Below are 72,089 nucleotides of genomic sequence, written 5' to 3'. Positions count from 1 at the left end.
GGTGTATAAAGAAGTGTGTTATATGCATGATTGATGGTACTTGAAGTGTTTCCTTTTTCCTTTCATTTAGTGTATGCACTGTTATGTTGGTGTGAGTATTGTAGGGACTCTTGTTGGGAATTATGAGTGGGGAGGTTCATATTCACTGGCTCACACTTGATTGTTTTACGAGTAGGTAGTTTTGTAAATGAGTGTAACTCATGCGTGTTGGACTTCGAGTGAGGAGGTTCGTAGAGGTTGGACTACGAGCGGGTAAGTCCGTAGAGGTTGGACTATGAGCGGGTAGGTTCGTAGATGATTGGTGTTATCTTTTAAGACTCTGGTTGAATAGAGTAAAGATGTGTTTGGTTGTGCTGGTCTTATATGGTTTATGAGACTATGGCTGCGTAATTTACCTTGGGATGTAAAGACTCTATGTATGGGTATCTTGTTGTGTTAAGTTGTTTGGGTGAGGTGAATACATTATATGTGTATGTTTTATTTTGTTAAGCTCACCCTTTCTGCTTGTGGTTGTGCGATGATCGTGTGGCATTGTCACACCAGAGTAGATGTGGTTTCAAGTGATGCTAGTGAGGCATAGGTGAGGAGATGCGGGCTAACTTTGGGGGATTTTGAAAGAACTTTAAAAGAACTATATTTTAGAATGTTTTCTTTTTAAAGTTGATTTTAGTTTTTGGAACTTGTAATGGATTATTTTGAATTATCGGTTTTGTAGACCGTTGATAAAGATTTAAATTTTCTCGCGTTTTGGGAATGGTATCAGATTTCTTTTATTTTAATTATGTTTTTTTTACTATATCAAGTAATATCCGCCTGAGGTGTTACATGAGGCAAGATGATAGCCTCATTCTCAAGCAAGGTAGTTCCAAGCATGAAGATGAGCTATAGTGACCAAAGTTGTGCATAAATAATGGAATGGATAGGGAAGATGTCTCGCTCTAGTGTTTGTGTGAGGTAGATGTTGGTATTTAGAAGTTCTTAAGAGAGGTTGAGCCAACTCTAAAGGAAGGTGGCTCAAAACATTTGGCAACATTTCATTACTAATCTCAAAGTGAATTTACACGAGGAGAAACCTCTACTGAGAAGTTTAGGTAACCTTAAAGGTGTCTCTAAATTGTAGAAGCAAAACCCTAATTTTACTCCTTGGAGAACAAGACAAAATCCTCTCCATTAGGAGGATGACACAAGGCCACTACTAAAGAGAAATCCTCTCCATTAGAAACATGACACATATCCACAACTATGGAGAAATCCTCTCCATTAGGAGCATACCACGTGGCAACTACTCTCCTAAGGGAGGATTACCTTCACGCCCTTTACCTTGCAAGGCAAGGCTTCTCATTTTGACTTAAGGTCAACTCTCTACCAAAAGGCGTCACTTCTCTCTTCTTTCTCTCTCACAAAAACCCTACTGTACAAAGGCCCACACTATAAGGCTCAAATGGAAATCTTAAACTACTTGGCCTATTATACAAGGCCCAAAACAACCTACTCTAATTTATTGAGGCCTAACAGAAAAATAGTTTAGGTCCACCTTCCATAGATGACTCCAACCCTTCTTGAATGTTCTTTATCATACTTCTTATGATTGCCTCTTTGACTAGGAGCTTGCAATCACAAGACCTACAACTTAATTTGTATTTATAAACCATTTGAATACATAATGGATTATAACACTTTTTTCCAAAAATAACTACGAGGTTATCTCTACTAGGGTTTTTCCTGCATCCTATGATCTTATCAAGAATTCCCTAATTCTTGTGACAGTCATCCTTAGGCTTATCAAACCTTGGTTTGTAGCTTCTTCCTTTTATCAAGATTTTCTCTATTTTATTTAAAATTCCAAATTGTTTGTTCTTAATTGATTCCAATTCCTAAATATAGACATCTATTCTATTTGGAATCGTATCTTTTTTACTTAAACAAAATAACAACGTGCATGAGTAGCTTGCTTGAGTGATGAGATGGATTCTCAAGTGATAGTTTGTTGTACTACATTGAACATTTGAACACTACTTAAATGATAAGTCCAATGTACCATACCTAGCCAAACTCAACCAAACAAGTAAACAATACATACAAAGCAGTCAAGTACTCGGCCTAGACCGACTACCTCAACAGACCCGGTAAGACTAAAGCCCAGGCCGACAACTCCAATAAACTTAGTAAAAATGGAAGCCCCCGTGTTCAATAAGTTTTGAGGGCCTGGGTTAGGGCCCAGGCCCACTCACAGCCCAAGCTAGAGCCCAAGTCAAGGCCCAGCCCATGAGGTAATCAGACATCATTAATGCTCTATAAATACGCGTGAACCCCAGTAATTAAAGGTACGCATTCATTAATCACTGATTTGACCTTCTGAGAGCTTTGACTTACTTGAGCTTCGGAGACTCTTCTGCAGGTAACCCCTCCTGGGTCCAAGCTGACATGTATCAACCGGGGAGAGGCCAACTGAGGAGATAGCGGACTACATGGTAAGGTGACGCTTATGCCTAACTCATCTTATTTGTTCTTCTGCAGGAATAATTGGCGCCCACCGTGGGGCACGAGACGAACACCTTTAGTACCCGTTTTTCTCTGAAGATGGTTTCCACCCATAGCAAAGCTGGAGTGAACAAGCAGGCTGATGCTGGTCCCTCTGGACCTCCTGGCATCACCCCTGATCTGGCTGCCATCCTAGACGGCCAAGCAAAGATGCAACAAGAACTCACAGATTTGAAGAAACGCAGCGCTGACGAAATGGAGGCGCTACGACAAGAGAACTCTCACCTGAGGCAAAGGATTGAAGCTAATCCCAATCTGAAGGGAAAAACCAAGGAAACCTCTGAAGCTACGAAGTCTCCGGCCTTCCAGCCCATAGAGGAAGAAAGCGAGTACAACCCCACTCCTCACACCTTCACCACCACCCAACAAACACCCATTTCCTCTACCCATCCCCCTCACTTCCCCTCTACTCAACCGGGGCTCACCGCAACCCCAACCCCTGCCGCTACCCTCCTTACCACCCAGATCCCCTAAAACATACCCACCACCCTACACACCACACATATTCCACCATACAACCTGTAATACCTTCCGACAACCCACATCCCCCCTCACAACCTCACCTCCACCTTCCCCACTATGATCAACCATCCCATCCCACCTCACATGCTCCCTCCCAACCAGCCCAGACGCCGTCACCCCTTCACTGACTTTATCGCCAACACCCCTCTTCCGGCCCAGTGGGAACCTTTCACCCTGGATCGCTATACTAGCGAAACAGACCCTGACGAGCACCTTAAAGTCTACATCACCCATGTCGCCATGTACACATCCCAAGACGCAGTCTTTTGCAAAGCCTTCCCTTCCACCCTTAAGGGCCCTGCCCACGAATGGTTCACAACCCTTCTGCCTTACTCCATCGACAGTTTCGACATCTTCTCCCACATGTTCTCCACCTATTTCGCCGGCAGCCGCCCACACCAAACTACCACCATATCCCTCATGGGCATCAGACAAGAACAAAACGAACCACTCAGAGCGTTCATAGATCGCTTTAGTAAGGCAGCTCTTCGTACACCACACCTCAATCAAGAGATTATCCTCCAATGCATGGCCTTTACCTTACAACCCGGCCCCTTTGCCAACAACGTCTATCTCCACCCACCTGCCTCCATGCACGAGCTCAAGTTACGTGCAGCTGACTATGTCCGCATGCAGGAAATGCAAACCCTCCACACCAAATTATGCAACAACTATGCAGCCACCACCGCCAACCCCACCCCACAGCCTAACCCACATCCTGATACCCGCCCACGCGAACCCCGTCAACCTCGCTTCATCAAATACGCCCCTCTTACCGTAGCCCGCTCCCGCATCCTCGACGAGGCCCTACTAGCTTATCTAATCCCTCCACCACGCAAGACAATCACACCTCCCAACGCCGATATGACCAAATATTGCCGCTACCACCGCAACCATGGTCACACTATAGAAGAATGCAAAGCACTCTAGGATAAAATAGAAGAACTAGTCTGTGCTGGCCACTTTCGCCGCTTCATCCGTATAGACGACCATTCCTCCTCCTCTCGATCCCGCCACCCCCCTCGATCCGATCACAAACGTCCTCCACATGACTCCCGTCACGACAGACACCCCGCCCAACCCACTAGTCAAGAACCGGAGCCGGCCCGCACCGACATCACCCCTGCCGACCCTCCCCTACGTGGCACCATTAACACCATCTCTGGTGGCTTCGCTAGCGGAGGATCCACTTCTTCTGCCAGAAAAAGACACCTCCGCCATATCCAATCTATCAACCACATCACCCATTCCCACCACAAACGTCGTATGCCTCCTTTCGTCTTCACAGATGATGACTTTCACGGCCTCGACCATCAACAAGATGACCCCATGGTTATCACTGTTGAAATCGAAAATTACGCTGTTAAGAAAGTCCTCGTTGATCAAGGCAGCTCCGTTGATATCCTCTACTGGGCCATCTACCAAAAACTTCAACCTCCTGACACCACCATGGTCCCATATGACGAGCCAATATATGGCTTTTCTGGTGAACAGGTATCCACCCGGGGCTACATTGACCTCCACACCGTCTTTCGGGAGGGGACCCAAACTAAAACCATCCCAATCCGGTTCCTTATCGTCGACGCGCCAACATCCTACAACATCCTCCTGGGCCGTCCTTCCCTCAATACCCTTGGCGCCGTCGTTTCCACCCCTCACTTGGCCATGAAGTTCCCTGCCCCGTCCGGCGACATCCTTACCATCCACTACGACCAACGCTTGGCACGCGAATGCTACATGGCCAGCTTGCGACCACAACTCCCAATCCAACAAACCAACCATATCGAACGACCCCCTGGCTCCAGCATAGCCCTATCCGGCGAAGATCTTGACCCCAGAATAGGCTGGGATGTTCGCCTTGAACCAGTTGAGGACACCTCCCCTCTAGAGCTTCCCAATGGTCACTCTATTAACCTAGGCACCGGTTTAAACTTTGACGAGCGTGCCACCATCACACCCATCCTCATCAACAACACCGATCTTTTCGCCTAGTTAGCCGCCGACCTCCCTGGAGTGGACCCCCAAGTGGCATCCCACAAACTATCCATATATAAAGAAGCCCGCTATGTATCCCAGAAAAAACGCAAGCTTCGAGAAAAACGTCGGCAAGCAACCAAGGTTGAAGCCGACAAGTTACTAAGCGCAGGATTTATAGAAGAAGCTCAGTACACCACTTGGCTTTCTAACGTTTGTGGCAAAAGCAATACAAGTCTAAATGCTGAAGCAAGATTTTGATGATGATAAAAGAAGCCTGAAAGCCATCTGGAAGACAATATGAAGACTACATGTTATTATGTTTAAAGCTATTGTGTAAAATGTAATTGGATTAAGTTAGAAGCAGTATTGTACAAGAAAATTCTAGTATTTCTCGAAATATCAAAATGATAATCGATTATCACTTGGAATAATCGATTATCCTGAGCTGAACAAATTTTTTCAAGAAAGCACTGGAATAATCGATTATTACTTTTGATAATCGATTATCTGCCCAAAAATTTGTTTTCCATAAACCACACTGGAATAATCGATTATCACTAGTGATAATCGATTATCCTGGTCAGTTGGGCGCGACTGTTCAGCTTTTTGACCTAATTTTTGGAACCCCTATTTAAGGAACTTCAGAGTTACCTCTCAATTACCTTTTTGAGAAGCTAGAGTGCTAGTGCTGTGACTGCAAGAGAGTTCTCTGAGTGTTCTCAATTGAAGCTTTGAAAAACCTAGTGTGGGTAGAGCGATAACTTTTCCTGAGAGGTGTTCTAGGAGATTGAGTGCTGCTGCTGTTGCTAGGAAAGCTAAGGTCAAGGTTCTCTGTGTGATTCAGAGAAAGGTGTTCATCTCTTGTGAGATTCAAGAGAGGTGTTTTCTTTCCTTACACTCTAAATATCTGATTGTAAATCTGTTACTTGTTAGTGATTTAGTTAATCTCGTTTTTAAGAGATTAACAACTGGACGTAGGGTCTTTTGATCCGAACCAGTATAAATACTTGTGTTCAATCTTCTTCTCTATCTCTTTATTTCATCCATTATTTTGTTATAAAGAAATTATTTATTGATCTACTTGATAAATTTTGGAAAAATTTTAAAGTATTAATTTTATTATTTAAAAACCAATTCACCCCCCTCTTGGTTTTGTCCGCACGCTCAAACATTCCGCTGCGCGATACCAACAATTGGTATCAGAGCTTGCTTTGATAGTTATTCAAAATTTTCGAAAATGGTTGGACAAAATCAAACCTTTGCCGAGGGCGCATCTATCAACAGACCTCCTCTATTTACTGGTGAAAATTATCCTTTCTGGAAAGTTAGGATGCAAATTTTTCTGGAATCTGTTGATAGGGGTATTTGGGATGCTGTTTTAAATGGTCCATTTGTTCCTGTTAATATTGTAGATGATGTGCAGGAACCAAAGCCATTCTCGCAATGGACAGCAGACGAAAATAAAAAAGCCCAATATGATGTAAGAGCTAGAAATATAATTTCATCTGCCTTAACCCTAGATGAGTTTTACAGCATCTCAGTATGCACCAGTGCACAAGAAATATGGGAAATATTGCGTGTAACCCATGAAGGAACAGACGATGTAAAAAGAGCACGCAAGAACTCCTTGATCCAAGAATACGAAATGTTTCGGATGCAGCAAGGAGAAACTATATATGATGTGCAGAAACGATTCACACATATCGTCAATCATCTCAAAGGTCTAGGTAAAACTTTCGACACCGATGAATTAAATATAAAAATTCTTAAATCTTTGAACAGGACTTGGCAGCCTAAGGTGACAGCCATCACGGAGTCACAAAATCTTGCGACAATGACGATGGCGGCTTTGTTTGGAAAGCTGAGAGAACATGAGCTTGAACTAGGCAGATTAAATGATGAAGAAGATATTGGAAGAAAGAAGAACATAGCCTTTAAAACCGAAGTGGTTAAAAGCAAACGACAAAAGGAAGAAGAAGATTCAGATGATGATGAAAATCTGAGTCTCATGATTAAGAAGTTTACAAAATTCATGAAGGCCAAAGGTAAAAATCAATTCAAGAGCAACAAGAAGGATAATCAAGGATCATCCTCAAATTTCAAATGTTATGGATGTGGAGAATCTGGACACGTCAAAGTTGACTGCCCAAATTCAAAGAAAAGTGAAGAAAAGAAGGGTAGAAAATTCTTCAAAAAGAAAGCATATATAGCTTGGGAAGACAATGCCTCAAGTTCATCAAATTCCAGTGATTCTGAAAATGAAGAAGCAAATTTATGTCTGATGGCAAATCATGATGATACTGATAGTGAGGTAAACTCTTCTTGCCCCGAAAATGATTATGATGATTTGTATGACGCTTTTCAACAATTGCTTATTAAATCTAGTAAATTGGATACTGCTCATAGAAAACTGAAATCTGATTTTAAAGATTTACAAAGTAAATTTGAAAAATCTCTTGAAGAAGAAGAATTTTTGAAAAGTAAAATTTTAATTTTAGAAAATAAAGAAAAAGAAACTATTGAATGTGCATCATGTAAAAGTTACATGTTTGATATATGTATTCTAGAAAAACATCTTGAAGATGCCTTAGAAAATAAAAACTGTGAAAAGGTTAATCTCAAGAAAAATCCAAATAAAACCAAGCATGCTCATAATCATAGTTTTAAAAGTAAAACTAAAAGAACTCGTAGAGTTTGGGTAGAAAAAGGAACATATCATTCTAGAGATACATATGCATGTACTACTACATGTTTTTATTGCATGAAAAAGGGTCATACTTCAAACAAATGCAATATCAAACATCTTGGTGTTCCTAATAAAAAATATATTTGGGTACCTGTTCATAAATAGATATTTTTTTCTAACCCCAAGGACCCAAACAAGTTGTTGGGGACCTAAATGAATTGTTTCCTTTTTTTGCAGATGACTTCTAAATCCAGAAGATCAATGTGCTATCTTGACAGTGGTTGTTCAAGACACATGACTGGAGATAAAAAGAAGTTTAAGAACTTTAAAAAGAAGGAACAAGGATTTGTCACTTATGGGGATAACAACAAAGGAAAGATACTTGGAACGGGTGATGTAGGTGGAGGAAATACTTTGGAGATCAAGGATGTACTGTATGTGGAAGGACTAAAACACAATCTTCTCAGTATAAGCCAACTATGTGATAAAGGACTCAAAGTAATATTTGAGAGTGACTACTGCACTATTCATCAAAAGGACTCCAAAGAAGTAGCATTAAAAGGTATGAGACACAATAATATTTACTTGATTGATCTTGATACTGCATCATCTAGTGATATAACTTGTTTGGTTGTTAAAGAAGAAAATCCTTGGTTATGGCATAAACGAGCTGCTCATATTAACATGCAACAATTAAACAAACTAATTTCCAAAGAATTAGTAATTGGATTACCAAAAATAAAGTTTGAAAAAGATAAACTATGTGATGCATGTCAAAAAGGAAAACAAGTAAAATCTTCATTTCATTCAAAAAATGTAATTTCTACATCAAAACCGTTAGAACTTTTGCATATGGATTTATTTGGCCCTTCAAGGACAAAAAGCTTTGGAGGAAACTATTATGCTCTTGTTATTGTTGATGATTACTCACGATATACATGGACTTTCTTTCTCACACTAAAAAGTGAGGCATTCAAAGCTTTTAAAAAATTTGCAAAAGCTGTTCAAAATGAAAAAGATTTGAAAATTAAAGTTTTAAGAAGCGACCATGGTGGAGAATTTCAAAATGAATTATTTGAAAACTTTTGTGAAGAAAACGGAATTATGCATAATTTTTCTGCACCTAGAACTCCTCAACAAAATGGAGTTGTAGAAAGGAAAAATAGATCTTTAGAAGAATTAGCTCGCACCATGTTGAACGAATATGATGTGCCTAAATATTTTTGGGCTGATGCTGTGAGCACTGCTTGTTATGTACTAAATAGAATGCTCATTAGACCAATTTTAAAAGTTACCCCCTATGAATTGTTTAAAGGAAGAAAACCTAATGTAGCACATTTAAAAATATTTGGATGCAAATGCTTTGTTCTGAATAACGGAAAAGAAAATTTGGGTAAATTTGATTCTAAAGCTGATGAAGCTATTTTCTTAGGTTATTCATTAACTAGTAAAGCCTATAGGATTTTTAATAGAAGAACCTTGAATATGGAAGAATCTGTGCATGTTGTTTTTGATGAAATTGTGGACCTTGAGGAGAACCCTCTTGAGTCAAATAAAACAAATGCAGGTGATGAAGATTATTTCAAAGAAGCCCTTGATGAGATGTATCTAAATGAAAATCCGCTGACTGAACCTGAAGATCTTGCCAAAAGCTGGAAATCACCTAGAGGATTATCTCTTGAAAATGTCATTGGAGATATATCAAAGGGAGTTGTTACTAGAAATATGTCAAATTTCTGTATGATTGTTGCTTTTGTTTCACAGATTGAACCCAAAAGTGTAGACGAAGCTCTTCAAGATGATCAATGGTGCATTGCAATGCAAGAAGAGCTGAATCAATTTGAAAGGAATGAAGTTTGGGAACTCATTCCTAAGGATGTTTCATACCAAGTAATAGGAACAAAGTGGGTGTTTAGAAACAAGCTGGATGAGGATGGAAACATCACTAAAAACAAAGCCAGACTTGTAGCAAAAGGATACAGACAAGAAGAAGGTATAGACTATGATGAGACTTATGCTCCAGTTGCCAGGTTAGAAGCTATACGCTTACTTCTTGCTTATGCTTCTCTCATGAAATTCAAACTATATCAGATGGATGTCAAAAGTGCTTTCTTAAATGGATTTATAAAAGAAAATGTGTATGTTGAACAACCACCTGGCTTTGAAGACTATAAGTTTCCTAATCACATTTATAAATTAAAGAAAGCATTGTATGGATTAAAACAAGCACCTAGATCTTGGTATGAACGATTAAGTACATTTTTGTTAGAAAATGATTTTGAAAGAGGTAAAATTGATTTAACTCTATTTATCAAAAGAGTAAATAAACATATTTTGCTAGTTCAGATTTATGTAGATGACATAATATTTGGATCTACTGATAGTTCACTATGTAAAGGCTTTGCAAGCATAATGCAGGCAGAGTTTGAAATGTCAATGATGGGAGAGTTGACATTCTTTTTGGGTCTTCAAATTAAGCAAATGGAAAATGGAACTTTCATTTCTCAATCTAAGTACTGCAAAGAAGTACTTAAGAAATTTGGAATGGATACTGCTAAGGAAGCAAGTACTCCTATGGGAACCTCCTGCTACTTAGATAAAGATGAATCAGGAATAGAGGTAAATCAAACTATGTTTAGAGGCATGATAGGTTCTCTGTTGTATCTTACTGCTAGTAGGCCTGACATTATGCAATCAGTATGTGTGTGTGCTCGTTTTCAAGCCAATCCAAAAGAATCACATCTTACTGCAGTAAAAAGAATTTTAAAATACTTAAAAGGTACTGCATGTTTTGGACTATGGTATCCTTCAGGAGCGTCTCCTAATTTGATAGGTTATTCAGATGCTGATTATGGTGGCTGTAAAATAGATAGAAAAAGTACCAGTGGTACTTGTCACCTCTTAGGTAGTTCATTAGTCTCTTGGCATTCAAAGAAACAAGCTTGTGTGGCTTTATCAACTACAGAGGCTGAATACATAGCAGCTGGAAATTGTTGTGCTCAAATTCTTTGGATGAAACAACAACTAGAAGACTATAATATCTTTTTAAATCACATACCTCTGAAATGTGATAACACTAGTGCTATTAATTTAACCAAAAATCCCATAATGCACTCTAGGACAAAACATATTGAAATAAGACATCATTTCCTAAGAGATCACATTAATAAAGGAAATTGTGAAATAGAATATGTAGATACAAAGCATCAATTAGCTGATATCTTTACAAAACCTTTAGCTAAAGATAGATTTTATGAACTAAGAAGAGACTTAGGCATATTAGAGATCTCTTAAATGCTAAAAATTCACAATCTTTAAGAAATCCGAAAAATAGCGTAAATAATCGATTACAAGTGTCAATAATCGATTATCAGACTCTCTTCAAAAATCTCAAAACATACTGGAATAATCGATTATTTTGGGTAATAATCGATTATCCTTAAAATCTCTTCCTAAAAATTCAAAAACACTTCATAATAATCGATTATTCAAGGCCATAATCGATTATCCTTAATTCTGAGCCAAAAATCAAAACTCACTGGAATAATCGATTATCACTTAGGATAATCGATTATCAGCTCGTCAGACTTCATATTTTGCCAAGTTTATGAACCAATAATCGATTATCATCTTAGAATAATCGATTATTACACGTCGTTGGACCAACAAATTTCAAAAAATAGCCGTTGCAACGGCTAGATTTTCATCAAATCAGGTGTATATGGTCGTTGAAGTCTTCTCTCTATAAATATTTGCCATTTTTGTCACCAGAACACTCTTTTCTCTCCATCAACACTCAAGACCCTCTCCTTTTCTCATTTTCTCACAAAACTCTCAAAGGCTTCTCTCTTTTACCTAAACCATGGCTGAATCCTCTCGCAGAAAAATTCCTACACGCAGAAGGACTGCATCTCATGCCTCTCATCCCTCAAATGCACCATGAACAGCCTCCATTGAAGGATGGATTTCGGATGAAGAAAGACGTTCTGAATTCATCACACTATGGAAAGACAAACCCCTCATCACTCCAAAATTCATCCAGTCTCAATGGTTTGTAAATCGCCATTTCACCATTCAAAACTTTCTGGCTGAACAAGGTGTGAAATTCTTCACAGAGATGCAAGGCACTTACTATCCAGATTTGGTTCGAGCCTTTTATTTCAACTACAAATTCAGAGATGGAGTTGGGTTCACAAAAGTGAAAGGTATCGACATCATTTTAGATGATGATATTTGGGAAAATGTTGCACAATTTCCCATTCATGATGGCACATCTCCCATTCTCACAGCTGGCATAGAAGGGTTCAACAGAATTCTTGCATATAGATCCTTTATGCGACGCCCAGATCAAGAAATTGGCCGTCAATTACTTGCTGGACCTCTCAAAATCAATGAGCGTCTACTTCACTATCTCATTGTTTGGATTCTATGTCCACGTGGTACAAATCACGCTCAGTGCAGCGAAGCCGATCTTATGATAATATATGCCATGCTCAACCACATCCCCATCTATTGGCCAAGCATCATTCTTGACACCATGCTAAAAGCCAAACGATTGCCTCAATATCCTCTTCCGTATTCTTTGCTCATCTCTCGTATTTGTGAGTATAAAGGGGTAAATGTCTCTGATGAACAGTCTCATAAGACAATTGCCGCATACAAAATTGCAGAAAACTCCTTGAAGCAGATGAAATTTATTCCTTTTGGGAATACCTACATTCACAAGGATGATATGCCTTCTTCGGACAATGAAGAAGAAGAAAATCCTCCCACTACTCCTATTCCTCCTGTTGACACACATATTGGATCATCCAGTGGTGTTGGTGGCTCATCCTCTTCTTTAGAGGATCACATTTTAAATCTCAATCAGAGGCTTGAAGAATTCTTTCTTCTCTCCACTCACAGACATGAAGAAGTCACTGGCTTAATTAGAGGATTAGATTCTAGGATCTCAAACTTAGAACATAAATTTGATAAATATGAGGATGATGATGACATGAGTCAAGACTTTTAACAGTCTACATCATTGTCTCATTATTTGCAATTGTAATATGTTTTCCAGTTTTATTTTTACTATAAGAATATTTGTCTTGTTATTCTTTACCTATGCCAAATTGAGGGGGAGCTTCTTTGTTAAAACCTTTTTCATATGATCAAAACAGGGGGAGAAAAAGTTTAAACATTTAAACCAAACAATGCTACTAACAAATCTCCTTGTAAGATATTTTGATTGCAGATACTTTAAACATATTGTTTTGATCATCATCAAAAAGGGGGAGATTGTGGCAAAAGCAATACAAGTCTAAATGCTGAAGCAAGATTTTGATGATGATAAAAGAAGCCTGAAAGCCATCTGGAAGACAATATGAAGACTACATGTTATTATGTTTAAAGCTATTGTGTAAAATGTAATTGGATTAAGTTAGAAGCAGTATTGTACAAGAAAATTCTAGTATTTCTCGAAATATCAAAATGATAATCGATTATCACTTGGAATAATCGATTATCCTGAGCTGAACAAATTTTTTCAAGAAAGCACTGGAATAATCGATTATTACTTCTGATAATCGATTATCTGCCCAAAAATTTGTTTTCCATAAACCACACTAGAATAATCGATTATCACTAGTGATAATCGATTATCCTGGTCAGTTGGGTGCGACTGTTCAGCTTTTTGACCTAATTTTTGGAACCCCTATTTAAGGAACTTCAGAGTTACCTCTCAATTACCTTTTTGAGAAGCTAGAGTGCTAGTGCTGTGACTGCAAGAGAGTTCTCTGAGTGTTCTCAATTGAAGCTTTGAAAAACCTAGTGTGGGTAGAGCGATAACTTTTCCTGAGAGGTGTTCTAGGAGATTGAGTGCTGCTGCTGTTGCTAGGAAAGCTAAGGTCAAGGTTCTTTGTGTGATTCAGAGAAAGGTGTTCATCTCTTGTGAGATTCAAGAGAGGTGTTTTCTTTCCTTACACTCTAAATATCTGATTGTAAATCTGTTACTTGTTAGTGATTTAGTTAATCTCGTTTTTAAGAGATTAACAACTGGACGTAGGGTCTTTTGATCCGAACCAGTATAAATACTTGTGTTCAATCTTCTTCTCTATCTCTTTATTTCATCCATTATTTTGTTATAAAGAAATTATTTATTGATCTACTTGATAAATTTTGGAAAAATTTTAAAGTATTAATTTTATTATTTAAAAACCAATTCACCCCCCTCTTGGTTTTGTCCGCACGCTCAAACATTCCGCTGCGCGATACCAACAATTGGCTTTCTAACGTTGTCTTGGTGAAGAAAGCCAATGGCAAATGGCAGATGTGCATAGATTACACGGACCTAAACAAGGCTTGCCCTCGTGACGCTTACCCCTTACCCAACATTGATCGACTCGTGGACAGTGCGGTAGGGAACAAGGTGCTTAGTTTTTTGGATGCATATTCTGGATATAACCATATTCCCATGGCCGCATCAGATATGCACAAAATCGCCTTCATCACGGACGATGCTAATTACTTCTATAGGGTCATGCCCTTTGGCCTCAAAAACGCTAGAGCAACTTACCAACGGTTGATGGACAAGGTTTTTCAGCCACCTAATGGGACACTATGTCGAAGTATACGTCGACGATATGGTTGTCAAGTCCCCAAGTCATCGCCAACATGCCGAGGACCTGTCAGCAGTCTCCTCCGCACTACGCCAATACAACCTTCGCCTCAACCCTGACAAGTGTGTATTCGGCGTTGACCGGGGTAAATTCCTTGGTTTTATGTTAAACCAATGCGGCATAGAGGCCAACCCTAAAAAATGCAAGGCCATCATCGAAATGCGCAGCCCCACTACTATTAAGGAAGTCCAACGTCTCATTGGTCGTTTCACAGCCATTTCCCGCTTCCTACCCAAACTAGCAGAACAAACCCAACCCATAATCCAACTCCTAAAGAAATCCACCTGGTTCACGTGGACTGATGATTGTGAACAAATTTTCCAAAAACTAAAAACAACCCTAACCTCTCCACCTATACTCCACAAGCCGGGCACCCATCAACCCCTGCTTGTATACATCACAGCCACCGATTATACCGTCAGTACCGCGCTTGTCCAAGAAATAGAAGGCATGTAGCATCCTGTATATTTTGTGAGCAGAACGTTGCAAGATCCTGAAACCAGATATCAGATGGTAGAAAAGTTGGCCCTATCTTTGGTCCACGCAGCACGCCGCCTACGCCCATATTTCCAAAACCACACCATAACCATCAAAACTGACTACCCAATCCAAAAAATATTACAAAAACCAGATCTAGCCAGACGCATGTCATCATGGGTCGTCGAACTGTCAGAATTCAACATCCGCTATGAACCCCACGGCCCCATCAAAGCCCAATGTCTCTTAGACTTCGTCAACGACCTACAACAAACACCTATAGAGCACCAGTGGACGCTTCATGTAGATGGTTCCTCAAATCCAAGGGGTGTCGGAGCCGGCATCGTCTTAGAAGGCCCCAACGACATCCTCATTGAAAAATCCCTTCACTTTGCCTTCAAAACGTCAAATAACCAAGTCGAATACGAAGCCATCCTCGTCGGCCTTTCCCTAGCTCGTGAGGTAGGCGTCAAGAGATTAACGTGCAAAACTGACTCCAAGCTCACTGTAGGCCATCTAAATGACGAGTTCCAGATCAAAGACCCCATCCTTCTACAGTATTACCATCTGGTCCGTGCAATCATTCAATCCGCTTTCGAACAAGTCCGCATACCAAGGACCGACAACATCAGGGCCGATATTCTCTCCAAATTGGCCAGCACCAAGCTAAAAAATCGTCACCGATCCTTACTACAGCAAACACTATCCACGCCTTCCATCACACACACTTGTCAAAATTTAACCCACACCCCAGCTAACAACGTCACCCCCTCCCAAAGCCAAAACTGGACCACCCCCTACATCCAGTACCTCAAAACCGGCAACCCCCCTAGATGCGGACAAAACTTGGCTGGCTAAGGCCGCCAAGTACACCATGATAGGTGATGACCTCTACAAACGCGGATATGGTCAATCCCTCCTTAAGTGTGTCACGGCAGAGCAAGCGCAATATATTATCAAAGAACTACACGAAGGAATTTGTGGTTATCATTCCGACGCACCCACCATGGCTACTAGAGTTCTTAGAGCCAGATATTTCTAGCCGACCATAGAAGCAAATTGCCAGGATTATGTCAGAAAATGCAAACCATGTCAGAAACATGGCAACCTTATTCACCAGAAACAAGAGCAACTACACCACATACTATCCCCATGGCAATTCGCTAAGTGGAGAATGGACATTCTCGGCCCCTTTTCACCCGGCAAGGGGCAGGTAAAATTCCTAATTGTGGCCGTCGATTACTTCACTAAATGGATAGAAGCCAAGCCGCTAACTACCATCATGGCCCAGTAAGTTCAACAATTTGTGTGGAAGGACATTATATGCAGATACGGTGTGCCACATACCATCATCACAAACAATGGCCGACAATTTATTGACAAAGAGTTAGCCAAATTCTACACTGGCCTAGGCATCAAGCACATCACAAGTTCTGTAGAACATCCACAAACCAATGGACAAGCAGAGGCGGCAAATAAAGTTATCCTCGTAGAGCTACGCAAGAGATTGGATACCGCCAAAGGCCGATGGTCCAAAGAATTAATAGAAGTATTATGGGCTTACAGATGCACCCCTCAATCATCAACAAACGAATCCCCGTTCAGCCTAGTCTACGACGCAGACGCCATGATACCAGTAGAAATTGGCGAACCATCCCTACGCCGAGAACTGTACGACCCAACCCACAATCACCAAAACATGGCCTTACATCTCGACCTTCTAACCGAACTCAGAGAAAAAGCCTAGATATGCAATTTAGCTGCCAAACAACGAGCTGCCAGGAAATATAATGCAAATCTATGCCCACGATCATTCGTCGTCGGGGACCTAGTATGGCGAATGGCCAGCAGTGCTAAAAAGAAGGATGACAAGTTCTCCGCCAATTGGGACAACCCGTACCGCATACGCAAAGATGCAGGAGGAGGAGCTTATCGCCTAGAACACTTATCTGGGGAAGAGATTCCCAACACTTGGAATGTATCCCACCTCAAGTTCTACTTTAGCTGAATGTATATTGTAATCGAACCAATACTTGTAACCCCGGGTGTACTCTTTTTCCTCACCTGGTCTTTTTTCCCTAAGGAGGGTTTTGGCCAGGGAGGTTTTAACGAGGCACCCCTATTCAATAAATAAAAAGAAGGGTTCCCAACTATACGACTTTCCTGTGTGTTTTCTGATTAATTCGTTTAAGTTCCCCACCCTTACCCCAAGTAAGCGGCCTGGGTCGACTTGTGGTTAATTTGTTTAAGTTCCCCACCCTTACCCCAAGTAAGCGGCCTGGGTCAAACACCCTTTACTCGTGGTTAATTTGTTTAAGTTCCCCACCCTTACCCCAAGTAAGCGGCCTGGGTCGAACACCCTTTACTCGTGGTTAATTCGTTTAAGTTCCCCACCCTTACTCCAAGTAAGCGGCCTGGGTCGAACACCCTTTACTCGTGGTTAATTTGTTTAAGTTCCCCACCCTTACCCCAAGTAAGCGGTCTGGGTCAAACACCCTTTACTCGTGGTTAATTTGTTTAAGTTCCCCACCCTTACCCCAAGTAAGCAGCCTGGGTCGAACACCCTTTACTCGTGGTTAATTCGTTTAAGTTCCCCACCCTTACCCCAAGTAAGCGGCCTGGGTCGAACACCCTTTACTCGTGGTTAATTCGTTTAAGTTCCCCACCCTTACCCTAAGTAAGCGGCTTGGGTCGAACACCCTTTACTCGTGGTTAATTTGTTTTAGTTCCCTACCCTTACCCCAAGTAAGCGGCCTGGGTCGAACACCCTTAACATACAACCCATCGCGACACACATACACCACATATTATCAAAACCCAGCATACACGATAACATACAGAACATTAATCGCATTAAACACAAACGAAAAGTATACCAACGTAGCATAATGTACCGGTTATTACAGACATAAGCTCAAATATTTTCAAATCAATAAAGTTAAAGTCCTATTCTGCCGCGTCAACTGCCACCTCTCCAGCATAGACCGCCCCAATAACCTCTTCAGCCGCTTTGTCCTCCACCCTCACTTTCGCTTCCTCACCAGCACTGCCTTCATCTTCATTCACAAGCCTCCCATCAATAACATCCTTGTTGACATCAAACTTCACGTCCGTAACATCCACCTCCCCATGGAAAAATGCCGCTTGGCGTAATCCTTTCTTAAAATCGTTGATGTGTTCCTGTATGATGCTATTCTTCAGATCATCGAGCTCACCAACAGCTCCATCATACTTATCCTTCAAGTCATCATAGTCCTCTTCCAATTCTCCTATTCTCTTATTCAATTTTTCCTCAGAATCCAAGCAACGGACCCTCCATGTCGCCAACCTCTTTCTCTCCGCATCCCAAGTCTCCTTCGCCTTCTCCAACGCAGCCTTTTCCTCCTCCAGCTTGTCAACCTTCCTCTGCAACTCCTCCACCTTTTCCCGGACCCCCTCCTTCACTTCCTTCTTGTATAGAGACCCCACACGTTGGCTCAACACTAAAGCCTTGCTTCCAAACTCGACCATTGTCCTCACAATATGGTCCGCATCCATGTCGTCAATAGAATTTACAATGGTATCTGGGAGGGTAATTGAAATACCTTCCTCACAGATATTTCCGGCAATTCAATCAAACCAAATTTCGGCCCTTTCTCCCCACTGGCCGACCCTGCTCCGCTAGTCAACCCCGTTCCGAGCAAGGCTGCCCTTACTTTCTTCACGTCTTTTCCCTTCCCATGTCGAGCCGGCAACTCAGCCTTCCTCTTCGTCCCGCCGTGCACATGCACCTCCACCACAGACTCCTGCAAGTTGGGAATGCCAGTCTTCCCAGCTACCTTGGCCTTAGCAGCCATCTCCTTCCTCAGCGAATGGAAAAGCACCAAGTTTTTCTTTCCAGATTGCGCCATATGCCCTACAATAATACATTGCAACTCGGATCAAAACAACTTAGAATTATTAACACAGTTTAAGTAATAAACAGATACCTTCGATATCTATTATCGGATGCACCGAATTATAAACTCTAACTAGGCCCTTAGTGGGCAACTTATCAACAAAATTCAACAAGATCTCCACCACCTCCTTATCACCAGCCGACAACTCATCCAACCCCATGTCCTTATACCGAGAAGGATTGCTTGTCCAACTAAAAGGGAATTTAGTACTCCCCATCTGCGTTCAAAAAATGAGCTTTGCCTCCGTCTTTAATGACAACCTTGAAGTACCCGTCCTTGAAATGCTTGAAAGACTGCTGATACTGGGGCGACTTATCAAAGATAGCCAAGTAGCCGGCCGGCGGGGTCTGGTGTCGTTAAAATATAAGAAAGCGTAAGGAGTGGGCTCCAAATATAAGGATTGGCACAAGATGCGGAAAGCTTGCAAGTAGGCCCAACTATTCGGATGCAACTGCGTAGGTGCCACATTCAGTGCCCGCAATACGTCCATAGTGAAACCATCTAATGGTAACCGCACATGAAGTTGAGAAAAATGGCACATATACATGTAGAAAAACTTCTCGGTGGTACCCTCCTGTCCATGACATACCTGGTCGATAGCACTAACTCTCTCCAGGGAAACGATGTCCCTACTGACGCTCTTGGAAATGACAGGTGTGTAGTTTAACCAGGAGTTCAGTAGACGAGACCACCGGAACAAAGATGATTAGTTGCAGACGTCGGCAGCCGCCCACCAATAGCCGCCTTTTGCCGGCCAATTGCTTTTTGCCAACTCTTCGGGGGGATCTTCTCGAACCTCCCTCACCGTCTCCATTGGAATTCCACTTATCATGCCCCCAGAACTTGTAGCCTCTTCGTCAAATTGTCTACCCCTACTTCTCTCTGACTCCGTACTCTCACTACTACTAGACGTAGATAACGATATACTATCACTACTAGACATACCTGTTTTCGTGTTTACGGGAAGATGTCGGCTGAATTTGGGAACTAGTCGGACAGTATGATGCGCACAAGATCTCTGAATTCAAGACTCTCGCAAATGAACCAAGTAACCCCTCACACGTTTTGAAGCCTATATTTATAGTCCAGGATCCCAAACGACGAAAACCCCTTCCCGCCAAAACAATACACCAGACCAGTCGACACCATCATTGCGAAAGATATAACTTTTAAAAACGACGGCGCAAAACTTCTTGATTTGACCCTGACACCCCTTCACCTACCTTCAGATGAATACCACTTTCCTAGCCTTAACACTGTTCATCACACTTAAAGGCTGGGGGACTGGTGTATCACACCTGGACGGTTCCGCTATCATACCAACACATATCACCCTTAACCGACAACTCGTATCGGACAAGGTTGGGGGACTGGTGTACCATACCTAGCCAAACTCAACCAAACAAGTAAACAATACATACAAAGCAGTCAAGTACTCGGCCTAGACCGACTACCTCAACAGACCCGGTAAGATTAAAGCCCAGGTCGACCACTCCAATAAACTTAGTAAAAATGGAAGCCCCCGTGTTCAATAAGTTTTGAGGGCCTGGGTTAGGGCCCAGGCCCACTCACAGCCCAAGCTAGAGCCCAAGTTAAGGCCCGACCCATGAGGTAATCAGACATCATTAATGCTCTATAAATACGCGTGAACCCCAATAATTAAAGGTACGCATTCATTAATCACTGATTTGACCTTCTGAGAGCTTTGACTTACTTGAGCTTCAGAGACTCTTCTGCAGGTAACCCCTCCTGGGTTCAAGCTGACATGTATCAACCGGGGAGAGGCCAACTAAGGAGATAGTGAACTACATGGTAAGGTGACGTTTGTGCCTAACTCATTTTATTTGTTCTTCTGCAGGAACATCCAATATTAAAAGAACATGTGTAGATAAAAAAAACACTAAATTAGCAAATTATAAACAATAAATGCAAACTCACAATTTTATCTATTAATCAACATATACATTTATAACACCTAAATCAAACAAAAATAACTCAACACTTCTTTGAAGTCATGTCCAACTCATAATTCAATCTTTCAAATTTTAATATACAATCTTAGTTAAAAAAGAAATTTGTTCAAAACATATACAATATTGTAGTTCAACTATTTATTTGGTAGTTTTTGGTTCCTAAAGTAATAACAATTATGTAAAACAATGAAATATTACCAAAACATTCACAATTTTAAAGAAACTCTAACTAATCAAATAAAATAATAATAGAAAGTTTGACCCAATTGACCAATTGAGCTAATGATAATTTATAAGCTGATTAAAACTATGAAATTTTAGAACACTCACGTATAAAAATATAGAAATCACAAGGAAAGAAGGAAAAAATAGTAAAATTTAAAGAAAAGTAGTATACTAAAAATAAAGTTATGATCTATTAGAAATAATTTGTACTCACCTTCTAACTCTCATAATCTATTTAAGAAAAGGTTGAAAAATTACTTCGAAAAATTAGAGGAAATATGGGGTAAGTGTTTTTTTTTTCTAATAGTATTATTATTAAAAAATATTTATCAATTTTAATTATAATAAAATTTAAACGCAATATCAAACTTATAAAGCACATTCAGTGTTAATTAAATAGTTAACTTTTGATATATATATATATATATATATATATATATATATATATATATATATATATATATATAATCTTTAATATTCAAATATTGTTTTTATTGGTCTTTAAATAATATTTTATAACTAACATATATTTTTCTGTTTTTTCTTTCTATATTTATTTAGAGATCATTTATACAACTTACATGGTACAAGTTCAGAGAAAAAAAAAAGGTCATTATAAAAAACCAAACTAATCTTCAACATCATTATATCTATGACTAAAATTTGAAACCAATATTTAATTGAACTGAATAATTTTACGCTGATTGATGTATGAACTCAAACAAATTCAATACACTTCTCCATCAATACACATATCTTAGGTTTGGAAAATATATAATTATAATTTTTTCTCTGTGTGAAATTGTTCAATATATATTTTGTTGTTTTGAGATAAAGTAAAATCTTTTTGAGATTTTCTGTGTTTATATGGAATTTTTTTTTTACTTGTAGGTCAAACTAGCTTTATTAGAAATAAACTCGTATTTCAAAGGAAACATTTGTTACAATTTTGTACATAAAATAGTCTCTAACTTAGGTTGGTCCATTTAATCTAAATAAAAGAAATTGTTTTTTTATCGAGAATATAATAAGAAAGATCAACAATTGATTTGTCTATATTATATTTAGTTTTTAACATATTATAACTAATAACTTTAAGAATATAAAACACATTTAATAACTTTTTAAATAAAATCATTCTTTTTGGCATATTAAAACATAAATTATATCAATATTCTAAATTATAATTATAGTATAAAAATGATATATAAATATTGCATATTCAAATGCTTAATAAGAATTTAAGTAATTTTTTTAATAACATGTTAATAAGAGATTATTGAATGAAAAATAAGAATAATAAAAAACATTGAAACCCAATTCAATGTAATAACAATAACAAACTAAATTAAGATTTGAAATGAAGTGAAATTGGTAGTTAGAAGATTTGAAATAAGAATGAAAAAGAAGCAAAAGCAATTGGCATAGTTAAAACGTGGGAATGGAATGATAAACAACGACGTCGTGTGACCTCCCAAAACCGAACAACAGGTATCTTCACTATAAATGCATTCCAGCTGCTTAGTTCCTCTTCTTCTCCTTTCTCCTATCTACCACTTCCCTTCATTTCTCTTCCAGGTTTCCTCTTTTTCATGCACTTTGTTCTAGATCTGAAAATAGTTTCTTTTTATGTTGAAAAATGTGTTGTTTATATATTTGTATTGAGTCCCTCTTTTGGGTTTTTGGCCTGGGTGTTTTGTTTGTTTTTTTGTTGAAAATTGATGCATTGCGTAATTTGAGCTAAAGGTTGGTTTTCTGGGAGGGTTTGTCATGATGGGTGTCTTTGAGCCGGACAAAAATTTGGAAAGTTTTCATATTTGAGCTCAGATCTGTTGGTAATTTGTGAAAAATTGATTGTTGTGTTTAGGAAAACTGAAAAATAATGAAATGGGTTGCGGCTTTCTTTTTTTTTTTTTTTGTGTTTAGGTTGAGTGGATCTGTTTGCATATTGGATCAGGAGTGTAACAATTTTGTAAGATGATGGTTTTATTTATTTTTTAAATAAGAAAACACCGCACCGGTGCTAGAAAGAGAGATGAAAATAATTTTATTGAATAGGGTATGAGTGTTACAATTTTTAAGATCATGTTCTCAATGTTGAGATTTTCTGAGTTTAATTTTGTTATATGTTGTTGTGCGTCGTGTGTGTGTGTGAGAGAGAGAGATAGGGAGATAGAGACATATTCTGAAAATAATTGTGCTGTATAGATTAAGAACATACTTTCAATTTTGACATGTTCTGAGTATGGTTTTATTATTTTGATGCATAGGTGTTCTACTCTGAAATAAAGGTGATTTGAAGATGAACTGTTATGGTCTTCAAAAGAACGCCTTTGCAGCCTGTGAAGAGATGAGAGGCTCTGTGAATTTCGTTGATAAGAAGGAGTCCGTCGTTTGCCCTAAGCCACGCCGAGTTGGGGTTATATCTAACATGCCTATGAGGCACTTGAGATGGCATTTCAAGTAAATATCAGAATTCATTTCTTCCCTTTTAATTTTTGATGACATTAATCTTTTTTGGAAGCCTTTGGGTATTGATTTGTGTGTTTCAATTTTTCTTGAAGTCAACAGGCCGAGGGTTCTGATTCAAAAGGTGGGGCGGAGCTACTAGAGATTATGTTTAAGAAGGTAAGCTATGAACTTCATGAAAATTTTCTTTAGGCCTAGGAAGACAAATTTCAATTAGGATAGTACCATAGTAATGTATGAATTTGTGGTGTGATGCATGTTTTATTTCTTTTGGTAGACAATTTTTGTTGTACTTGAAATAAAGGTTTTAAAAGTTGGTTTGCCACCATGACTTCGGTTGTGTTGTGATATTTAGGATTGTGGACTTTTCCTGATCACAATTATATCTGCATCCGCTAAATTTGTTTGTAATATCTTGCGTTGTCAATGATGCAATCATACAGCTATAGTGACTGAAATTTTAAACCATGATTTGAAACTTTGTACGATGGTTTTGGCTTCAAAGGAATATAGTCTTACAAGAAAACTTGGCTATTCTGTGAGGGGTCTTTCTGATAGATTCCATGGGTCATAGATTGACATTTTGTTCATTCTGATAACTTTGGTTTATGAATTGGTGTGCGGTATGCACAGGAGAGTTATGGGAAGGAGTTTTCAAATCAGGTAGCTTCATCTCCTCCATTTTTTTGTGGATCTCCTCCTGTTCGAGCTGCAAATCCCGTGGTCCAGGATGTTCGATTTGGAGAAAAGCATGATCCATCGATTACGACTTCATCACCATCAGGTTTATTTTCTCCATCCTCGGCTTCTGGCAAAGCAGGGTTTGTTAGGATGAGTTTCGGACTTAAACCGTCCACAGTTAGAATTGAGGGATTTGATTGCCTCAACAGGGATTGCCAGAATTCTAGGATCCCTACTGTTGCCTAAACTCCATTCAGAGAAGTGTACATAGAAGAAGATGAGTGACTGCTTATAAAAATGACTTGACTTAACTAAGGTGAACATCTTTGAGGGAAAATGCTGAAGAAGCAAACCTTGTGTTCTTGAGAGGGTTTGATGTGTAAAGAGAGCTGTTCTTTCTGTAATATAAGGTTGGATCTGAGTGTTTTTCTAAATTTTGTTTAGGTCATCACCACGAGAATGTCCTGTATATAGAGAGTTGGTGATTCTGGATATCAACCTTGTGAATATGTTTAGCTAAATTTGAAAGCTTGTTTATTGTTCTTAATGCAATTAAACAGGCATTTATAATGAGAATTGTTAATAATTCTATACCTTTGTTCAAGTTTATGGTATCAATTTTGTTATTTATAATGAGAAATGTGAATGTCATTGTGATTGAAGGAAAAGTAACTTTGCTTTGTTTCATATACTCTTGGAATTGATATGTTTGGATTGTCTTAGAAGGCACATGGATATTCATTATGCAATAGTTCAAATCAGGTTCTCCATATGTATTGCAATCTTTCATTAATTTTGGTCACACAATTTCAAGCAACTGTTAAAGCAATCATGGTTGACAATGGTTCCGAGTTCATGAGCATCACACATTATTTTTTCATTCTCATGCATGGTATTGAACATAAAAAAATCACATTGTGGAACATAGCATTGCCATATTCTTAATGTGACACGACCTTTATAATTTCAACATCACTCTTTTCTGGGGTGAAGTGAATGTGTTTTAGCTGCTATTTATCTTATAAATTGATTAACCTTTCCTTCATTGCAAAATAAATCATTCAGTTGAATAATTTTACAAACATCTACTATCACTTGTTTAGTTTTTTATTGTTTGTTATACAAATGAACTCTTACATTTTACATTCAAGTCTAAATATACAAAGTGATGTGAATGTGAAAAGTGAAGCAAGGACTTGGTTTGAAAGAAGATTAAGACTTGTTTTCTTAGTATATAGAGAATCTTGTATAAATAAAATACAATTATCATTTTTTAGAATTTTAAGAATAAAAATCATTCGTCTTTTTTTATAGAAATTCTTTCATGCTAGGAGTTGAGTGCAAATAGTGAACACCTTTGAGGGAGGAATTTCTTTTTAGGAATTGATCGATTTTTTTCCTTGCATTAGTTTTTTTCTTTTTTTAACATTTGTTTTTTACGTCTTGACATATTTCTCAAAGTGAGTTCAAAATGACAATTCAAATTTAGGAGTTATAAGTTGACAAATACAACTTCTCTAAAGGAGATACATTTGAATGTCTGAGGAACAAAAACAATTATTTAAACATGAATTATCCATCAAAGACAAGGAAAAAAAGGAAGGTATTGAAAGAAAAATATTTGGTAGAAAAAGAAAGAGAAGATAAGGAGAATAAAGAATAAGATTCTAGATCCTTTAGTGAAATTGTCGAAGAATAACCTATAAACCGCGATTCCAAAACATTCATCTATTTTCAATTACAAATATTTTCTCCTATTACAAATATTGAATCTACCTTTTCTTTTGAAATTTATAATTGTATGAATCCTACTATTTTGTTTCTTAGAGAAGAATTAAGCATTAAAGAATAATGACAAATATTTTAAACGAATGAAACTCAAACAGGGATGAAAATACTTTCAAAATTATTTTTCTAAAGTATTTTTTTTTTTTGTGATTACGTGGATTTACAAGTGTATGAATGAGATAGAAGAAAATGAGCAAAAATACATCATTCTTAGAAGAAACACTAAAAGCATGGCAAAATAATGTTCTTGCACACCAAAAATGTTTTCCCCCTATTGTTTTGTATTTCTTGAATTTGAGAAGAGTATAATAGGAATTTGCTAAAACAACCATATTCTCCATTTGGCATGCATCATCATTAGTTTCTAACATTAGTTGTACTTGCTCCAACGTAACATAATTTGGTTGCACTAGTATTGTGACACAATTTGGTTGTACTAGTGGTATTGTTGCAATGGTTTGAGCTTCATGTGTTGCGTGAGTCTTATCCAGGACTTCAACATTTCCTAGTCCTTTTTTTTCCACTTTAACATTAGCCTTGACCTTTGCCTCAATGGCTTGAGCATTTGCTCGAGCTTCAACTTGTCGATTATCCTTAAACTCAACTTTTGTACAACTTTTCTGTGTGCATCATCATTCTTCTTGACACAAGCAACATGTAACTTCGCTTGAAGTTTTGAAATAAGAAATGATGCAAGTGTATCAACTAACTTATAGAAGTTAGAGATGGTTGTGTATATGTAGGCACATAATTCCTTACATATTTTAGATATGGTGTTCTTGATCATAAAGGAAGGTCGTTATCTTCAAAATGATTGACTTGGGGACGATGTATATAAGGAATAAAAAAAAATATTAGAGAGGCTTACACAAAGATCAACTAGATTGTGAACAAAGACAAGTAACAAAAAAATAAATTAATATGGATCAATTAAAGTGTTAACCAACTTCAATCTACATCCATAGTTAGAAATTCATTAATAATAAAGATTACAACTCAAAATTTATGTTAGTGAACTCTAAAATTATGGTCGGTTAAAATTGATACAAGGTACTATTTATAAAAAATAATTGTCATAACTAACTTTGTAGGTCATGGCTAAGCTACTAGAGAAGCCATCTAAATAGTGCTCCCACAATTGTGCTCAAAACATCAAGAGAGTTGATTCTTTCATTACAAACAAATGAAGTTACAAGTCTTATGTAGGGTAGATTATTCGAAACCACCATATGCTATGAAGCCAAACACATTGAGAAGATGCATGAGCTAGTCAAACAAATCACCTTGTACCACTAGACACTCTTGAAGTATCAAATTGCATGTTGCATCAAACACTCTAGAAGCCTTAATAAGATTTTACTAAGTTAATCTTCATAAATTTCTACCTTAGTTCAACACAAATCTTCTTAGTCAGAATCACTCCCTACCACTAAGCCATTATAGGCTTAATCACCAATCAGTTAGATTTAATCCAAGCAATGAAAGAACTTTCTATCAAGCATAACTTTCGGAAACGTATGATTTGTTCATACCTTTGTCACCTTCATATATCCTCGAGCAATCTCATTTCTCATAAAATGAAATTTGACATAAATGTACTTAGTTCTTTCATGGTAGACTTGCTTCTTAGATAGTTATATAACAATGTTGTTGTCAGTGATAACACATATTACAGAAACACTTTTATATCTCCATTGTATAGTGATTGCACTTTCCAAAAGCTTTATTTCCTATTTTTATCTCATTTTCATTTTTTTTAGAAATAAATTGGGTTCTATGAAATTTGGTTTAATTTTGTTTTTTAGCTCATATGACCTTCACTCACTCTTTTGGTCATAATTTTTTTTGTAGATATCATTTTTGGATGATTTCCATTATATTGAAAATCATATTTTACAATTCCAAGACTTTAAATTTAATGTATAATTTCTTGGACTTGAAATCATCTGCAATTTTCTACGATTTTTAGAAGTTGGAGTACATTTGTTGAAAAATTGTAAACTAAACCTTACAAATTAGTTTCTTCCTTGTCTTAACTAAACCTTACATTCGAGATTAATTCAAGATTAGAAGATTTTCGCTTAGTTTTGTTCTTAAATTTGTGGAAGATATGTTTACATTTTCAATAATTTAATTTTCTTGGTTTTTAATTTCTTGATCTTTAAATTCATTTCTTCTTGGTCTTTAGGTACTCCTTGTTTTGTCTTAGTAGTTTTCCCTTGAATTTCTTTGAGTAGTTTGCCAAAACTTTAAGTTTTATCTTGAAAAGGTTTCACAAAATTAAAAGTTTCTTTCACTCCTTTTGGTGGATATTGAGTGTAGCCTTGCTTTATTTACATTGGGAGTGTGATCTAAACACTTGGATGAATTTCTTTGGACCATACTCGGTCTCGAGTTTGGTTACCAATTGTCACTAACAACTTCTTTTGTCTTGGTTTTTTTTGAGTGTGTTGTTGTAGGAATCATGGCAAGTTCATCAAATACACATACTCCAAACAAAGACCATATATGGACCTTTATGGAACAATTGAGAAAAGATAGGGAGCAAAGAGAACCAAGATTCCAAGAGTTCATCCAAGGACTTCATGCTAAAGAGCAAGAAAGAGATACTAGGAAAATGGAGAATTATAGGTGCAAACCATAACAAAAGAAGGAAACTCCAAAGATTCCTAAGTTATATGGTGAAGGTGATCCCAAAATCTATCTTGATTGGGAAGCTAGAGTTGACCGAATTTTCAATAAATATCATGTAAAGGAAAAAGAACAAGTTGATCTAGTAGTGATAAAATTTTTGAAGTATGTCAATACTGTGTCATAAAGTTTGTAAACATCCAAATCAAGGGCTACTCGCGGTATCTTTGATGGACATTAAAAGTTTAATGCACGCTAGATTTATTCCTTCCTACTATTAGAGGGAGACTCTTTTGAAGCTCCAAAGGCTTCAACAAGGGTCCATGTGTGTGGAAGAATATTACAAGATGATGGAGTCCATGCTTTTCAAGGTAGGACTCCAATATAAAAGTGAAGAAGAAAAATTGGCAAGGTTTGTGAGGAGTCTCAAAAGGAGATTAAGATGTGGTTGAATTGTATAAGTATTCCACATTTAGCAAAGTTTTCCACTTGGCCTTAAAAGTTGAAAATCAATTGAAAAAGAAACAAGAGGTCAAGAGGAACACTCCTTACAATGATTACTACTCTCGAAAAGGTAACGAAAGAAAAGATGAAAGAACAACTTCCAAGTCTCTACAAAAACCACCACCTAAGGGTTATTCGACTAGAGTTTCTAATGATAAAAGTAAAAGTAAGTCACCAAGTAGTCACACTCACCCTTCCACTTCTCAAAGATTAAGTTCCATTAAATGTTTTAAATGTTTAGGGTATAAGCATATTACTTTGAATGGCCCAGCCAAGAGGACCATGATCTTAAAGAACGATTATGATGTTGAGAGTGAACATTTTTCTTATCCTTTTCCCAAAAGTACTTCTTCCCCTTCTTCTTCTTCAATTGAAAGGACTAAAACCCCTTGAAGGTGGATTGTTAATGGTAAGGCTCCAACTAGGGCAAGTTCCTAAAGAACTTGATCCTTCTCAAAGACAAAACATTTTCCATGGAGGGTGCCTTATCAATGACAAGATATGTCTCTTCATTATAGATAGTGGAAGTTGTGTAAATATGGCTAGCCCAAGGGTGGTGGATAAGCTTGGCTTGAAAACCATCCCACATGCCAAGCCCTACAAGTTATCATGGCTTAAAGAAGAAGATAATAAAATAACTAAACAAGTCCCCATTAACTTCTCCATTGGCAATTTTAGGGATAAGGTGTTATATGACAGAAAAGTCTTTTATGATGGCCATACAAACACCTACGCTTTCTCCTTTCAAGGCAAGAAGTTCACACTTCTACCAATCCACCCTCCACAAGAGAATGAGGACCAAAATAAAATAAAAGATGAAAAAAAAAAAAGAAAAAGGGCAAGTTTTCACCAAAGAGTTACTTGCCTACAAAAAGAATTTTTCAAAGCAAGAGGTGCAACACCATTCTTCCTTCTCTTCCCAAACCAAGAAAGATGAACAACAACACAAGCAAGAAAGGGATAGTGGCATTAGAAAGAAATAGGACATCTCCCAAACAAGGGATGGAATCATTAAAGATCGAGAAAGTTCTCATCAACTCAAGTCAAGCTCCATCAACAAAGATTCATGAATTTCAGGTCAAATTCTCTCCAAGAAGGGGAGGATGTTGAAGGTTTGATCCCTACCAAGGATGAAGGCCCATGACATATGCTTAGAAGAAAGGGTGTTCTTTGAGCCTTCCTTTGCTTTTGTTTTCCATAGTTTGAATTCCATGAAGTTGGCTTAGTTGACTATTTTAAGTTGACTTGTTGACCTTGACCTTAGGTTGACTTGTTGACTCAAAGATTAACTTAACCTAAGCCAACATGCTAATTCGTCTTTACTTGTTTTGTAGGTTGTTTAGGAGGTGATGCAAGAGAGGACAATTGGCACATTTAGATGGCTTTTAGAAAGCACATGTGGAGGACAGACAAGAAACACATGTGGAGGCTTTTAGAAAGCACATGTGCAAGAGAAACATCTAAAAAGGATTACCACATGCCTTGGCCACCAAGAAATCTAGAAACATCTAGAAGGAGCATCTACCTTGCCTTGGCCAAGAAGGCTTCTAGAATGTCCATGTGCTCCTTTGTTGACCAACTTTCTAGACTCTAGGTTTTGTTATTTGCATTCTAATCCTTTTTGGAACTTTGTTCTTTTGCTTAGAGACCACTAAACACTTCAATATAAGGGGTCCTCTAACACTTATAAAAGGGGTTGAATATTTTAGAGAAATTAAACACCTTTGTGTATCAACCATTTATGAGAGTTTCCTCCATAGGGAGTGAATACTTTTAAGCCTTATCCTCCATAGAAAGTGGCGGCACACATACACTCATCTTCAAGGTTTTCATGGCTTCTAGCCTAGCCTTGTAGTGGCATGCTTCTCATATTTTTACCATTCCTTATCTTTCCATTTTATGTTTTCTTTTTCTTTTAATTGTTCTCAATTTTCTGTGGTTTATGCGCATTCCATTTCCTTTTTGTTTTGAATCAATCCATCATCTTCTTCTCTTGAGCTTTGTAAAAGGAACCTTCACATCTAAATGACATGCTATCTTAATGTCCAGTGGAAATTTCACTTAGCTTTCTTAATCAACTCACATCATATTCAATAATCTTGAAAATGATCATGATAATCCTACATCAGATCGGCCCAGGTTGTGCTCTATATTGCAAATTCTAAAGAAACTTAGTTTTGTTTTAAATCAACTACAACAATGGTTATCAAACACTTTAGATGGTGATAATCTAGTCTTGCACCTTTAACTCTTTGTCCATACCCTTTAATCATAAGGCTTCTATAATTCCTTTTGTGATGCCAATATACTCTATGTCAATGATTGACAAAATCACTACCTTTTGTAGATTGACCTTTCCAAATAATTTCAGTACCATAATTAATAAACACAGCCCATGAGAGATTTCTTGGTGCCTAAACACTTAACAAAGTTTGAGTAAATAAATCCTTCTACTAGAGCATCTTTGGCAAATCGTCTCGCTCCATCATTTACTAAAACTCTTCCAAAAATCCTTCAAGTAACAAAGAATTCACTTAAGAGTTTGCCATTAAGCTTAACCAAGATTACAAATGAACTTGCTAACTACACTCATAACAGGTTGTGTTAAGGTGTGTGCAAATCATAGTGTACATCACAAAACCAATTATATTAACATATAGAATACCATCCATATAGTTTTGATCTTCCACTGTATTCAAAGACTATCCATCACTTAACTCATAGTGAGATGCATGAGGTGTGGATGCTACTTATTAATAATTTTTCTAAGATAGTTCTTCTAAGACACGTGTAAACACTTTAAATCACATTGTCTAGTGATCTCAATCCCCAAAATAATCCTAGCAACCCCAAGATCCTTCACATCAAATTTGTTGTTCAACTCAAAATTAGTCTTATCAACTTTTGACATACTCTTTTTTGCCAGCAGAATGTCACCAATACATAACATCAATACTATAAAGTGATATTCTACTAGAAACTTGAAGTAGACACGAGTATCGTGTTCACTATGTTCAAAATCAATACCTGCAATCAACTTATGAAAATGTTTGTTCCATTGCCTTGAGGATTGTTTTGGACCATACAAGGTTTTGCTTAGCTTGCAAATCTAATCCTATTATCTCCAACCTTAAATCTTATGGTTGCTTGATGTAGATGATCTCTTCTAAGTCTCCATGTAAGAATTAAGTCTTAATGTCCATATGTTCTAGCTCAAGGTTAAACTCAACAACCATAGCTAACAACATTTTAATGGAGTTTTGCTTTACAACTAGAGAGAAAACATCATTATAATAAACTCATTCTCTCTTAGTAAAGCATCTAGTCATGAATCTCACCTTGAATCTTTGTTGATACGTTCCTATAGTGCCATCTTTTCATTTGAGAATTCATTTACAGTTGACGAACATAAAACCCTCGAGTGTACAAACAAGAGTTCTCTCTTTACTTGCTAATGTAGATAATGCACTAAAAGATTCATCTTGTAACACCTCACTAACAACTACTAAAGAACATAGAATAAGCTATTCATATGAACAATAATACTTTTGGCTTAACCAAGTATTCTTTGAACTACAACTATTTTTCCTAGTAATTGAGTATTCTCTACCTAACAACCATTCCTAACTAAGATGAAGAGATTGTATGATTTTGTGATCATTGATCACACTTTTTCTCGCTAGAGAAGATAATTGTCTCTTGATGCATGTAAGGATGTTTCTCTCTTTCTTCTAGCTTGTTGAAATGAACACTAGTAGTATTGTCTTGAAGCTTTTGTTGGCTAAAAAATATAGCAACATTTTTTAAATATGCAAAATTTTCAGTTTCTTCTTGAATATATTTATATAAAGTCTAGAAGAAAGTAGTTGTGGAAGAATTGTATCTGGTTGTTGAGTAGCTTGAGCTCTTTCGAATGTATGTTTCTTAGTTTGAAAAGCTTGATAGTGATGGATGTGTTTAATGCACTTCGGATAACAATAAGCGTTTCTTTCTTCTTCACACAATATCTCAATAGTTGAATGTAATTATCTTTTTTTTGGATAGTGTGTTTTTCCTTTATTCATCTTAAATTGCAATGTCCTACGAAGTTCTCAGTTTTTCCAAAGTTGAAAATGTTTTGTTTAGGAATTTAGTAAAGAAAAACATCTCTGGCTCTTTGTTCAAGTGATCCTTTTGATGTGGCTTGTCCTTTGTTTAACGAACCTTTTATTATATGGAAGAGGTAAAAACATTCCCTGCAACATAGAATGACCTTTTTTTAATTGTTTTTTTAATACGAGGTTAGTTCAGTTTTATGTATTTTATCATTTGAGAGCAGTTGTGCTTTATTAGACATAAACTAAGACTGCACAGTATTTTTATAGTTTATCAAACAAAACACTTGCATTATTCCTAATCTATTGTGCATTAAGTTATCATCTTTTAAATGAATCGTAATCATGTTTTCAAACTTGCCTATTTTTAGCACTTAATCAAAATCATAGGGCATTGGATTTTTCTCTAACACACTACTCACTTTTTTTGCCCAAGGAAAAATTTATATAGAACATCATTTGAGCTTAATTAGCCAACTAGTTGAGAGAGCATAAATCTTGTACATGTAAATAGACAATATTTCTCTCTAGTGAGAAACGTTGTGATATATTGATCAATAATCATATAATATTTTTATCTTGGCTAAGAGTGATTGATTGTCTGGAAAAGAATACTCGATTACTAATCAAGAGTGATTGTTGTTCAAGGAATACTTGTTTAAATTAGAAACGACTTGCTGATAGAATACTCATGTGGAATCAACCAAGAGTCGTTGAAAGCTAAAAGACTATTCATATGGGGTTATTTGAAAGTCAAAAGAATACTCCTATGAGGTTAATTAGAAGTGCCTGGGAATCGTAAAAATACTGAAATAATCAAGCCAAAAATGGCTAGGAACTGAAAGAACACTTGGGTAAGTTATGAGTGATTATGGAAAGAGTATTTAGTTAAAGCCATAATGACATGTGGAAGAAGTACTCATAAAATTAGTGAAGAGTTGATGACTTACGCCTAGTCATGCCATCTAGTAAAAAGAGTTAAAGCTTGGAACAAGAGCTTTTTAGATAATATAGTATGGTTCTAAAGAGGATATGGACCCTCCGTATTTGAGGACAAATCCTCCTCAAGAGGGAGGAGAAAAAGACTTGGGCCTAACTAGGGGCCCAATCAAAGGTCAAATAACTAGAAGTATGCTCAAACGAATACAAGAAGACATAGAGCATGAAGATTCTAATGGGTTAATGGGTTTCAAATGCTTTTCACTTAGGCCAAAGAGGACATCAAGATTCGATGGCCTTTCAAATGGGCTAGTAGTATAGTTTTTAATTTGGGCCATGTAATTAGGCCATGATTTCTATAAATGTCTTGTAAGTAATGCGCCCATGAACCAAATCACATAGCCTTTTAATTGGGCTTCTAATAACCCAATTAAAAGAGCAAGGTAGGTTTACATCTAATGGCCTAAAAGCTTCATCAAATTGATTTCATTTAGCACATGTGCAAATTCATGGAAAATGTGACAAAGCACATGTCTTAGATCTAACTAATTCTAGTGCCAATTCCATTTGCACATGTGTGGAATTTCCATTCGTTTAGGCACCAATTCTTGGTCGAATGGTTCTTCTATAAAGGAAGGCCTTCCATCATTTTAAAATCACTTTTGGCTGTGTAACGACATGGTGTTGAGATCACTCTAGAAAATTACACTTGAGATTCCCTTGGCAAGAGCTTCCTTAGGATCCCCTTTTGCCACCCATCCTCAAGGATTGGCCTCACCTTCCTAGGCTTCCTTCATCACCAATCCATGTCATCCCAAGTCAAGCCTTCTCCTCATTCAATTTTTTCTACACCGCAACTCATGGAGCTTCCCATCCATCATTATCTCAAATGGAGCTTCATCATGTGGTATCAAGAGCTAACTCAAGCCATATTCCTCTCGATTTGAGGTAAGTATCTTAGTTCATTTTCAATTTTTGTGTTGTTTTTTAGCTTTCCTTAATTGTCTTGTGTGTTTCCACCATTCATTTTATTTTTAATTGATTGTATGATGATTCATTTTACTTCATCCTTTGACACTCACTCAAGTGACACAAGTGATAGAGGATCAAGTACAAATGAAAACTAAAAAAGATAGAGAGAAAAATCAAGAAAAGAAAAACGCTTCTACCTATCTTTGTACCAAGGGAGTCACATACTCCAAGTATCTAGGTAGGATTTCAAGGCCTCCCAATAAACATATCCTAACCTTAAGGGGCAAAGACTTCTTTAGAAGTATAAATGAAGTTAATGGTTGCATTACTAAGTTTGTCCTTAGTTTTCTATCACCTCCACAAGTGGTAAAAGACCAAGAACAAACTAACTTAGCCCATAAAATAAGGCAAAAGAGGGTTGGGTTGTCTACAGTAAACCCTTTTATAGTCTTTAATAGTGTCAATACAACTTATGTTGAAAATCTTTTCAAGATTATTTTGAAACAACATAAGGTCATCATTGCAACCAATAAAAATGTTCCTACTTCCAAGCACCCTTATCATTCAATTGATATAAGGTTTCTAAGTATTTGGAGTCACATCTTGATTGATGTTATGATTAAGGAGAATTCTCTTCTCAATAGGTTAGTTAATATCATAATTACATTTTTTTAGGTTATTGTAGGATAACATTTGATCCCGAAGGAAGAACTAAACAACATGATCAACAATAAAGGAATGGTTGGCATTAAAGTATCATGTGGATTTGAGGACAAATTCTCTTCAAGTGGGAGGAGATGATGATTTAGGCCCAACAAAGGGCCTAATCAAAGGTCCAATAACTAGAAGTGTGCTCAAAAGAATACAAGAAGATATGGAGCATGAAGATTCCAATGAGCCTAATAGGTTACAAATGTTTTTCACTTAGGCCAAAGAGGGCATCAAGATTTGATAGGCTTTCAAATGGGCAAGTAGTATAGTTTTTAATTTGGGCCATGTAATTAGGCCATGCTTTGATTAAATGTCTTGTAAGTAATACACCCATGAACCAAATCACCTAACCTTTTAATTGGGCTTCTAATAACCCAATTAAAAGAGCAAGGCCAGTTTGTATCTAAAGAGCCTAGAAGCTTCATCACATTGATCACTCATCCCCACCATCTCCGCGTTGTAAGGCCCTATTCTTTTATAACCTTTAATAAAAAGGGCTGCCCCAAAATCTGATGGGCCAAAGAGCTGGCCCAAAGGATAAAGCTGGTCTGGAGTTGCCCTAACGCTTCCACTCTCTCATTCTCACAGATTCAGCCGTCATCTCTTTTTCCCCTCTCACAGAAAGCTTTGCTAGGGTTAGGTTCCTGCCATCTTCAAGTTAGCTCGAAGTTGCTTCCTACTCCATATAAGTACTATGGCTAGCCCATACTTGTCTCCATTATTCTCTTTCGTTCTTTTTCCAGTTAGGGTTTCCAAGTGACCCATATCGTGCTTCTGTTTCTCTATCTTTTCAACTCCTCCTTTCGTTCCTTGAGCTGCTGTGCTCGTGCATTTTGTGTCGGGTTATTTTGCTAGCTTGTTTCCAGGTAAGGGAAGCTAGAACCCTATTGTTCGGTACAATAATGGTTGTTTTGATGATATTCCGTGATTTTCGTGCTTGTATGTGACTGTGAGTGCATGGTATGAGTTGTTTTGTTGTTTGGGTATGAAATTGTGCTGATGGTAAAGAGGAACAGTGGCGGAGTCTGATAGACTAGCCTAGGCGAGCCTGTCTCGCCTAGGCGAGAGTTATAGGGGCTCGCCTAAGTATTTCTTCGCGAAGGGTCGCCCAGGCGACCCGATGTATGTTTTAGGCGAGTGAACGTCTCGCTTAGGCGAGGAGGGTCTCGCCTAAGCGAGAACGCACGCAGGGTTCTCATGCTGGAAGTCGAGCTCTCGCCTAGGCGAAGGGAGCTCGCCTGAGCAAGGGTCCTCCTCGCCTGAGCGAGGGTCCTCCTCGCCTGGGCGAGACCTTTCTGCCTGAGCGAGATGTTGGGCGAGAAAGGGGTTGGTCTTGATGTTTCCTTGATTTCAAAAAGTGAACAACATGCTTGTATGAGTTTTATCTTTAAATTTATGAACTGAATGGCCTGTATGGATGAGGTGGTGTATGAGTTGTGATTTGTGAGCTTTAACATGACGTGAACATGATAATTTTATGAGATGATTCATGAAATTGAAATGATGAGTTTGGTATGGGTTCGACATGAGACATGAAAGGGTGGTATTGATGTGGCATGGTAATTGTATGAGACAGAGCTCCACATTCTGGGTTCGAGAACAATGAGTTGGCATGGTTTGGTTGGGATCGCTAAAGAGGTGGATTACGAGAAATTCTATGTATATGTGTATATATATTATGTGTATGCATGTCGAGTTTGTTTATTTGATTAAGAAAGTTGGGTTTGTGTTAGTGTGTAAGTCCTTGGGATCTCTAGGTGAGATTCCCAGGGTCGCGCTTCAGTGGTCGGGACGTAATTCCATGGCCCCTGTTAGTGGGTGTCCATGGTGGTGCCCCATTTGTATAACTAGGTAAGGATTCAAGGTAAGGTTGCATCCTGACGCTCTAAGGGGTCAGTTAGTCTCACCTAGAGCGGACTGACTCCTACGGTGAGAGTAGCAGGAGGCATGAAATTCATTAAGGGCTAACCTTGTGGTGAGGGAAATTGATTCATTGTAACACTTGTAACACATAGCTCGGGGGTGAGCAACTCGGGGGTGAGCAGAGGTATCCACCACAAGTGCGGGCATCCGCTGAATCCGACCAAGTTATACGTATCCGGATGAGTCGAGTCGAGTCGTATTGTATTGATGGAAAAGTCTTAACATGCTTGGATGTTGTACTGATATTGGATGGTGAAAGTATATTTAATTGTATGATAAAGATGTTGATTGGCTCTAGCTTACCCTTTTCTTGTTGGTTGCTTTATATGTCGTGTTTCTATCTTTGCGGTGATCATCAATTTATTGATGGGAGCAGACTGTTATGATGCTCTTTTATTTTTGGTGGCACCGTGGTGTGCCTTAGTTGTAAGGTCTCATGTTTAAACTCCAGAACTGCGCTGTTATATTATAATCATGTGACGTTTTCTTTTAATAACGCTCATTAATTAATTGGGGCGTTACACGCGTCCCTGTTTAAATTATTAAAATACTCATAATCATTAACTAACCTTTATATATATATATATATATATATATATATATATATATATATATATATATATATATATATATTGCACACTTTCCATTTTTTATTTCTTCTCATTGTTTGGTTTGTCATGAAATTAATTTGAATCTCCAATATATTTATTGTCTCTTCTCAACCTTTATGCAATTATGTTCAAATGATTTATGTCAATTAAATGTTTTTTATGTCTCACATTTGAACATCTTTACTCTTTTTTAATATTTTTATTTATTGTATATTTTCTTTTCACATGAGAATGTTTAAAACTATCAATTTAAGTGCTTAGTTAACATAAACCTTTCATTTACTAGGTAATATAAAAAATTCATCTTCTTTATTCTATTATTTTTTTTTTCATTTGAATAATTTTTTTATTTCGTTAAAACAATTTTCGTTATCTATCAATCATCGACTAAGTTGATATTTGAAAAGTTTTCTTAAATCTCTAAGGTATTTTTCATCTTATCATACCCTTAATTATACATTTGTTTTCCTTGTACAATTTCACTCGATGATCTCTCAAATTGTTTCTAAAACACATTTGATAATTTTTATAATGTAAAATAGTATTTTGATATTTTTTATATAATTATTTTTATTCTCTAATTCATTATCATACATGTAACTTTATCATTATATTTGTATAAATAAATTTTATTTACTATAACATAATAATGTAATGTAATCCCATGAATTCATTTTATCATCATTAAAATATATTGAAGTTCAAAAGATGAAAGATCTATATGAAAATTCTATTATTATTAGTTTAATCTTTGTTATTTGTGTGATTTTGATCAAGTAATGTAATATAATTTTTATTAGTGTGTAAAAAAAGAGATTTTATTAGAATTTAAAAATTGAAGTAAATAGACATTTCAAATAATTTTAAATTTAAATATTTTTTTATATTTCTTTAAAAATATTTTAAAATTTATCAACTAGGTTTAATTAATGCTTGCATATTTAATAAATGTCTTGATTCTCAAGAAATGTTTTTTTGTATTCTAATTTGAAATGTATATAATTATAATATAATTTATTTTTAAATATTTGATATTAAAGAAACAACATTCCTATCATTTTTGAATATTTAATAATATTATGTTTCTTTTAGTGTAATTTTTTATTATTTTATAAAAATTAGTTAATTTAGTAAGGGTACATTGTCGATGAGGATATGGATGAGACAAAAATTTGATACTTGTTGGGTTTGGATATGTAATGATTTTTTTTCTCTTAAAATGTGTATGGGATAGTAAAACATGTCATCACCGTTGTCATCCCTAACTACAAGTTTAAAAAATACTCCATTTTGAATTTCACAATATTAGTATGCTTAGTAGAATTCAATCTATTGATTGAGAACCAGATGTAGTATACATAAAGAGATGAATCAGTATAAAAATATCTTGCATATCCTTCTTTCTTCGTACCCTTCTACATAGTACATATAATAATAAAAAAGTGATAGAAGAAGAGTTGTATAGAAATACATGTTTAAAATGCTTTCAAAAAGTACATGTAAACCTTAATATGTTATAATTCACCGGAAGCAAAAGTCACTAACCACTTGTAATGAAAAAGCTATTATTTGAGCATTTCATCATCATATGATATTTACATAAAGTTTTAAAAAATAATTAAGATGCAATTTAACCTAACTTTTTTTGTATTTTTACTATTTTAACAAATTTATACTTAACTTTTGTCTTGTTTTGATATGCACATTGTTTGGATTTTTTTTTTATCGATAATAAAGAAAATATTAATTGGGAACACTTGGGGTGTTTCAATCATATTACAAAAACATCTGAAAAGAAGATTAAACACTAAGATTACACAAAGAGATTAGAAAGAAAAGAAAAAGACATATAATCACACGGTTTTGATAAACATCTAACAAAGTTGGATCTTTCAAAAAAAATTCTAGTATTGTTGAACCAGTCCATCATTTGGATCTTCCTGTTATCATTCTTGTAACATTTCAGACTTGTAGAGGGAAACCTTCAAAGAGACTCTCATTAGCCAAAGTGAGTGTGAGAATCATCCTACAACAAAGAAAGAGCACTCTAGACTAAAAGTTTTAGAGAAAGGTTATTACATGTATCTGCAAACAAGAACCTCTACCTAAGTGTTCATAGGAAAATAGGAGCTTAAGGATCTAATGTAAATAAGACGACATAAACACCAATCCAAGTATGAAAACTTTGCTTTTGATATTTTATTTGTAATCCATATCCAAGCCTTAACGTGGGCTAAATTAAACACCTCTTCCATATCTTTTTCATTGTTCCTAAAGATTATATTATTCCTATGTGTCCAAATAGACCATACAATAGTTACCCACATACATTTCCAAGTTGTGTTGCCTTTATTGTCTATCCCTAACAAGTTAAATTGTTGGAAGTGTTCTTTTGGTATATTTTGGTGTGCTATGACAATTCCAACCCATCTATCACACAACTTCCATAAGCTTTCTGCTATAGTACAACCAAAGAATAAATGTTATATTGATTCTTCAAGTGTCTCACATTACACACACACGTGACATGTCACATTCACTTCTCTTTTGATTAAGTTGTCATGAGTTGCAACTCTATTAATCAGTAGTTTTCATGCAAAGTGTAGTGTTGATGGTAAAGCTTTAATATTCCAAAGCTAACCAAAAATATCAATGTCTTCTTATATTATTCTATTTATAATTTTATTGTATGGGTGATTTCCCAGTAAAAATATTAGTCTCGTTGTCTTTTCACTCTCATTCATCCTCTTTGCACTTATCTAATCAACATTGTCCCAACTCATACATTAAATTAAATATGTGAACTTTCTCCCATTCAAAACAATACATTTGTCATTGTAATTTCCATTCTCAAAATTCTTCATTCCATTTTCCAACCTCCCCTAATTTAGCTTCCTTGTAGAGGAATTGACATACATTCAAGGATAATAACTTCACTAAGCCAACTATCTTATTAAAATCAAATAAGGTTGCCTTCTCGTCTACACCAAGAAATGGTTTTATCAAGTCAATTCCCTTTATGTCCCTTTCCATCTACTTGTTTAAGTCATTGTCTAGTCTCCATTAATGTTGTTTAAGCTTGTGGAAATTTCATCTAAACTTTGTATTTCACTCGAATTGTCTAATTTATGTTTCACACTTAACTAAATATTTATGTTACACACTTAACAAAATATTCCTTAAACAAAATTACTTGGATTCATTAATCAATTCTGCATTCAAAGGATATACAAATACTTTATACTTTTTCTACAATACATAAAATGTACAATTTTTCTCTGCAAATCCCTATAAAGTATTGGAAACATCAAATTTTGAGTATTAATTACATTAGATAAAATGTTGAAAATTATAATTTATTAATGAATAATATCTTTTATGACAAAAACTAACTTGGACAGAATTTATTGCCTATAGACTAAAGTTGGATAAACATATTTGGTATAACAATTTTGTTAGTATCATACCACCTTTGAATGACATCTTTAAGTTATGACATCTTTATTTAAGTTCTGACGACATTTTAGTTAAAAGATTTACTAACTATTGAAATTATATTTTATCTGAAGGAATACTTAAAATTACTTATGTGAACTGAAATTTTAGGAAGACTGAATAATTGAAAAAACATTTACATACTTATTTCTATACTAATATACTTTACTCAGAAATACATCAAAAAAATCAGTAAAAATGTTTTCATCATCTAAAGTACATAACGATTCTAATTAAATTCTACATAAATTAAAAAATCACTTAAAAATTCAAGTTTCTATATTCAATAGAAACAATTATAATGAATTCCAAAGCTTTCAATATTGAAATCATCTTGATACTAAAGAAAAATGCTAACTTACAAATTTCCTTGATACACATGAAAAAATATTACTTCAATTTCACTTGTCATATTCTTCATCTCTACTATTATTTTATCTCGAAACAAACCTGTATTAACTCATCGCTTTCTCTGCTAAAACTCATGCAAAATAATGCTGAGAAGGTTACGTTCAATAGAACTGAATGTAACTATAATACTGTAATAACGATCCATTAAATAGACCTGATTGTAACTATACGCAAGAATATTATCAAACACCCTACGTTGCATGGGCAACATTTTGAGTATAAGCAACCAGAGATACCAAGTTCGCTAGAAAATAAAAAATATATATATTATCGCTTGCATTTGTAGTAAAATAGAAAAGAAGCCAATTGTACTCTTTTCAATAAATCCCGTCTCGATTAAATAAAACATTTCTCAATGCAAAATCTTAAACCAAATCATCTGAACCTAAACAAAAATAAGACATCTCGTACACCAAAGACATAAATGCATCTAGCGAAACCTGTAAGAAGCAAATAAAACCTATTTCTTCTTGTCTCCAGCTCCACCAGCCCTACACACCAAATGATAAGAACATAAGCAATAGAAAACCACCAAAGAATAATAAACATTAAAGAATGTCAATTATATTAATAAAATATATAGGGTATTGAATACAATGTTGACAAAAGAACATAGAACAACCTCATCTTCCTGAGAACATTGGACATCTCTTCTCTCTTCTTCTTAGCGCGTTTATGGGTTCCAAGCTTTCTCTTCGCAACCTTCAGTGCCCTCTTATCCTTTCCAACCTTGAGTAACTCAGTTATACGCTTTTCATAAGGTGCAAAACCAGCAACCTCTCTGATGAGGTTCCTCACAAAGTGCACCCTTTTGCTGGTTTTCTGATAAGTAATATATTGTTAGGAACACAAAACATAAGAATGTTGAAAGCAATGTAATGGTGAACAAAGGATTTATCCACACAGCTTTTGATCTTCTCTTTTATTTCATATAACAAACATGAAAATTCAAGACATTTTAACAGAGATGATTCACTAGAAAAGACTTCAAAAACTTGAACCTTTTGTTTGCACTATGTCAATAAATTGCAGCACAAAGTGTATAACTTTTACAACCATAAATAAATTGCTGCACAAAATGTATAACTTCTACAACCACGATTACAAATATTGAGTTCAAAATTTGAGTGCACCCACAGACAAACAAAACAACAAAGATAGTAACAACTAAAAGAAACAAAATTTTCAATACCAATATTGCAGGGATGAAGCTACCTCTACTATATATCTCTGAAGTATCTATAAACAGTTCACTTATTTACTTGATTTTTAAAAGTAGAGTAAATACTACATAAAGTCATCTTATTATTTCACCCAGGATAGACAAATCTCTCTTCCAGATTCGAACCTACTCTTGACGTTTTCGAGATATAAAAACAACAAAAATTTTGTAAAGTCACTCGCACTCTTTACGCATAACAATCTCTCCCAGCTCTGAAAAACCAAACAAAGTAAGCATATCCACTATACCCAATACATTACCTCCATTACACTTATTAACACAACTTAAATATCATTATAAACCTCATTTCTCGTAAGAAATCCCAAGAGTCGACAAAACTGCATCTTTAAAAATAGAAGGAAGAAAAGGTTGCCAAACAATCAAACAAACGAGGCACTTGAGGACATCCTTCATTCATCATTCTTGATTAATACTCTAATTCTAACAACACCACGCACAATCCAAAATTCACAAAACATAAATCTAAAATGTTCAAAAACCATTTAAATTTAAATTAACTAAAATTAAATTAATCTTACCCCTTTGCGATCGGAGGGCCGTGGGGGCAATTCCTTCTTGGTAACAATGTGACCCTTGTTCAATCCAACAAACAGACCCGTACTAGGTGGTTTGGGTGCCATTTTCCTCTCCCTAAACAAACATGATTCAAACTCGTTACTAGTTTACACAAAAATAAGCTAATAGAGAGGTAGAAGAAGTTGTGCAAAGGGATGAGTGAGACGAATTTGAAAAGCACGAGAATTACCTATCTTTCTAGTTGGAGGCTTCAGAAACCCTAACACTGCTGTGAAAGAGGGAACTAGGGTTCTTCGTTGATCTCCTTAAGCCTTTATACGAGAGGCTCAAATTGGACATGGATCCAATCACAGTTTATATCTGAGCCCGGCCCATAACAATTTTCCTAAAGCCTTATTATTTCAACTCCATCTAATTTAATTTAACATATTTTTTTTCTTTATTTTATTAGGTGTGTTAATTTATTTGTTAGACATTTAAATTTTTGAAAGGTTTAATTGTTTTTCAGTTCGGAAATTTAGAATAATTTTACTTTTCGTTCCTAAAATTAAAAAAAAAAGTTTTTTTAGTCACTTCAAATTAAAAAAAAATCCTAAATATTAAACTTTAAACTTTAAAAAACACATTTTATCAAATTTTGTTTTTATGGAAAAATTAATTTTTAAAAAATTTTAGGGACTAAAACTAATTATAAATAAATATTTTTAATACAGGTTATATTATAATAAAAATTAATTGTAAATAATATTTGTTTAGCATATAAAATATACTTTAAATTTATAATAAATGTTTTTTAATTAGATAAAATATTATTTTTAACGATTAATTATTTTAAAATTAAATTAAGATAAATATACAAAATGAACGAAATAAAAAGTTCAAAAGAATCGTTAAAATTGTTCTAATTTAAAAATACTTATATATTATCGTGTTGAATAAGATTGTAAAATGACCTTCATCATATCACCTTGTTTGGTTGTAAATAATAGGATAACGATATTTTGACGTCATTTCTTTTACTCATATTTGACATTGTCTACGTGCCATTAAGTTAAAGCAATTTATAACTTTTTTTCGTTGACACACGTGTGACTGTTTTGGGTGGGAAAGGTGGGAATTAACTTGGAAGCAATTCATTTTAGTAGGTGAAACCACCAAAAGTTCAAAACTTTGAAGTAGTTCAGCACCAAACACCAGGGTACATAATCTTCTTCTTGTTTGGTGGCGGTTTGACTGGTAAAGCTTTCGTCTTGGTTGTAGAGAAACTCATTTGGAAGTTCCTTTGAAGGTTCATGAAAAAGAGGGCATGTTCCCCGTGTAGTTTAGTATTTCTTCTTCTCTAACATTTGGTTTCTTCATTTTGGCAAATGAAATGAAAAGTTGAAACCTTTAGAATAGAGATCTTATATGAACCAAAACAATAGAAAGGCTTGTGGTGGTCGTTGCGTGAGGGTTTGGCTTGGAAAGGTTTCGTCTCGGTTTCTTGTTGGTTTAGAGAAACCCATTTCGAAGAACGACGAAGCTCTGTCAAGAACAAAATCTTTGGTTTTAGAGATAACCATCGACCTTGTGGCGGTAGTGGTTGGATTTGTGGTGGGTGGGCTATACATTGTCGTTGATGTGGTAGTTTGATTTTGTTGTGTTTGTGGTGAGGACTACAAAATGGGGCGAAAAGGACTTCAAATTTGGCAATTTTATTTGGTTAATTGAGTATAAATTTCTTGTATGCAAATTTTTAGATGTTATGAATTTGGTTATATGTAGTTGTATAAATAGATATATGTTCATTTATATCAAGTGTATTGAGATAAAACCAAAGTTAGTGTAAGAGACAATACTTGTTCAAAATGTGTGTGCCAGGTCCCCACTTGTTAAGGTTATGGTCCCCATTTTGGCATGACAACAACAACTAGTATGTTAATTTTAGTGACTTATATATACAGCTATAGAGATGTCAAAATGGGTTTCAACCCGTGAACCAACCCGGCTCACCATAGGTTTGAGCCGGGTTGGGTTGAGAAAAATTTAATTTTTTCAAAAGTGGGTTGAATTCAACCTGGCTCACTTAACCCACGGGTTAAACGGGTTCGAGTCAGGTTGAAGGTGGGTTGGCCCACTTAACCCACCAACATTTTTTTACAATTTTTTAATTCTTTTAATAATTATTTACTACTTCTATTATATATGTTTACAATTTCATATTTTTAAATGCTAGAATATTGCTCAATAATATTTGAATAGTTTGAATGTTTAATTAATTTGATTGTCAAGTTATATATGTTGATACTTTAATTTTTAACTATAATCTTTATAGTAAATTATTCAAGCAACCGTCTTATAAATTTTTTTTCTAAATTAGCATAACAAAAATGTATAGTGTAATATTAGTCATGTTTTCTTAGACTATATGGATACTTTCTTGGAAACAATTCATCATATATTGGTGGTGAGCATAATCAAGATATTGGTTTTTGATTTTACTATGATTATCATCTCATGGGTTACTTAAAAAATTATTTAAATATTTGAATACTAATAAATAAATAAATAAATAATTTTTTATGTGGATTGGTGAGCCAACCCACTTAACCACCAACCCGTGGTGGGTTGAGTTGGGTTACAAAATTTTTGGCTCACCATAAAGTGAGCCAGGTTAGGTTCACTCATTTTCAACCCGGCTCGTGATAAGCCAATCCGTGTGAGTCGGGTTAGTTTACTTTGACATGTCTATACAGCTATAAAATATTGTTATGTTTACGAAATTAGTTTTAAGTACAAAAAATAAGAAGTAATATGTTATGATAAATGTTTAATTTCATTATCCACATACTAAAGTTGGAAGAGTCCATTGCAACTCCCCATATAATTTTCCATTGCTCCTCAATTGCGCATAGAAGTGTGGAACAACTACATTTGTGGACAACATCGCTTTAAAGGCAAAGTTAATGACATTGTTGTGTATTAATGAAGTTTGAGGACAAACAAAAACAGGTCATGTGTACGAAAAACTAAATGATAACATTAAGAAACTATTTGTGTTCAAAAATTGTTTTCGAACTACCCACTTATGTTGGCTTTGCTCCCCACTTTACTCACTTCAGCTATAACCACATATTTTTGAACTTGCAACCACTTTTTCTTTAATATGAGATCCAACAATAATATTTGGTGTCATGTAGGTTGTTTTCTTAAAATGGACATTGTTACAAAGTAGGCCTATAAGAAATAAAATAAGAACATAAATATAATAAATGATTTTGAAAGTGAAATTCATATATTTTGATCACCAAAAGATGCATTTGAGTCATTATCAACAACAATATAGTACATTGGATTCATTCTTTATCAAAAAAAATATTACACCAACTGTCACAAACACATGTGGGGAGCCATGTGGAAATAAGTGGGAAGTTGCTTTGAAGTTTTTGTACAATTTTTCGACAACTTTGAAATTATGACATAACATGTTCTTTATACCTAAAATGCATCACACAAATGTACCTAAAAGGCATCCTATAAATACAATTAATTTAAACTTCCAATTACATGTTCTACCCTCAAACTTCACCTCCATTGTTTGTCGTTTCAATCAAAGTTGAATTGTAACATAAAACCCCATTAACTTTGCCTTCAATAGTCATTAACATAAACGAATTGATTTCTACTGTTATAATTAAGCGGGGAGCACGATGTAATTAAACGAAAAGTTGCGTTAGACTTTTCCAACAAGTTTTAAACTTTACAAATCCAAAGTTTTTGACAATATAGCTACACATTAAACAACATACAACTAATTGTACAATTGCACATTTACAATTTTCTACATGGACAACAATTTGGCAGATATAATCACAACTGAATCAAGCAAAATATACATGCATTACTATTTTATACGAAAATATGGTTAATACATAAGTCTTTTAGTCATATAACAACCCTAACAATTACTATCAATCTGTACATGTTTTGAAATTTACAACAATCATAAACCTATCAAACTATTTTCGGTCCCTTATCTTCCCATATCCAACAAACAGATTTCTTATCGCATGACTCTTAAACCGCATTTGAGGTTCTACCTTCATATAGTCATATATATTGTTATATTGTCATGTTCCCATCATGAATAAAACTTGCAAATAAAAGGGTAATTGTGCATTATTATTATTATTATTGAAAATTGAAGAGGTTTGTTAATATATTTAGTAAGAAAAAGGACCATGGAAGTGTATGAACTTTTCAGCCCATACCCAGGGATTAGATTTAAAATTGGACCATACTAATTACATTCAAGTGATTATGAAAAAAAAAATAACGGATTTGATTCAATATTTTGATAAAAAAGTGTCACACCAGCTCTGACACACATGTAGGGAGTCATGTGCAAATAAATGGAAAGTTGCGTTGGGGTTTCTGTATATGTTTATGACAATTTTAAATTTACACACACCATGTTCTGTGTAGTAAAATAGACCATAACAGACGCACCCATGAAACATTTCTAACCCAACCGCAAACAACAAAACAGTTCACCCAGTAACACGCACACCAATAACAACGAAATAGGAAACACCCATAACAAATGCACCCACACCACATTTCTAACCCAACCCGCAAACAACGAAACATTCCACCCCACAACACATACCAATAACAACGAAATGGAAAACACCAAATCACGACCTTGACTTACCCTTATTGTACTCTTAAACACCAACACAATCATATGCCCAACGCATATATTAATCACTACAAATAAATTTAGATCACAAATACAACCATATAGTTCAAGCCCAAGACACCCAATAATAATGGAATCACAACACTCAACAACAACTTAACACACACACACACACACATACACTAAAATAGTCCTTCAATGCGAGAGTAATGGAAAGCAAAATGCCCCAGCTTCAACGCCACCAAGACCATAATCCGTAAATGAATCACCTCACTCGAACACAACCCAATCAATCCAATAAACTACAAAAGAAGACGGGGAACATGCCCTTTTTGTCACGGACCTTCGAAGGAACTTTGAAATGGGTTTCTCTACAACCAAGACGAAACCTTTCTCGGCCAAATCCCCACGAAACGAAAAGAAGATGAAGTACTTTAGTGTTCGATGCTGAACTACCAAAGTTTTGAACTTTTGGTGGTTTTGTCTACAAAAATGAACTACTTCCAAGTTAATTCCCAACTTTACCACCCAAAACGGCCACACATTTGTCAATGAAAAAAAATATAAATTGCTTTAACTCACTGATACGTAGGTAGCGTCAAAACTGAGTAAGAGAAACAATGTCAAAGTATCGTTATCCTAAATGATAATTGTCATTGATGTTATCAAATAAAGGTCACTTCTATAAAGCACTATTGAATGAGCAAGAATAGATAGGATTAAGTCAACCTTAATTGTCTCCCAATGAATTCAATAAAATCTAATTAAGAAAAACACTTATAAGAATTTATAGAAAGGTTAATACATTTATAACTATATATAAAGAGGATTCCTTTTTTGTGTCCATAATTATTATTCTTATTTTACCTTTTATAATAAATTATTTATTTATTTTTTAAAAATAACAGTTATTTTTACATGTTATTTGTAAAACTTTCCTAACAATTATGTTTTGCTTTTTCATTCATCAATAGTTATTTTCTCTTATTTTCTCCATTCATTCAACTTTGCTCTTAGTAAATATAAATTTACTTTGTATATTAACTTAATGACATTATAATATTATCATCTATGTTTACGCTAGTAGTAGAATAGTAAAAGAATAGAGTTTTAAAAGACAATAGATATGAAAAGATTTAAATAAGAATGATAAAAACAAGTTAATTATTCAACTTGCTCATGATTGGGTTCTTCATTGACTATTAGATGATTGTTATTGGTTTAACATGCAAATATGGAACTCAAATTAACCAAGCAAGCTTTAATTAGTTTGTTAAAACTATTATTCATTCCAAGAGAATATGATTAAGGCTCAAGTTATAATTTACTCCTTCCAAGCATGTATGACTAAATTATTAATCTATTCTTTTATCTTTTTTATCAAGAAAACTAATACTGAAATCTAAATTAATTAAACTTGCATCAATTAATTCATTAGTTCCTCATTTGTTTAAAGTGTATATGAATGAAAATCAATTAACAACTCTCTTATTCCAAGCATATACAAGATAAGTATTCTACTACACCAAACATGTTTCAACCATTTACATGAAAATTACTGTTTTACTTACATAAAAAAATCAGAATTAAGCAAACTGATACAAGTTTTAATTATAGTTTAAGACTAAATTTTCAAGAAGAGTTCTAAGACAATCATAAAAGCTTAAATTAGAACATAAAAGAAATGAATAAAAATGAACTTTGTTTGATTTAAAGAACAATGTGCTAATTACATCGCACCTCAAAATCCATTATCAAATTATGGAGGAATCAACCAAAGACACTTAGCCTTCCATGTGGAAGGCAATACATGCTATAATGAAAAGGAAAAGTGTAAACAATGAAGTGGTGATTGAAAATATGATTAATATGATGAGTGAGGATTTGGAAGCTCATTGGTGTTATTTATTCATAGCAATTTTGAATGGGCCTCAGTTGTTGTTCCAACCACGATAAAGATCCAAAGTATTGACTTTAGTTGCAACTCTAATTCATGATCTTCGTTCGTAGCAACTACTTCTATTGTATAGGTCAAAAATATCAATATTGATTGCTTGTAATCACATTAGCAGATTTACCTCAGATTTCATGTAGAAGTTTAAAGGATTTGAAAAAACTTTGCATACATGGAAGGTATGGTAAGGATAATGAGGTTGTGAACATGGGAATAAATGTGTCAAGCTTGATTAAGAACCCTATTGAAATACCACAAAAATACAAGGATCCATATATCTTTTCTATTCCTCGTGTAATAGGAAGTACTAAGTTTGACAATGCTATGTTAGGTTTATGAGCTTCTATCAATGTGATGCCACTATCAGTTTTTATTTCTCTTTCTCTAGGACCTCTTAAGACTATAGGTGAGGTCATTCAACTAGCCAATTGTAGCACAATTAATCCAATAGGTGTGTTTGTCCGTGTGGATAAGTTGATTTTACCTGTAAATTTCTACATCTTGGATATGAAGGATGGTGAAGGAATGAGTTCGACCATTATTATCTTGGGAAGACCGTTCATGATGACAACATGTACAATGATAGATATGCAAGCAAGGTCATTGACTTTGGAGATAGGAGATAAGAAGGTGAAGTTCAATGTTTTGGAAGCTATGAAGCACCCAATTGAAGACCATTCTCTATTTTGTATTGAGTGATATAGTAAACAAGTTTTCTTCTACTTTCTTAGATGTTTTTTTTCCTACTTTTTGTCCATCTTTGGATTTTTCTTTTTCGAAAATGTTGTACACGATTTTAGACAAATAAAATTATAAAATAGGTGAAATTGAGGATGAGGTGTCACTAGATGATACCTTTATCGCATTCGAGTGTGAGGCTGAGGTGACTTAGATTACCTTGGGTAGTAAAATGTTGCCATCTATGGTACAACCACCCACTTTGGAGTTGAAAATCTTGCGATCTCATTTGAAATATGCTTATCTTAAGAGGGATGAGAAACTCTTGCTATTTTATTTGCCTTTCTTGTTGATGAGCAGGAACAACAACTATTGTAGGTTATTACATAACATAAGATAGCAACAGGTTGGACTTTGGTGGATATTCTCGGTATTAGCCCTTCTTTCTACATGTACATAATACTTTTGGAGGAGGATGCTAAGTTAATGAGGCAACCTCAAAGGAGGCTAAATCCTCAGCTGACGGAGGTTGTGAAGAAGGAAGTTACCAAGTTGTTATAAGTAGGTATTATTTATCCTATTTCTGACAACACTTGGGTGATACCTTGTTGACAAACTTTTAGTCGCGTTAAGGCTAACAAATTTCAAGTTTATCCGCCTAATGTTGTAGGGAATTGACTTAGGATCAATCCAGGGAAAAGATATGTATTAAGTCTCAGATTATATGGTTTATACTTGCTAAAAAGGAACAAATGCAATGGAGAAATTTAAAAACTTATAATGAAGGAAACTAACTAAGTGCATTTAATGTACTCTTGAGAATATAAAATGCTATGGAAAATGCATGACTACAAGCAACTAGTTTAATTGGCCTAATGAATGAAAGGTGTGCGACTACAATGCAAGAAGAGATGCTAAATATTTAACAACTTCTAAGATGGAGTTTTAATGCAAATTTTAAATGACAATAATTATGACTTTATGGCTTCCTAGCCTAATCATGATATGCATTTCTGATTTTAGATTTTGTGGATGTGATATGATATAATAAAAGCATGGACAATTCTGGGTTAAAGAGCAAATGTAGACATCGCACTCAAAATAGGCCACATACAATTGAAACTTAAAATCACCTATTTGTTGGCACAAGTGGATTTGTTGCATATAGATTTGATGAAGGATTGAAGATCTGATCAAGCTTGAAGTGAATTTGACTTGGTTGGCGTGAAAGGACTTCAAGCTTGAAGATGGAACTTGAACTTGAAGACTATTTGGTTTATCTTTTCTTCATTGCATTGTTCTGAATTTAAGTCTATCAAAGAAATCAATTTTCATAATCTTTCATTGTAATCTTTACATGTTTGCATAATCAAATGATAAAACATTGCATATGTTATTAGTTGCAATTGATCATGGTTATAAAGTGATTAAATTCAAAATATGATATTAAGTGACTTTTCGATGCACTCATTGTCAATATTTTGGTCGATTAACTCTATTTTCAATCGGTTGAAATGTGTGATCCCGAAGTGATAGTTTGCTAAAATCTCTGGTTAATCAGAATTAAGTAAAAGATTTTTACAAGCTTAAAATTGAACAAAGTTTTCAAAACGCCAATTATGCCCCTTCTTAGCTTTATACATATTTTAATACTTACACTATTGTGTTAGATATGAAATGGTGATTTTAACTAAGAAGGGGGAGGTTGAATTGGTTGTTTAAATTTTTTTCGGAAACTTAAAATCCCTTTTGATTGAATTAAATAAAAATTCGAATGCAAAAGTTGTAAGATAGTACACTTTGAACTGGTCAAAAAATAAAAACAAGAGATTAATCAGTTCATACACCTATGAATCAGTTCATTAAAAATTCAAATCAATCGGCGAAAATTCTAGGAAATTATGCATAATGCAGATTTCACGAATTTCACTCAAGCAATAAACTTTTACACACAAGACTTGTTTCAAACAATATTTCTAACAGGTATGCAATATCATATTACACAAAACACAATCAAACACAACAAAGAATGATTTACTTGGTTTTATTGAGATTTTAAAGTGAGTGAGAAGAAGGAAAAAGAGTGGCACAATTATTTTTATATTGGTTCACTCAATCACAAAGGTACATCCAATTTACCAGGACAACATGAGATTGATTTCCACTATATTCAAAAGTTTTACAAATCACATACCAAGATTACACTTTTGAACAAAGAAAACACAAAGATTCTTTACTCACAAAAATCTAGACTACAACCCTGCAAAAATCACACTCACAAACCTGGAATCACACCTGGAACAAAACAAGAGACACACGAAATACAAAACCTGATGGTGGCTCTCCCTAGCCAACCATACACGAGTTATTCAAGCTTCTACCAAGCCAAAATGCCTCCAAGATCAACCAATATCTTCAATCTTCACCTTGCAGTTGTGCAATTCAGAGAGAGAGAGAGAGTTTTCCAGTGATGAATGATAAGTTTTCGTGCTCAAAACCTCAAAATCGTGTCTTTGCTCTCGAAAACACAACTTCTATAGTCTGGTCTTAAGTGAAGTCAATCAATTGAGTTTTCTGTATAATTAATTGATTTCTCTTTACTTAAGTGAAATCAGTCGATTGAAAAACAATTCAACTGATTGAATGCATTCATACTAGAAACTATATACCAGTCTTTTAACCTGTTAAAACTCATTTTAACATATTAAAAAGGACACACTAAGACTAGCAAAACATCTAACCTATGTCATCTAGCCTACGAATATGGTATAACATGTAACCATTACATTTAACACATTATTTCTAGATTTAATACAATAGAAACATGATCTTCAAGCAGATCTACATCAATCACATGTGATCTTCATCAATCACATGTGATCTTCATGCACTTTGTTTTATCAAATCTTTGCACCAAGCTTGCTTGTGCTAACATATTGGACCTAGGATTATCAAGATCATCATTGTTGTATATTTCTTTATGGAATTGTATAACTAAAAGCCATTGTTCAATCCAAACATTACAACATATGTGTGATTGGTTTATATACTTATGTACAAGGTAATGTTAAGAACAACTTTAAAATGATGAAAAACTATGGACAATGCACAATACCTGTAAGACCTGAGAAAATTAAATAGTTAATTAAATAATTATTTAATTAATGCGGGTAATAGGAGCCTTTAAGGCATTTAATGCAAAATCATATGACGTGGAAAAGTACTAGTTCAAGTGGTTGAGAGTACTTGGTTGTGTGAGAGGACTTGGGTTAAAGCCCTATGTATGCCAAATTGTATGTTATTTAATTTATGCATTTTTAATGTTATATTGGAATGTGGTAGTGATAATGTAATCCTAAAATTATAGGAATTATCACGAAACATGATTTGGTTGAATTGGTTGTGCATTTACTTTGTGATTAAAGGGTTGTGGGTTCAAACCTTGTTGGGAAAGAAACTAGAACTTTCTTTTTGCTTAATTTTATTTTGGCATGGTAATGAAGAGGCATAAAAACCCTAGTTGCCAAAAGGGGCAGCCTAGTGGACTAGAAACAACCAAATAATGGTTTATGATTAGCCATTAACATGAAACTTAATAGCAAAGAGAGTGTTGCATTTTCGTGTCAAGTTTAGCCAAGGGTTTTCTAGAGAAGTGGTGTTGATTGAAAGGAGAGGTGAGGCTGAAAGAACGTGGTTTGGAGTGGAAAGCAAAGGCTAGAAGGGTTTTGGTGGAAGGATACACATACCAATTCGAGTTAAGCAAGGAATCCAGGTAAGGAGAGTTGTTTATGGATGTTTTTAGTCGAGTCCAATATACTGTGCCTTGTATGAACCTAATTGCATGAACCCCTTTTCTGGTTGCGCTATTTCTGCATAATTCTGGGTTTTCGCCCAGAAACCGCCTGGCGGCACCTCCATGCCCGCCAGGCGGCACACCAATTTTACCCCAAAATTCTGGGTTTTGCCATGAACTGCATGGCGGTGAGACTGAACCGCCAGGCGATGCATGTTGTTCTGTCACTGTATGATTGAAATTTTGTGTAATTTGTGTTGTGCTGAATTTTCATTAACTTCTATATCTGTGGGGTTGTAAAATACCATGATATTCCTGATGCTGGCGTGATTCGAATTACCATTGGGGAGGGAGATGAGAGGCATTATGAGTCAAATGAAGGAATTCAATGATGTTTGATTTTTAGTATATAATGATGTATCTAGAAATCTTAGAGCACACAATGGGTAATAAGATCGAGAGGGAGTCTAGTAAACCATGTAAAATTGGTGGTGTTCTGTTAAAAGTAAATGCTGAATCAAATTCTGGGATTTTGGGTTTTACGTGGGTGCATAAATCTGGGTATTGTACCCATGATCTGATGCATCGCCTGCGGCATCTCATTGGCCGTCAGGCGACATTGAGTAACTAGGGTGGTTTTGAGAAGCCTGGAGTGGTGACTAGTAGAGAGGAAAAGGGTAAAGCCAAAATGGGATGAATTTCACTTCAATTAGGTGATATAAGTTGAGGAATAGGAACCTAGCAATGGCATAATTTGTACTAGATGTGGAAGAGTATTGTGAATCAGTGAGGTCAAATAAGTAATGAAAACTTTAGCGTTGACAGTAATTCTAATATTAGAATATGGTGGCAGGAGAGGATAAACCGATTGGAATAGTGAGTAGATGACCTTGGGTCTTGTTATGATGATTAATAATGATTGAAGGATAAAAGAATGTATTAAATGGGTTAAACATAGGAATTGGAGCTAAATGGAATTATGTGACCGTGGAGTTACAAATTATTTTGATGAGTTTGTATAGCCTATGGTGGTGAAGGAATTATATATTTCAGAATTTAGTAAGTTCAACTGGATGGATTAGGCAATTTTCTTAAGCTTAATTGAACAATTATGCTTGAGGGGAGAACTTGGTGAATCAAATGATGAGAATAAAAAAACCTATGAATGAGATATAGGAAATTAAAGTGATGGTGGGATGGCTGGAAAACTAGCAGGCCCTCAAAAGCAAAGGCGCAATATATCTTAGAGCAATCTGGATTATAGTACCAACCAATTTGAGTGCCAAAAATTAGTAGCAGTGTGCTTCTGGTATGGCGCCTAGTGGCCTGCTGATACCCTCTAGGCGATAGGAACAGCGTGAGAGGTCCTTGCACCATGTGGCGCCTAGCGGCAGGGTATGCTCCACCAGGCGGTATTTGTGAAATAATGGCTCTGAATTGACCAGGCGCCTAGCGGCAGAGGTGTTCTGCCAGACAATCTGCATTGGTTTCGCTTGGCGACGCTTAGGCTGTGCCAAGCGATGATGCTGCAGACTATGGCTTTTATGTGTGTTTCTTTTAAGTAGTGATGCTATACTTGGATCGGGAGATGCTGTGCCATGAGCGGGTAGGTTCATGGATGGTGGTGAACATGTGATGATATGAGCGGGGAGGTTCATATCCAGTTACTCTCGTGTGGGGATACGCGCGAGGTAGGTTCGTATGTTCCGTGCTCACACTTGAGAGATGCTGCATGTGGGGAGGTACGTGGCTAGAGGATCACATGTGTTGGACTACGGACGGGTAGGTCTGTAGAGCAGGACTACGAGTGGGGAGGTTCGTAGAGTAGGACTACAAGCGGGGAGGTTCGTAGAGGCAGGACCACGAGCGGGCAGCTTCGTGTGAGCATCATATTCTTGAGTCCAAGGCTAACTAATTATGTGATTGATGGTTGAATAACTAATTAGGTTAAATAAGATGGGTGTCTTATTTATATTCTATGATTATATATGTCAATTCTATTTTTATCAGCTCACCCTTTCTATTTGTGTTTGGCGATGATCGTGTGATTTGTTACACGGGAGCAAACGATGATATAGGTGATGTTGGGGATGCATAGACGACAGAGTGAGGGCTAGCTGGGATTAGCGCTACGGGTTTTATTATGTTTTCACTTGTTATTATGGATTTTGGAAATTGTAATAACCTCTGGTTTAATTTCATTTGAATTTTGTCGCGTTGGATATTAATTTTAAATTTTCCCGCGTTTGGGAATAATAATATTACAACGGTTGAATTTTCACTTTTATTATTTATTTATTTAATTAAGTAATATTCCCTAGGGATGTTATATTTGGTATCAAAGCAAATGTTTTGATTTTTGGGAAAACTTGGGGAGTGAGCTGACCGCTTATTGTTGGTAAAATTGTGCGGTTTGTTATTGATTATTAGAAAGTAATAGACCCTGTTATAATTTTGAGTTGTTCAATGTTAACAGCTGAACTATGTGGCGTGCACAGGCAATGGCAAACAAAAGACGTAGGAATACCGCTGGGGCTGATGAGATTGCGAATGCAATCCACAAGATGGTAGATGCGATGCAGCCTGTGATAGTGCAACCAAGAGCCATGATTCCACTTGTCAGACCTGTGACGATGGAAGACTTTATGCGCCATAAGCCAGCGAAGTTCACTGGGAAAGCCACTCCAGACGAGGCAGACACATGGCTTCGAGAATGCGAGAAAATATTCAGGGTGATATAGTGCACCGAGGCGTAGAAACTCACCTTCACCACCTTTCTGTTGGTGACCGAGGCAGAGTACTGGTGGATGGGGATGCAGTAGCAAATGCAGACCCAGGAGGAGGAGGTGACTTGGACCAACTTCAGGAGGAGATTCTTGGAGAAGTACTTCCCTAATAGCGCTAAACATGAGCTCGAGACCAAGTTCCTCACCCTACAACAGGGGAACTTATCAGTGCAGGCTTATGTGGAGAGGTTCGAGTACCTTGCGAGATTCTACTCGCAGATAATAACGGAAGAATGGCGCTGTAGAAAGTTTGAAGGCGGCATGAAGCATGAACTGAGGCGTTTGATCGTGCCCTTGAGAGTTAGGGAATTTCCTATTTTGGTCGAGCAGGCCAAAAGTGTGGAGCAGCTTGAGATGGGTCCTAATCGGGTCAGCCGTCCTCAGAAGAATAGTGCAGATAGCAGAAGAAGCCCTACAACAGACCTACCTCATCCTCATAGAAGTTAATGTGCTATAATTGTGGAGGAGAGCACATGAGGAGGGATTGCACTAGATCGGCAGGTAGTGGAAGGAGCAGTATGAGCACTCGCAAGTGTTATGCGTGTGACCAGCCTAGACATTTTGCTAACAAATGTCCTAATTAGAAGGCCAAACAAGAGCTCGATCCCAGCCACCTACGATAGAGAGGCTAGAGCAGCAGGCTGAGTCTTTGCTATGACTAGTACAAAAGCCACCCGATCATGTAGTCTCATACTTGATTATTGTTTATTGTTGGGTAACAGTGTGCTAGTGTTGTTTGACTCAGGAGCTTCGCACTCCTTCATATCCCACGACTGTGTGAAAAAATTGGGATTGTCGACTCGTGATCTAGGATGCGAGTTAATAGTTTCGACACCGGCATCTGGATTGGTTTTAACAAATTCTGCCTGTGTTGGATGCTCGATGGAAGTAGAGGGCAGGCGATTCAAGGTGAACCTCGTTTGCTTGCCTCTAGAGGGACTGGATGTTATATTGGGAATGAACTGGTTGTCCATCAACCATGCGGTGATTGATTGTGGACGACGCAAAATTGTATTTCCAGAAGCTGAAGGGATAGGGTTGGTATCGACACAAGAGGTGTTGAGAGAAGTGATTGAAGGAGCTACTTGCTTTATGATAGTAGCTCATACTAAGAAGGTAAGCACTGAGGAGCAGATCAGTAGAATACCGGTGGTAGATGAATACACTGATATATTTCCAGACGAGATACCGAGCTTTCACCCAGCAGGGATATAGATTTCTTAATTGATCTAATCCATGGAGCAGGTCCAGTGTCGGCAGCACCGTATAGGATGGCACTGACAGAACTAATAGAGTTGAAAAAGCAAATTGAGGATTTGCTAGAGAAGAAGTTCATTAGACCCAGTGCATCACCATGGGGAGCTCCGGTGTTACTGGTGAAGAAGAAGGATGAGAGTTCTCGGTTGTGTGTCGATTACCGGCAGTTGAATAAATTGGCGATAAAGAACAAGTACCCACTGCCAAGGATTGATGATTTGCTAGATTGGCTGAGAGAGGCATGTGTGTTTTCTAAGATTGACTTAAGGTCTGGATATCATCAGATCTTAGTCAAACCCGAGGATGTCCAGAACACAGCATTCCGCTCGAGATATGGGCATTACGAGTATGTAGTGATGCCATTTGGAGTGACTAATACTCCTGTAGTCTTCATGGATTATATGAACCAAATCTTCCGCCCCTATCTGGATAAGTTTGTAGTGGTGTTAATAGATGATATTCTCATATATTCTCAGAATAAGGAGGAGCACACAGATTATCTAAGGATTGTGCTAGAGGTATTGAGAGAACATCAGTTGTACGATAAACTGTCTAAATGTGAGTTCTGGTTAGAAGAGGTACAGTTTCTGGGGCATGTTATCTCTTCACAGGGTATTGCAGTGGACTCGAGCAAAATCTAGATAGTGTTGAAGTGGGAAAGGCCTTAGACGGTAACTGAAGTCAGAAGCTTCTTAGGGCTGGCAAGATACTACCGGAGGTTTGTAGAGGGGTTCTCTAAAATGGTGAGTCCTTTAACTCAGCTCACTAGAAAAGATCAACCCTTCTCCTAGACAGATAAACGCAAATAGTGTTTTGAAGAGATGAAGAGGAGGTTGACAACAACTCGAGTACTAGCTATTCTAGATACCAGTAAGAAGTTTGAGGTATATTGTGATGCATCTTATCAGGGTTGGGGTTGTGTATTGATGCAAGAGAAGAGGCTAGTAGCCTACGCATCTAGACAGTTAAAGGTGCATGAGAAGAACTATCCTACCCATGACTTAGAGTTGGATGTTGTAGTGTTTGCTTTCAAGACATGGAGACACTACTTGTATGGCTCTCAGTTCCAGGTTTTCAACGACCACAAAAGCTTGAAATACCTGTTTGATCAGAAGGAGTTGAATATGAGACAACGACGATGAATGGAGTATCTCAAGGGCTATGATTTTGAGTTCTGATGAATATGCTTTGAGTCGGAAGAGGATGCACATATCACCAATGATGGTGAAGAAGCTAGAATTGATCGAGAAGCTCAGGGATATGAACCTGGGTATACAGTTAGGGAAAGATTCCATTAGATGTAGTGTTCTGACCCTAACCAGAAAGTGATATCTTGGAGACTATCCGAGACCAGCAAAAGAATGATGCTGAGCTGCAACAGTTTGTGAGATGGTTAGGAACTGAGAAAGGGAAGGATGATGAGATCAGATGGCATCATGCGATTCCGCGATAGAGTATGTGTACTTGGGAATTGGAGGTTGAGAAAATAGATTATGGAAGAAGGACATAAAATTCGTCTTAGCATACATCCAAGTATGACTAAGATGTATCAGGATCTGAAATAGTCCTTTTGGTGGAATGGGATGAAAACTGATGTTGCCAACTTCATAGCATCATGCTTGGTGTGTCAAAAGGCCAAGATTGAACACCAACGACCAAGGGGTACACTAGAGTCGTTAGACATCCAGTAGTGAAAATGGGATATTTATGGACTTCATAACTCACTTGCCGAGGTTTTTTAAAGGGCATGATTCAATCTGGGTGATAGTGGACAAGTTGACTAAGTGTGCACATTTCCTCGCCATTAATCAGAAGTGGTCTTTCGATAAGTTGGCCGAGTTGTATGTTCGAGAAGTGGTCAGGTTGCATGGTGTGCCAGCTAGTATAGTATCAAACAAAGACCCGAGATTCACATCTTGTTTTTTGTAGTCTCTACAGGCAGCATTAGGGACTCAGTTGAGGATGAGTTCTGCATATCATCCCCAGGCTCATGGGCAGTCAGAGTGGACGATCCAGTCATTGGAGGACCTACTACGAGCTTGTGTGCTAGATCATATGGGAGGTTGGAGTGATATGCTTCCATTGGTAGAATTCACGTACAACAACTATCACTCCAGTATAGGCATGGCACCATATGAGGCCTTGTATGGGTGACGATGCAGGACACCGTTATGTTGGAACCAGGATGGGGAATTCCTGGTATTAGGTCCGAATTCCTACAGTAGACTTTTGAGAAGGTCAAGGCAATTTAGGAGCGAATGATAGCTACTCAGAGCAAACAGAAGTCATACGCAGATAAGAGGGGGCAGCCTTTAGAGTTTGAGGCTGGGGATCATGTGTTCCTCAGAGTCACATCGACGATGCATATTGGAAGGGCTATCAAATCAAGGAAGTTAACTCCGAGGTTTGTTGGGCCCTATCAAATTTTGAGGGAGGATCGGTGCTGCAGCTTATGAGATCGCCCTACCACCACACTTGGCAAATATGCACAATGTGTTCCATGTTTCCCAACTGAGAAAATACATAGCAGATCTATCTCATGTACTAGAGTCAGACGAAATTCAGATCAGGGAAGACTTGACATTGAACACTGGACCAGTACGGATTCTCGACTCACAAGTGAAGAAGCTGCGAGGGAAAGAGATCAGGACTGTGAAAGTGCTATGGGATGAGACTACTCAGGAGATGACCTGGGAGATGGAGGATTGTATGTTACAATATTCCCTAGGGATGTTACAATACCTATGAAAAAAAAGTTTCATAACCAAAAATCACTTTTTAAACCTAGGAATGGTATCAAATCATATGACAATACTTTGAGTCAAAAGTTGGACACAGGTTTGATGTAGATGCAATGCTGCTATATGGAATGTTTAATTGAATTTAGAATAAAAATCATGATGATTAATTCTATGTATTTTCATTGAGCACATGCAAAACTGAATATCAAGGTTGAATCTAAATTTGCAACTCTAACCAGATTGCTCAAATGCTAATATGAATGTTAAACCAATGTCAATAAGAGATTGGAAGAATATACAATGCAAATAACATAATTGCAGTAATATACTGAATCTGAGAAATCAACTCAATCAAAGAATCAAATGCAGAATTTGAATTCACAACTTGAAACCCAAATTGACAACAACATGACAATGCCAATGTTAGGAATGTGGATGCGGATTTAATGGAGATTTTAATGATTAAGCTATGCAAGAAGGAATTAAAATTATTCATATAATCCAGAAGTAGAATGCAATGTGAAATAAGATGCTGGAAATGCAGAATTATAAATAACAAACATACAATGAATAACAAGCTGCCACAAATCTGATTTATTCTTAAACAATTAATGTGAATGCAAGAATACAGAATTGGACTCCAAACGACAAACCTAAACTAATGTGTAACAATCATCAAATTCAAAATTGGAAAATGAAATTGATAAAGGACTACCCCTTAACTCCTTAAAAGAAGAATTTGAGGAAGAACCAATGCAATTCAAAGGACCTATGACAAGATCAAGGACCAAGAACTTGGAACAACATATATCTTAGTATTTATGCTTCACGAAGATGAGAATTTAAAGAACATGAGATTCATGACTTGGAGCACATTTGAAGAATATTTTAGGAAATTATAAATTTTGTAATTTTCTTTATTTTTAAGTTTACTTTGTTTGCTATGAAATTATGTTTTCAGTTTTATTTTATGTTTCGAGCTTTGGGCTTTCTTTTAGGGTTTTCTTAAACTTATATGCCTATATATAATGGTACCAAAAACTGATGTAAATACTTTTGAATCATATTATATACATTTGCATTCTTTGAGATAGGATTCACTTGCTTCTTGGGTTAGAATTTTGATTCTTATTAAATATTAACATCTTTATGGTGAATCTTCACTTAACTTACAATCTACTAGGTTGTAGCGTCCCCCACCCCTGTCTTATTACGTATTCTTCTCTGATTTATTTTGTTGTGCCTTTGAAATATTCAAATTCAAAAACGATCATACTCTTGCCTCGATAGGATTGTATCATCTGGTATCAAAACAAGGTTTTGGTTTGAATTTCCTTATCTATCTTATTTTTCTTTCATATGAAATTAGAAAAGAAAAACTAAATTTTTGTAATGTCTATGTTCTGAGCTTTTTTTTTTTTGAAATTTTGTTTGTTTCATTATTCTTAGAATTTTGTAAGGAGTAAAACACCAAAGGATTTTTCCAATTATGTTGAGTTTTTAATTTGTCATGGTTTTTCATGTTCTTCGTTTAAATTGTGTATTTTGTACATTTGATTTGTGAAAATTATTTGTTTTTGTGTTTTTCTGTTAATTGTAGTCCTAGTTAACTATTTGCAAGTGCAATTACATTGATTTACATGAGTTTGGGAGTTGAAGGACAATTTGGTTAGTTTTATTTGTTCTTGTGTTGAAGTGCAAAATTGAAAAGAAAAGAAAGAATAGTGGATCAAAGTCAAAAGGAAACAAATATATATTGAAAGAAAAGAAGAAAAGGAAGTAAGGATCCAAGAAAAAGAAAAAAGTTCTACACAAATTTTTGCTAGCATTTTATTTGTGGTTTATTGATATATTGTATTATAATCAGTCTTTTTAGTAGAGTCTCTACGTTGTCTCCTTTAAGTCTTTTTGGTAGTTATATTATTTTCTAATTTTCTTATTTTGTCTTTAAAATTTCTTGAAGTTTTGTCTAGATTTTTGTATTTTCTTTGAGCTATTGAGTCAAGATTTAAATCTCGCAATGTTGTTCACATTATTTATTCACTCTTTGCTTAAGCTACTAGAGTTCTTTGCCAAGCACTAAAGGGAATTTGAGTGGTAAAAGGCGAGAGAGTACATTCAAGAAAAAATCTGTAAGTGTGATACACGAGTTGGAATTTGAGTGAAACACTTAAAAGAGTGGTGAGGTAAAAAAAGAAATATTTTATTATTACTAACATTATTTTGCAAGACATGGCTTCTTCCCAGAATAGTGATCCTCCATCACCTAAGACTGCGACAATTATGGTTGCACTTGATAAACTCACCTTACAAATGAATCAAATGCAACAACACAATCAACAAAAGTTTGAAAGACTCTAAAATTCTAATGAAGATGTGAGCGTGAGATTGGAGGTGTGATAATGTTAATTTTTACCATTATCCAAGCTACATTTTATTAGCAAAATCATCTCTTCCAAAGCTTTTAACTTACTTAATCCTCAATTTTATCTTACTTTTGTAAATAAATACATTTTGGGTTACATTGATCTAAATATACCATTAATCCCCATTTTTGTGTCTATTTATAGATTGGAAGCTTTGTTCCAAAAATCCAGACAAATGAGTGACCCGGAATAGCAAGGAGAAGATAAAAAATGTCAACAGGAAGTGCTTGGCGACACAACGCTAGCATCAGGTGCAAGAGGCTCACCGCCTGGCGGCACCTAGACACCGCCAGGCAGTACATATAGGTTTTCACCACTGTTTTACAGCTCACGCCTGGCAGTGTAAAGCTTCTACCAGGTGCCATTTTCGCTATGTGGCAAGTTGGCCCTTTTTCTTTTGTTTTCGCGAGGGGAAACTCATCTTGGACAGCTTGGAGCTCGAGCAACGCGTTTTGGAGCACTTGGAGGTTTGTTAAGGCTAGTGGGAACTACCCTTTCTTCCTCTTTGTATCTCTTCCCTCTTCCATTTCCATTTTGTAAGCTTGGGCTCTCCATGACAATGGAGAGCTAAACCCATTTTTGTTGGGGTTAGATGTAGCCACTAAATTGTCAAGTATTTATGGATGATTTGAATATATATATATATGCTTCTTCCATTAATGGCTAGTATCCTTGTTTATTTACTTAAAACTTGCTTTGTTTTAACCATTCATTGAATGATGTTTGGGTCATTAGGTATTGGAAAATATCTCTTAAAACCTAAAATTGGAACAAGATACCTAATGGAACTTGTATCTAGGAGTGAAACTTGACCCTTTAGTTGTCTTAAACCCTAATTTGTAAAATGGGTTTGCTTATTTAGGGATTCAAGAAATTGTCTCTTAATAAGGAAACCTAGGCTCATTCAACTAAGTGATTAGGGTTTGAGTAGACTTGTGGGTTGATATTAGTAATTAATGGAGAAGAGTTTTATTGTTTTATATACATGAGAGTGAAGTAGGTGAAGTCTAACCCCAACAATATCAATCCATTACATTTCTAATCTTTACCATTTTCTAGAGTCTTCAAATATCCAAGTTCACCTTTTACTTGTTTATGAAATATTTACTTTCTTGCACACAAAAACCCAAATTATGGATTTATTCTTTAATTTAAATTAGTCACTAATTCCGCAATTATTTAGTATACCCGAGTCTCTTGGGAAACGATATCCTGGTCTTACCGGTTACTACTTCCGCGACTTGGTACACTTGCCAAAGTCTTAACAAGGTGGTGGAGAGAATAAGAAGGAAACATGACGATTTAGACCATTCTCCTCATAATGACAAAAAGGAACATGTTTTTAGACCTAGGAGAGGAAAAAAATGAAAGGAGTTTGGGAACCATATGCCTAGGAGGGATAATGATGAAGAAGAGCATCATTTTAGACCAAGGCGAGGCCAAAGACGAGAGGAGTTTGGGAACCACACACCTAGAAGAGATAAGATGTGGAGGAAGATTATAATCCCTAAATTTATTGAAGCTAATGACCTAGAAGCCTATATGGCATGGGAAATGAAGCTTGACTAAATCTTAAGCTCTTATGATTATGAAGATGATGAGAAGGTTCTTATGACATCCTTGGAGTTTGAAGGCTACACTATGAATTGGTGGAATCAAATTACCATGGACATAACTAGAAAGGGAAGGTTGTCAATCACTACATGGGAACAATTGAAGATAGATATGAAGGAAATATTTGTGCCTCCTTATTATTGAAAGGATATCTTAGACAAATTACAAGTACTTACACAAGGAAATAGGAGTGCTGAAGAGTATGTTCATGAGATGAAGGTCACCTTAATGAAAGTTGACATAGAAGAAACACCTATGGCTACAATGGCTAGATTCTTGAATGGATTACAAAGGGATATTCAAGATGTGGTGGAAATGCACCATTATGAGATTTTGGAGGATCTTATTCACCAAGCTACCAAAGTGGAACAATAACTCAAAAGAATAAGCTCTTATAAGAAGTCATTCACCTCATGGGGGATAAGGAGAAATCTAAGGAGGGAGCTACTTCTACCATTCTGAAATCTAAAGAGAATGAGTCTTCAATTAGTAAAGTAACTCCTCAATCTAATAATCATGATTCTTCATGTTGTAGTTCAAAACAATGTTTTAAATGTTTGGGTAGAGGTCATACAATAGTTGAATGTCCCAACTAGAGAACTATAATGTTGTTAGAGAGTGAGAGTACATTAGTGAGCATTCCACTAATGAATCATCTGAATCATCTAGCAGTAATATGGGGCAAATGGATTGTGAAGTAGGGGTGACAATGTGGACTTAGCCTGGCGGGCCGGTTTGTAGGCTTTCCAAAAAAATGTGGGTCATGAAGAGATATTGAGCTCGCTGGCCCACAAAAGCCCAACCCTCATAACCCACAACCCGAATGAGCTAACCCGTGACCCGTATAAAAAAACCTTGCACTTGTGTATTTTGGTTACTTTTCTTCCAGATTTCTGCATGAACGTTCTAAATTGTTGTATGAGTGGAAAAGACAAGTATTATGTATTTTTCAATGTGCTAAAATTTGAAGAATACATCGTGTATGAAAGTACAAATATGAATATGATGAAAATATTGGATTATCAATTTATCATCCAACTCCCCAGAATCTTTGCTTAATTTTGTGAACTTGTTAAAGTTTTCCAATTTGTTGAACATTGAAAGCTTTTTCATAAGATTTTTTTTTTAAAAAAACAAAACTGACTGGCTTGGGGGCCCACACTTAAGCGAGGTAGGCCAAACTTTCTAACCTACATTTTAAATGCGGGCAGGCCAGCTTGGTCCACATTTTGTAGGCTAAGTGCGGGGCATGCCTAAACGGGCCGGGCCAACCGACATTGCCACCCCTAATGCGAAGTACCACTTTTGGAGGGAGATCTTTTAATGGTTAGGAGGTTGTTGGGTAATATGAACAAGGAGGAGGATGAGACACAAAGAAGAAATATTATCTATTTTAGATGTTAAATTATGGAAAAGGTGAGCTCAATCATCATTGATGGAAAGAGTTGTACCAATGTAGCAAGTAAAAGGCTGGTGGAAAAGCTTGGTTTGGGAGACATCTATACACCCTAGTCTTTATGCTTTTGCAATGGCTAAGTGAGGATGGAGAGTTGGTGCTGGATAAGCAGGTGGATATTACTTTTTCTATAGGTAAGTATGTAGATTAAGTGGTATGTGATGTGGTTCCTATGGAAACAAGTCAATTGTTATTAGGAAGGCCTTGACAATATGATAGAAAGATGACATTATGGTCTATCCAACAAGTATTTTTTCTTGCTTAAAGGGCAAAAGGTGCCCGTAACACCTTTATCAACTATAGAGGTTTGTGAGGACCAAATAAAAATGAGGGTAAAGAGAGAGCGAGAGAGAAAAGAAGAAAGAGAGAGAAAAAGAAAGAGAGAGAAGAAGAAAGAGAGAAAATAAGAGTGGGAGAGAAAACCCAAAAAAGGCAAGAAAAGGGGAGTAAAGTTGAAAAATCAAATAGTGGTAAAAGTCCTTTTTTGAGAGAAAAAGAGGTAAAAAGAGTGTTAATGACAAAAACACCCCCTATATATGCTTATGCCTAACAATATTTATTTGTCTTCTATAAAAGTTTCTTTATCTTTAGGTGTGGAGCACATTCTCAAGGAAAATGCAGATGTATTTCCCAAAGACATTCCTCAAGGTTTACCTCCTAAAAGATGTATTGAACATAATATGGATCTCATTCCAAGGACATCCTTCATAACATGCCAACCTATAGGAGTAATCCACAAGAGACTAAAGAAATACAAAAGCAAGTAGAGCAACTCATGAAAAAAGGATGGCTTGAATCTCTAGTGGAGTTGCCATCTATTACAACCAAAATCTCGACTAGACGACAAACAAAAAAGAGACGAGCTTAAAAAGAGATTTTGAAGTTGTCACCATAGTTTATTATAGAAAAAGTATGGAAAACAGTAAAATAAGACATGCTATACAAGAACTAGATTTTAGGTCCGGAAGTCCGTTACGCGTAGTGAAAATCAAGATTCACGTAGTTCTTAGAAAAATTGTTTGTTAGAAAGTGTTGATGTTTTTAATTTTTGAAATTTTATATCTTTTTTGATATTTTTAAATTATTTGAAAATTAGTATCACACGACGTAAAGGCTGAATAAACACTAAAAGAAAACAATTTTCATTTTTGTAAAATTTTTCTATTTTGGTAATTTTTTATAATTTTCAAATATTTTTAACTTTTTTTAAAAAAATAACATGTGTGTAAAAAAGATGGGGTTTAATAAAAAAACAAAGGTGAAAAATGGGATAAGATGCATGGAAGGGTGCATGCAAGGAGTAAAGGCTGAAAATAAAATTAAAATAGATTGAGGCTGCGAATTGTGAAAAGCAGGGTACAGTAAGTAGACGAGAACCAATGGCAAAAGGGGTGCAGGACTTAAATAATACGGGTGTAACGAGTAAATAGGAATAGGAAAAGAAAACACAAACAAACATACAAATGATGAAGGTGTAAATATTAAAATGGGGATGCGCGTAGGAAACAAAACAAGGCTAGACCCAAGACCCAAGACCCAATAGGCAAGAGGTTGAGAATATTAAAAGTGGGGTACGGAAAGCAAAATAACCCAATTTAAGCCCAACCCCAAAATAACTATCAAAACATAAAAATCCCTTAAGGGTTTCTTCTTCCTCTGCGTGAGCAACACCAATCCTCACCCACTCATGGCTGGCCAGGGCCATTGTTGCCGATGCCGATCACCGCCGAAGGAGCTGCCAGCGTTAACGTCACTGTTTCTCTTTCATTCCCTTTCGCGTCCGAGTGCTCCTTTGATCTCATTTTTACTCACAAACACGAGACACTCCTTCCACTCATTGCTACCAGAAGCGTCGTCGTCATCCACGACGCTCCAACTCCCTCATTCTTCTTCTTGCGCCGGCCACACCAGGTCTGGGAGCCACGCCGCTGAGCCCTACTGTCGCGCCCTCAACCGGAATCGCTCTTCTCCAATCGAACTTTGACACGCCTCCAGCAATGCGGCCGACGAATTTTTCTTCCCTTTATCTGTTCGATTGGGTGATGGTTGTTCTCTGTTACTTGGATGATGGAATAGTCTTGGGAGTGATGGAAACTGTTTTGGTATTCTGTTTTCTATTGTGCAAGTGGAAGATGTGAGTGATAAGGCGATAAGCGTGAGCGAGTCCTCTATTTGGTGAAGAAAATGAAAGAAGATGAAAGATGGATGAAAAAGGGAGGTGAGGAAGATGGTGAGGGAATGGGTGGCGACAATGTGTAGTTGGAAATGCGAAAGGATGAGTGCTTGTGTGCGCGTGAATGGGGAGAGAATCTAGAGGGAGCTGTTGTTTTTATGTGATGGTATTTGTTGGTTATGGAGAATGATGATAGATGAAAAATGTGGGTCTGAGTTGTAGGATTATGAGGAAAGTTAGCGTCTACCGGTTTAGTGGGAGGAAGAAAAATGTGGTTCGGGTATGGGTAGTGTGCGTCGGTCTCAACGTGGTTAATCATGAAGGCATGATGATGGAAGAATGGGAAGTAGTAACAGTAGGCGAACAACCATGCGGCATCAACCATTTCATACAAGATTTATGTGATCAAACACTGAGTGACAGAATTACGGGGGCCTTTGAGAAAGCTCATGAATATTAACCAAGGGATCCCTCAGGATTCAAAACTGAAGGTCCTTGATACCTCAACATTAGGTTACGTAAATGGGAAGGGGTGGTTAGTTCCTCCCATTGTTTTCTGCCACCTTATTTCTTTGCTTCTTTTTTTTTTTACAAAAAAGGTCATTTTTCCTTTTTTATTATAAAAATAGGTCAGTTTATTAATTAATTACATAACAAAATCAGTTTAACGATAATTTGACTTTTTTCTATTTATTTTTAACTTTTATATAATTTCTAAAATTTTATATATTTTTAAAAAAATAAATTTTTAATAATTTGATTAAAAATATTTTAAATAAAATTTTATTAAAATTTTGATATTTTAAAACTTTGTATTTTAAATTTTATTATTACATTTTATTATAAAATTTGATTAAAAATATTGTAAAAAAATTATTAAAATTTTGATATTTTAAAACTTAATATTTTAGATTTTATTATTACATTTTATTATAAAATTTACAATAATAAAATTTGATTAAAATTATTTTAAATAAAATTTTATAAAAATTTTGATATTTTAAAACTTATATTTTAAATTTTATTACTTTATTTTATTATAAAATTTACAATCATAAAATTTTATTTAAAATATTTTTAATCAAATTATTAAAAAATTATTTATATATATATATATATATATATATATATATATAACTTTAGAAATTATTATAAAAGTTTAAAAAAAGATAGAAAAAGATCATATCATTAATCAAATCAAATCTGTGATAGTAGACTGATCCATCTTTATAATAAATAAATCAAAATAATCTAATTTTGTAAAAAAACTAGTCAAATCATTAAGAAATTAACTCTACCATATAATTAATTAGTAAATTAACTGATTTTTGTAATAAACGGATCAAAGGCACCCATTTTTGGAAAAAAATCTATTTCTTTTCAATCACCCAAAATGCCAGTTTTTTCTATTTTGTACACCACTGCCTAACTCAGTAACTGGTGCATGGGAGGGAGTCACCAAATGAGGAAAAGGTGGAGATTGTCACCAAAAGAGAATAGGTAGTGTGCAGGAACATGAATCTTTCTGTGCATCTCGTTTCAATCATCCATTCCACTTTGTTTTTTTTTTCGTTCACTTTTCTTTTAAAAATCAAATAAAAGTAAAATTAAAAATAGAATAATATAAAATAAAATAAAATATAAAAAATTACTATAGACTGAAATGAAATAAAATAAGATAAAATAAAATAACATAAACTTAAACGAAAATGAAACAAAATCATATAAAATAAATAAAATAACTAAAATAAAATAAAGTAATATAAAATAATAATAATAAAAAAAATAAAGTATAAATAGATATAACTAGATGAGTAACGATCAAATGACTCATTTTTTTACCACTTCTCTTACCAACTTGATGTGGTCTGACATATTTAATTTTCAAATTTTTTATAATTTAATTAAAATTTGAAATCACAATACTGAAGCTGAATGTTTTGATGCGTGCGTGTTTGAAACTCACCCTTCATCACACAACGCTTTCCCCAAACCCCTCTTTTCATTTTTAGTTTTCAAAAATCTCTTTACTCTGAACCTTCAATTACCTCCCCAACCACGTTTCACAAAACCCAACCTGCACACACACGAAACAAAACCCGCTCTACTCTCCTCCATCGTGAAAAATCAAAACCCCCTTTCTCCTTTTAATGTTCAAACCCAAACCCCTTTCACTTCAACGGAAAAACCCTTTCTCCTTTTAATGTTCAAACCCCAAACCCCTTTCACTTCATCAGAAAAACCCTTTCCCCAAACCCCTTTCTCCTTTTAATTTTCAAAATCTCCCAAACCCTGAATCTACAATTACTAACCCCCACCCACATTTGCTATGCACACAGACACGAAACAAAACCCGTTATCTCCTTTCCCATCCCCTCCACACCGTTATCTCCTTTCACCACACAGGAATTGCGAAATTGTTGAACCTCAGGGCGAATCTGAGCTGCAAGAAGGGCGATTTTGGAACCTACTACGAAATGGGTTACCCTGATTTTGCTGTCGTTGGTGAGAAGGTTGAATGTTTTTGCCTTTTTAACTAGTTTT

General features: G+C 36.0%; 4 protein-coding genes across 6 annotated transcripts; 3 read left to right on the top strand and 1 right to left on the bottom strand.

Annotated features, from left to right (window-relative positions):
• Positions 1 to 5,891: 5,891 nt before the first annotated feature.
• Positions 5,892 to 11,784, top strand: LOC146886907 (uncharacterized). The gene is made up of 2 exons (XM_085671933.1): positions 5,892 to 7,520; positions 11,609 to 11,784. The coding sequence occupies exons 1-2, from the start codon at positions 6,278 to 6,280 to the stop codon at positions 11,782 to 11,784; spliced, it is 1,419 nt and encodes a 472-aa protein (XP_085528059.1). The 5' UTR covers positions 5,892 to 6,277.
• A 10,630-nt stretch (positions 11,785 to 22,414) lies between these two features.
• LOC114181115 (uncharacterized) lies at positions 22,415 to 24,752 on the top strand. Of its 2 annotated transcripts, none has more exons than XM_028067468.2 (4): positions 22,415 to 22,489; positions 23,269 to 23,461; positions 23,563 to 23,626; positions 24,101 to 24,752. In XM_028067468.2, the coding sequence occupies exons 2-4, from the start codon at positions 23,301 to 23,303 to the stop codon at positions 24,392 to 24,394; spliced, it is 519 nt and encodes a 172-aa protein (XP_027923269.1). In that variant the 5' UTR covers positions 22,415 to 22,489; positions 23,269 to 23,300; the 3' UTR covers positions 24,395 to 24,752. The 2 variants fall into 2 exon arrangements, with proteins under 2 accessions (XP_027923269.1, XP_027923268.1); XM_028067467.2 differs by having other exon boundaries at positions 22,424 to 22,576.
• A 17,715-nt stretch (positions 24,753 to 42,467) lies between these two features.
• LOC114181312 (large ribosomal subunit protein eL36x-like) lies at positions 42,468 to 44,358 on the bottom strand. 2 transcript variants are annotated; one of them, XM_085672141.1, is made up of 4 exons: positions 44,216 to 44,358; positions 43,989 to 44,096; positions 42,850 to 43,049; positions 42,468 to 42,718 (listed from the first exon to the last, which is right to left on the bottom strand). In XM_085672141.1, the coding sequence occupies exons 2-4, from the start codon at positions 44,088 to 44,090 to the stop codon at positions 42,688 to 42,690; spliced, it is 333 nt and encodes a 110-aa protein (XP_085528267.1). In that variant the 5' UTR covers positions 44,091 to 44,096; positions 44,216 to 44,358; the 3' UTR covers positions 42,468 to 42,687. The 2 variants fall into 2 exon arrangements, with proteins under 2 accessions (XP_085528267.1, XP_027923536.1); XM_028067735.2 differs by having other exon boundaries at positions 43,989 to 44,100; positions 44,216 to 44,351.
• A 13,559-nt stretch (positions 44,359 to 57,917) lies between these two features.
• LOC146886906 (uncharacterized) lies at positions 57,918 to 59,093 on the top strand. The gene is made up of 2 exons (XM_085671932.1): positions 57,918 to 58,320; positions 58,624 to 59,093. Exons 1-2 carry the CDS (start codon positions 57,918 to 57,920, stop codon positions 59,091 to 59,093), a joined length of 873 nt encoding a protein of 290 aa, XP_085528058.1.
• Positions 59,094 to 72,089: the final 12,996 nt, after the last annotated feature.

The sequence above is a fragment of the Vigna unguiculata genome, chromosome 4, assembly GCF_037176805.1.
Source record: "Vigna unguiculata cultivar grain cowpea cultivar isolate G323 ecotype 2 chromosome 4, ASM3717680v1, whole genome shotgun sequence".
Taxonomy (NCBI): domain Eukaryota; kingdom Viridiplantae; phylum Streptophyta; class Magnoliopsida; order Fabales; family Fabaceae; genus Vigna; species Vigna unguiculata.
The sequence above is the reverse complement of the archived record's forward strand: the minus strand, read 5'-3'. Positions and strand labels throughout refer to the sequence as shown.

What these genes read in the sequence shown, in the direction of transcription:
- LOC146886907 (XM_085671933.1), top strand. Translation starts at nt 6,278, where the DNA reads ATGGTTGGACAAAATCAAACCTTTGCCGAGGGCGCATCTATCAACAGA. An exon ending in AGAAGAAGAATTTTTGAAAA is followed by an intron (nt 7,521 to 11,608) that starts GTAAAATTTTAA and finishes ATCCTCTCGCAG; the next exon opens with AAAAATTCCTACACGCAGAA.
- LOC114181115 (XM_028067468.2), top strand. Translation starts at nt 23,301, where the DNA reads ATGAACTGTTATGGTCTTCAAAAGAACGCCTTTGCAGCCTGTGAAGAG. An exon ending in CACTTGAGATGGCATTTCAA is followed by an intron (nt 23,462 to 23,562) that starts GTAAATATCAGA and finishes TTTTTCTTGAAG; the next exon opens with TCAACAGGCCGAGGGTTCTG. An exon ending in TAGAGATTATGTTTAAGAAG is followed by an intron (nt 23,627 to 24,100) that starts GTAAGCTATGAA and finishes CGGTATGCACAG; the next exon opens with GAGAGTTATGGGAAGGAGTT.
- LOC114181312 (XM_085672141.1), bottom strand. Translation starts at nt 44,090, where the DNA reads ATGGCACCCAAACCACCTAGTACGGGTCTGTTTGTTGGATTGAACAAG. An exon ending in GGCCCTCCGATCGCAAAGGG is followed by an intron (nt 43,050 to 43,988) that starts GTAAGATTAATT and finishes ATTACTTATCAG; the next exon opens with AAAACCAGCAAAAGGGTGCA. An exon ending in AATGTTCTCAGGAAGATGAG is followed by an intron (nt 42,719 to 42,849) that starts GTTGTTCTATGT and finishes TTTGGTGTGTAG; the next exon opens with GGCTGGTGGAGCTGGAGACA.
- LOC146886906 (XM_085671932.1), top strand. Translation starts at nt 57,918, where the DNA reads ATGCAGACCCAGGAGGAGGAGGTGACTTGGACCAACTTCAGGAGGAGA. An exon ending in CCTACCTCATCCTCATAGAA is followed by an intron (nt 58,321 to 58,623) that starts GTTAATGTGCTA and finishes TGTTTGACTCAG; the next exon opens with GAGCTTCGCACTCCTTCATA.